The sequence below is a fragment of the Lactuca serriola genome, chromosome 5 (assembly GCF_051521515.1).
Source record: "Lactuca serriola cultivar US96UC23 chromosome 5, Lser_US96UC23_V15, whole genome shotgun sequence".
In the NCBI taxonomy this organism is placed as follows: domain Eukaryota; kingdom Viridiplantae; phylum Streptophyta; class Magnoliopsida; order Asterales; family Asteraceae; genus Lactuca; species Lactuca serriola.
In genome coordinates, this window is record NC_136412.1 from 120,271,255 (window position 1) to 120,343,343 (window position 72,089).

General features: G+C 38.1%; 2 long non-coding RNA genes across 2 annotated transcripts; one reads left to right on the plus strand and one right to left on the minus strand.

Moving 5' to 3' along the window:
- Positions 1-27,901: 27,901 nt before the first annotated feature.
- On the minus strand, positions 27,902-30,068 carry LOC145052901 (uncharacterized). The gene is made up of 2 exons (XR_013684281.1): positions 28,403-30,068; positions 27,902-28,180 (listed from the first exon to the last, which is right to left on the minus strand). It is a non-coding gene; the product is annotated as an uncharacterized LOC145052901 (long non-coding RNA).
- Positions 30,069-31,504: 1,436 nt separating this feature from the next.
- On the plus strand, positions 31,505-32,009 carry LOC145051201 (uncharacterized). The gene is made up of 2 exons (XR_013683458.1): positions 31,505-31,573; positions 31,769-32,009. It is a non-coding gene; the product is annotated as an uncharacterized LOC145051201 (long non-coding RNA).
- The last annotated feature ends 40,080 nt before the right edge of the window (positions 32,010-72,089 follow it).

The following is a 72,089-nucleotide window of genomic DNA, read 5'->3' on the forward strand; positions in this document are numbered from 1 at the left end:
TCTTCATGTTCTAATCACGTCTAAAAAGGTAGCATTTCTAGCTACAAGCAACTATCGCGATACCTCTACCGATCGCTTTGATTATCTTTTATTTCAATCTTCCGGCTTAAGTCAGATGCTACATCAAACTTGGTTCTCTGAACCACGTAACATACTTATCATAATCGGACTCAATTTGATATGACCACTAGGGTCGGAATAACAACATCTTCTTAGTAATGTGCTTCCGGTAGTATAGTCCTCTACTACCTTTCACACCTACTCATAGCTTTCCCAAGTACTGTCTTGCAGTTCTCCAAGTCATTATAATAAAAACAATTTTAACACATACAAATGTGTCCAAACAATCATATAACTTTTTCCTAGACTCTACTAGGACTCTTTCCATGCGTATCTTGGATGATCAATTCTGCTTCAACTCGGTTGGCGATGGGAACGTCAGACGATGGGATAACTTCATGGATTATACCAAAACTCTTTCTTTCTACTAATCGAACATGTACTTCTCCCTTATTAGAGCTATTATTTATTAGACGCATTCTAAAGGCAAGATATCACTCTTACGATATGTTCTGATAGGTATCTTTCACTATCGTAAGCCTTCTCATTTCCTCCATACACTCAATTCACTACGAGTCTTCACCATGATCTTCTACACATCAAACAAAGCATTCGGTGTATCGAGACGAGAATATAGATAAAGGAAGATGTAGACGCGTATTCCTCCTTATTACTCCGAAAAGTTACATGCTAGTTCTAACACCGTATTTAAACGTTTAGAAATTTGAACACATAAAGTTTCCAGATCCGGTCCGCAACAGACCATAGATCCGATCATATATTTAGCATCATAAATCATTTAGCAGATAAAAGCACGTTACAGATTTTCCCTAAATATGCTAGGGCTTGTGTCTATTCAGGTGTATTACCTAAGACACACTCCTCACAATCATTGCTTAGCATTCTAAGTTTAAGTCTAGAAATAAATCCTTATTCCTAGTTCGCTTAAACTAATGCTCTTATACCAAATGTGACATCCCCATTTTCACGACCAGAAAAGACCGATTTTGTTTATGCTTTACAAAAATCAAAGCACCTCTTTTAATAAAAATGTGGCGGAATTTGTTCCAAGTAAAACATGATAAATACGTTATCAAAGCATTTCCGAAGAAAACTATTTTTATTCATTTTAATGTGACTTCATATCAACACCTGTGATATAAAAAAGCATAAAGAGAACTTACATTCATTATCACTAGTGATCTATATCTCCTTAATCTCTCAGTGTAATGTGACTTCATATCAACACCTGTGATATAAATAAACTGAGTGGATCAAGTTGACAAACCTGGTGAGTACATAGGGTTTTCAACCCACAATAATATAATTATTATGTTTAATTATCAAACGGTTAACCCCATTATCCATCCCCATTATCTTCTTTACTCTTAAGGATCTACCCTAAGAATCAGCTATTTCTCATTCATTCATTCCTAGGGATTATCCTAAGGAATAGGTATGAAGTCAATCATTGTCAATGACACAGCTGTCAAGCGCAACTGCTAGTTCTATCACTTAGGCGCAGCTGCCAGTATTGTCCTTAAAGCACGGCTGCTAGGGTTATCTCGTTTATTGACAGTGTCGTTTTCGAGAGTCCACTCGCAATACATGTCAATGGGTTGTTAGAGTACACCGGTGAGCACATCGTTCACAACACCTACAAGTTGCGAGCCTACTAGTGTTCCACTGGACTGTCTAGAATAGTCCCTGGTTGTCATCCATACTTTGCTAGATGACGGGGCCAACATTTGGGAACAAGGCTTCTCACATCGTCCACCTCTCACCCTTACCTCATGGTCTATATCACCTCTCAACTCATCATCCAACTCATATTTCATCTACCCATGTTTTACCCCCAACATATTTTTTAGATATAAATACATATACAATTTAAATCATATAAAACTTGTATAAAATTGTTCATCCAGTATAGATAGCAAGTATACAGATAATACGTACACATAACACGTAGTTTATATAAAAGACTTCATATCCATGTGTAAGATGAAAGGGACCATGCACTCACTTGAAAAGGTGGTGATTCCGAACTCAGACAGCGTTTCGCTTCTTAAAAATAATTCCCTTCGACGAAAACTAGTATTATTACCACTAGAGTTTAGTCTATTATTCGTCGAGACTAATTAATAGTCTAGCTATTATTACTATTATATAATCGTTAAACAATACTTATATAACCCATAATAATAGCCCAAGTACTTATTATAAGTTCCAAATAACGTTACTATAATTAAATAAAAGCTATATTAAAAATAGCGTAGGCGTAGGTCACTTAGAGCGAGTTTTATAGAAAACAGGGCTTTGCTTGGAGCAGCATTCCCGAGCCGAAAAGCTCTTCTTCTGAGAGCTGTCGAGCACTCCGGGGATTCTGCCTCGTGCTAGGGAGGTTCCCTACGCTTTTCGAGGGGTTTCGGGGCTAGAAAGAGGTTCTAGAGAGAGAGAGAGTAAAGAGAAGAAAGAATGGGAAAGGTGTGAAGAAAATGAGCGTGGGAGAGGTTATATTTATTGGGTGAAAAATGGTTGAACTTGGAGCCACATGTCACCATCTAGTGGCAAGATTTGGGGAGAAAACAATGGCCAAGATTGTGCTACATCACCCATTTTCGCACAGCACACTTCCGACTTCTAAAATCCGTAACTTTCACATACGACCTCCATTTTTGACGTTCTTTATATCCACGCATAGGTAAAAATAGGATCTACACTTTTCATTTTGACTCTGTCAGCTATTTCTCGACCGATCTAAAATTCGACTTTCGGGCTGTGCATTGCTGAGTCAAATCTTAGAAAATTCATAACTTCCTCATACGAAGTCATATTTGGGCTTTCTTTTTTTGTATGTTCTTGGTTTAACGTATACTAACTTTTTTTTATATTTCTATGCTAAAAAGTCCTCCATCGTAAATTCACTATTTACGTCTCCCGGTGTCGTGCCGGTTTTGCCGTAAAACTTTGACGAACCATAACTTCTTCGTTATAACTCGGATTTCGGTGTTCTTTATATGTGCGGAACCCTTGAGACGTATTCTAGAAGTTGGTTAATATTATTTATTCTAAATATTCTTTTGTCTAAAAGTCTTTTTCGACCCCTATTATCTCTAAATTGAGTAGCCCGGATCTACGGGCGTTACACAATGTCAGCCCAAGCTTGCTTCCTAATTTCTTCTTCTTGAGTAAACTCCAAAATGGCCACCAACACACTTCTATGCTCCAAAATCACACTCTCAAAGGAAAACTGTGGTAAAGGGAGGAAATAAGACTCTAGAGACTAATTAGGGTTTGGTCCAAGTGACTCAAGGATGAATAAATATGTCTCAATTCCGGGTTTTAGGGTTTTGGTCCTCTGTCGCGTAAGCCCCACCTACTCAATATTCCTTTGCGATCCTTCCTCTGTAGTACGGTAAGCGTACACTTAGGTACCCTCAGCGTACAAAAGGGTCGATTTTTGCAAAATTAAATCATTTCAAGGGGTTAGAACGGTTACCTGATTTGGAGTGTTATAGTTTTTAAACCGCGGGAACTAAACTTCAGATATGGGGAAACTACAGGGATGATTTATCATGTTTTTTCTTTAAATAATAAGATTTTATACGAGGAGATCGGTTGTGCCTTCTACAACTGTATCTAGAAAATGCTTTTAGTGTATTCCATAATTCTGATAGTAATAAAATTATCTAGTCATTGCTTATTTAAAAAATAAGAATATTTTAGAAACATGTAGAAAAAAGGGGGAATACCTTCAAATAAAGACAAAATTGACAGAATGGTCTATGTGGTATGCAATTTTTTGGGGTTTTAGTCCAAACCACGACTTTTTTGGATTGATGGTCCTTTTGAGTTAGCTTGCTTGTGATTTTGCTCCTTCGGTAAACTAAAAAGACTAAATTGCCCTTATTATATTAATTTTTTCTTTTTCTATTTTTTCCTATAAGTTTTGTATCTAAAAAATAAAAATACTCTCTCTCTCTCTCTCTCTCTCTCTCGCTCGCTCGCTCTTTCTCTCTACGGTAATCTTCATCTTCTCCAATAGTTTTCTATTTTTGAAGTAAATTGCATTTTTATCTTTGTTTTTAGAGTAAATTTCATTTTTGGATTGTGAGACTTTTCAAAGTTACCAATGTTCTATTGTCATCCATTAAACGAATGAACTGCTAGTGTTGTGTAGCATATGGAAGATGAACAGTGATCGGTTATACATGATCTGAGAATGAATGATCCAAAGAAACCAAAAAAACACACAAACACTCATTATCTAGGTATATATTAGAGCTTCGATTTGGTTTTATGGCTTTTTTTGGTTCTCGAAACGAAAACCACACACAAAATTTAGTGTTATTTTGGAGCTTTCCCCGGAGAATTTGTGTTTGTTCTTGAGTTTTAGAAACATCGAATCTCCTATGTTCTTCATCATAAATCTGTTTGTCTATGTACTCAGATAAAAAATCAATATTTGGTGATGGATTTGATGGTTTCCGATTAACCAGACCCTTCCCTATTCATCGATTCATAAAGATCAAAGGGTGGATGGACCCATTTAATTGAAAACCTTCAACGATTGATTACAGATAATAAGCACAAACTCGGATTTTGAAGAAGGCAACGATTCAGAGAACCCTCTAGAAATCAGGATACCCACTGCAAATCTTTTGGTTCACCTTCGGAGATGATGGATATTAAGTGTATCAGTGTGAAATATATGGTCACCGAAGATTTATCTATCTTTGGAGTTCGTCCCATTCATGGTGATGTTCATCGTCGTTGCAGGAGAAGATCTTCGAATTATGATTTTTTGACCAGGTTTTCGTTTCAAATCCGCCCTTCGACTTCTGGATTAAGGTTTCGTTTCAAATCCAAGACGAAGAACAAGTCCCCTTCCTCATATTTTTTTTCAGATCTGGAACATTGATTGTATGTGTGTGTTGTATTTTGATGAGCACAACCATTGTGGGAAATGTATATGTGTTTTTTGCAAAGAGAAATAATTATGTGGGTTTTCTTTAGAGAGAGGGAGAGAGAGAGAGAGAGAGAGAGAGAGAGAGAGAGATGGGGCCCAAATAAATTAACTATTTTCTTTTTCCTTTAAATTAAAATGATAAAACATAAAAAGTATATCAGAAAGGGCATTTTAGTCTTTTCAGTTTTTCAAGGGACTAAAATGACAAGCAAACATGGTCAAAAGAACCACGAAACTAAAAAAGTCGCAGTTTGGACTAAAACCCAAAAAAAATGCATACCACAGAGACCATTTTTGCAGTTTTGTCTAAAATAAATACTAACTGGGTCCAGACTTGGTACTGATCCATGCACATATATTTTTATGTTTCCTCGCTAAATTTTATTTAAGAGTAAAAAACTCCTAACTTTTGTTTGAAAAAAAGCACAATTAGATTTCCAAAAATTATATATTCACAATTATGCCAAACTTATTTTATACGATTATATCTTTTAGCAAATTTATTATTGAAATGAACGCTAATAGTCAATTTTTGGAGGCAAATTACAAAAGCTAGACACAAAAAGCAAATTTCCACGTATAGACATGCATTCTGCAAAGTCACCACCGAGAGCTTTGCAGATTAACTTAAGCTCCAAGGAATCGACATGGTCATAAAAAAATCTGAAGAACAATTCCACGGATGATCATACTTGAAGTACAGTTTCGTAGAGCTCCTTATGTAGGATCTACGGAATGACAAAAGGGGTGATTAATTCATAAATCATTGTTTTGCATAATGGGTAGTTGTAGGTAAACAGGCTCTGCGGAATGACATGAAGGCTCCGCGGAATTGGTAGATGGAATTGGTGATCGGTTATGAGAATAACTACAAACCTATGTGTTCATGCAAACCTAATTGCTTTGGATCTAAGTTTTTCACTAGTTGAACATGCAAAATTGAATACCAAAGCAAAACCCTAGATCTAGCATATATAAATCGAAATCTATATATAATTAGGGTTTAGAAGTTTACCTCAGTTGTTATGTAGCAATAACAAGAAACTTTGTAGATCCTCGACTCTTGAAAGCAAGTGCCTCAAGTGTTGCACGTCTAGTGGCTTACAAACACTACTAGCGAAAGGATGAGATGAGAGAGGAGGGAATACTAATAGAATTTCGGATAGGGTTTAGAGTATCAAGAATTTTCCGAAAATCCTATGAGGTGGGGTCTTCATATTGCTGAGGGCTGCTAGGATTTTCTGGAGGAAACCCTAATTTCCTGCTTTAGGCTTAAGCAGCCAATGGACTCTTATTAAGAATCCTTGGATGAAGCCTATATGGCCTCCCTATAGTTTTTGACCACTCCTAACTAAGGAGTCCAATAGCCCGATTTCACAACTATCAATGATTTGCAAAACAACCCCTGTTCCTTTAATCAGTTCATTTAATCCTGAATTTAATTCCAAATTAATTTCTAATTAAATACCAATTAAATAACATGATTTTTAATTAATAGATTATTCTCATAATACATTAATAAATCAATTTATTATTCCAAATAATAAATTTAACCCCTCTCTCTAAAATTCATCCTGTCAAGTTGTTAAAGTGAAAGCAACCCAAAAGGACACTGCTGCTATCCAATCAAGTACATACCAATTATAGTTATTGGCTTAGACACCTAATCTAATAGTCTCCCACTTGGATAACTCTAATAACTATGATTGCAAGTTTGACCTCAAAATTTGACTAGTAATCGTAGCTCTCAAAAGCCGTTGTCGAATTTTGGCCTAGTTAGTTGTGTGTCCTTAGATAAGGCATCATATAATCCTTCGTTCTACAAGATATCATATGAAAAAATGACATGGAATAGAATCATTCTCATTTTCCAATAGTTTGTTTCCCGATTTATGATTTGTAATGACAGAGAACTTAATTGGACACATCAATTCAATCCTTACTAGGCCCGACACATAAGTCAACACCAAATCATCGAGGGGCCAAAGATATCGCTTTTATCCCTTGGGAGGAATAGATAAACTTTTACTTATACGCTTGTACTATTTACTCATCAAGGCCATTTTGATGTTATGAATCCAAACATTAAAATTGGTTCCATCGAATGTCACCTTGGCACAAATGCTCAAGAGCAAGAAGGAGTTTCCAGAGTTGTTGTTGGAGAAACCAAAAGTGTTGTTCGAGGTAGACATCTGCAAAAGAAGAAAGACAAGTTTTCGATTAGATAGGAAATCCTTAATATAACACTAAAATGAAATATTAAGGTTAGGACCCAACACAATAATTCACAATTCAGAAAAGGGATGTCGTAATCCAATTGTAAATTATTTGAAGGTAGGTAAATGACCATCAAAATTATTTGAAGGTAGTATTTTAAAACTATTCAAAAATACTAGATCAAATTTTAAATATTTAAAGTAATCAAATAATTTTGTCTTTATCTTAAAATTTGACCAAATCTCTTAATTGGACAAGGATATAGATTTACCTTTTCAGAAAATTCAATTTTAAGCATTAAAAACGAATTTTGTAATTATCCTAATCAAACAAAGATATCAAAATCGAAAAATCAAGGATCTGACAGCCCGACTCGTCGAGTTATTGCAATGAACTCATCAAGTAGGCTCAACTCGTCGAGTCCCATGGGGAACTCGTCGAGTTTGATGAACATATTAACAAATTTGTTCCATCCTCCTTTGTACAACTCACATATGCATCAAATTCAACTAAAAAACATCTTATGCTCTGATACCACTGATGGATTTGGAGCATAACTACATCCTATGTGATCAGACAAACCTAATTGCTTTGGATCTATGTTTTTCACTAGTTGAAAATGCAAATTGAATACCAAAGAAAAACCCTAGATCTAGCATATATAATTTTGAAAATTGCATATTAAAAGGGTTTTGATGATTACCTTACTTTTTATGTAGTAATAACAATAACACCTTGTAGATCCTTGACTCTTGAAAGCTTAGTGCCTCAAATGTTTCACCTCTAATGGTTCACAAACACCACTAGCAAGAGGATGAGAGGAGGGAGGAGGAATACTCTAAGAATTTTGGCTAGGGTTTGTATCAAGCAAGCATTGGCCGAAAATCAAAGGCAGTGGATTCTTTAAATAAGTGTGGGCTGCTAGGGGTTTTTGCTGGAAACCCTAATTTCCTTCTTAAGGCTTAAGCAGCCCATGAACTCCTACTAAGAAGCCTTGGACGAAATCTACAGGTCCTCCTTATAGATTTACCTCCACTCCTCAATAAGGAGTCCATCAGCCTACTTTCACAACTATTATTTATTTGCAAAACATACCCTGTTCCTTTAATCAGTTCCTTCAATCCAAAAATTATTTCCAAATTAATTTCTGATTAAATACTAATTAAATAACTTGATTTCTAATTAATGTATTATTTTCATAATACATTAATAAATCAATCTATTATTCCACATAATAAGTTCTACCTCTCTCTCCAAAAGTCTTCCTGTCAAGTTGCTAGAGTGAAGGTAACCCAAAAGGACCACGCTATTATCAAATCAAGTACATACCGATTATAGTTATGGGCTTAGACACCTAATCCAACAGTCTCCCGCTTGGATAAGTCTAATAACTATAATTGCAAGTATGACTTAAAAATTTGACTAGCAATTGTATTTCTCAAAAGCTGTTGTCAAACTCCGACCTAGTTAGTTGTGTGTCCCTAGATAAAGGTGACGGGTTTTGAGCATTCTAACACTTCCTAAGTGTACATGCAACCTTAATAAACCTTGGATCTATGTTTGTCTAAGATTCATGCAAAATTGATTTCCAAGGTTCATGATCCTATCTAGCATTCATGGGGAACATTTTAACTTAAATGAAAGATAGAATAACATACCTTGTTGTTGATTTTGATTCCTTAAAACCTTGTAAGCCTAGCACCCCAAGTGTGATGCCTCAAATGCTTCACACAACACCAAACGCTATGGAGTAAACTTGGAGAGAAAGTATAACACTCACAAATCGGCTGTAACCCTCAAGTATGCATGTGTAACCGATTTTGGGAGAAAAATGAGCTTTATATAGTGTGTTGCATTAGGTAAACCCTAATGTAACATGACTCTTCATTTCCATGATCCCTAGATTAACTCCATAGAGCATGCATAGAGTATCCTATGGGTGGAACCCAACTTGATAATCCATGGAGTCTCTTAGCCCACTATATAAGTTGTGGATGATTTACATAATCAACCCATATATTTAGTTAGTTATCGTTTGATCACTTAATTAATTCTAAATTAATTCTTGATCAAACTAATTAAATAATATTATTAATATATTAGAACTTATAATATATTAATAAACCATAAGTGTTATTTCTCTCATTTAGTTTATCCAATGCATGGTGTCATGCAACCCAAATGGACCATGCCGGGTCAGGTCAAGTACATACTAGAAATAGTTATGGACTTAGACACCTTATCCAACAGTCTCCCACTTGGATAAGTCTAATAACTATATCTGCAAGTATAACTTCAGGAACCGATCGGCAATATTAGCTCTTTCAAGGTCTCTCGGAACTGAGAAGATAATGATACGACATTTAAGATAAGTGATCAGATAATCCTCTGTTCTAGATATCAGCCGGACAAATACATGGAACAATGTCTTTCTTATTGTCCAGCAGTTTGTTTCTCGATTTCCGATTTGTTTGACAAAGAACTTAATTAAACACATCAACTTAGTTCTGACCGGGCGCGGTACATAGTTCAAAACAAAATCATCGAGGGGCCCATATATCAACTTCTAACCTAAGAAGGAACAGATAAACTTCGACTCATATGTTTTCTCTACTACTTGTTGAATTATACACAAAAGCACATTTTATTACATCGAGTTACTAATGCATTTTCATACAATCAATGTATAACCAACTCATAGGCAACAAATCATATCTCTAGGTTTGAAGACTTATATTATGTTACCATCTCACGATCACTCGAGATAAATTCCATGAAGTGATACCAGTGAGCGTGGGTTGATTCCAATACTTAGAACTTCTGAGTACTCATGAAGTGTTGTCCTAAAACTTGACACCTACAACCAACTTCATGACAATCTTAGTTCATATCTACTTCCAACATATGACCGACTGTGGAAATTTGAATAATATGTAAAACAAAACATAATATTTTGGAAGTCAAAACATGCAGAAGAAATTCTAGTAAACGATTGACAGAAGATAGCAACTTTAATCATAAATAAACACAACTTTTATTCATCATCAAATGTCAATTACACTTTACAAATTTCCAAAGTTATTTAACTACTAAAACTAATATCATCCTTTAGCCCTATGCTCCGAGCATGCTGAAGATGCTTAACCAGACTCAGTCCCTTCGTGAGGGGATCTACTGGGTTCTCATCTGATGATACCCTCTTTGCCACATGGATTCCTTCTTCTATGCGATGTCTGATAAAGTGATATTTTCTGTCGATGTGTCTGGATCTCCCGTGATCCCTTGGTTCTTCAGCTAAGGCGGCAACACTTTCACTATCACAGAAAATTTCCGCAGGCTCCTTTATAGCTGGTACAACCCCAAGGTCTCCAATTAAGTTCTTCATCCATATTGCTTCTTTTGCTACCTCGCTTGCTGCTATATACTTTGATTCACAAGTGGAATCAGCCACTGTCTCCTGTTTGGAACTCTTCCAAGTGATTGCTCCTCTGTTTAGGGTAAAGACCCAGCCCGACTGAGAGCAGAAATTATCCCTATCAGTCTGGAAGCCAGCCTCACTATACCCTACAACTCTCAAGTCATCACTCCCACCGAGGGTAAGGACCCAGTCCTTAGTCCTCCGTAGGTACTTGAGGATATTCTTTACGACAGTCCAGTGTGCCATGCCAGGGTTCCCCTGATACATGCTAACCATGCTCAAAGCAAAGGCTACATCAGGTCAAGTACAAGTCATAGCCTACATGATCGATCCTACGACCGAAGCATAAGGTACTCGACTCATTTATGCTATCTCAGCCTCAGTACTCGGGATTTGAGTCTTACTCAATCTGGCATTGCACTGAATAGGTAACTCTCCTTTCTTGGAGACCTGCATGCTGAATCTCTTCAGCACCTTATCCAAGTAGGTACTCTGACTAAGTCCAATTAGTCTTTTACTTCGGTCTCTCAAGATCCTTATCCTTAGAATATAGGCAGCTTCTCCTAGGTCCTTCATAGAGAAACACTTCCCAAGCCAGGACTTAACTTCCTACAGAGTTGGGATGTCATTTCCTATGAGTAGTATGTCATCCACATACAATACCAAAAAGATAACTATACTCCCACTAGCCTTGACATATACACAAGATCCATCTTCACTCCTAGAAAAGCCAAACTCTTTGACTTTCTCATCAAAGCAAAGATTCCATCTGCGAGGTGCTTTCTTTAATCCATAAATGGATTTATCAAGCTTACACACTTTATTAGGGTACTCTGTATTGAAAAACCCCTCTGGCTGACTCATGTAAACATCCTCAGCCAACTTTCCATTAAGGAAAGCGATTTTAACATCCATTTGCCATATTTCATAGTCATGAAATGCAGCTATGGCTAACATAACCCGAATAGACTTAATCTTGGCTACTGGAGGAAAGGTCTCATCATAATCAACTCTCGGAGTTTGAGAGAAGCCCTTTGCAACCAGTTGTGCCTTATAAGTGTGTACATTACCATCCATGTCGGTCTTCTTCTTGAAGATCCATTTGCACCCTACAGTCTTACGACCCGGTACATTCTCAACCAAGTTCCAAACTTGATTGTCATACATGGACTGTATCTCGCTGTCCATTGCCTCTTTCCACTTGCCTGACTCAGGGCCTGCCATGGCTTCCGCGTAACTGTTAGGTTCATCCATACCTATCAGTGTCTCATCACTAATAAGTGTATCACCTTTCGCAGTAATATGGAAACCATAGTAATGCTCAGGTGCATTCCTAACTCTCGTGGAACGCCTCAGAGGTACAGACTCATCAATTGGCTCAACAGGAGTTTCCTCCTCATGTTGAGTGCTAGTGTTTGAAGTTCCTTCACCACTTGACTCTTGAATTTCTCCAAGGTCAACTTGCCTCCCACTGTTTCTTTGGCTTATGAACTCTCTTTTTCGAAAGAAGGCCCTCCTATCTACAAAGACCACATTCTCACTAGGTCTGTAGAAGAGGTAACCAAAGGATTTTTGTGGGTAGCCGATGAAAATACACCTCTCACTTCGAGGTTTGAGCTTATCATGAGTCTCGCGTCTCACGAAAGCCTCGCAACCCCAAATCTTGATGTGGTCTAGTTTGGGTACTTTACCAGTCCACATGTCATGAGGATTTTTGGCAACTTTCTTTGTAGGGACTAGATTAAGGATATGGGCAGCAGTCTCTAAGGCATACCCCCAAAATGATATTGGTAGCAAAGCTCAAATCATCATGGAACAAACAATATCCAATGAGGTTTGATTACGCCTCTCAGCTACACCATTCAACTGCGGTGTCCTGGGAGGTGTCAATTGTGAGACAATCCCACATTCCCTAAGATAGTCGAGGAACTCTGAACTAAGATACTCACCACCTCGATCGGATCGAAGCATCTTAATGTTCCTGCCCAATTGATTCTCGACTTCCTGTTTAAATTCTTTAAACCTTTCAAAAGTCTCTGACTTATGCTTGATTAAGTAGACATATCCATATCTACTATAATCATCGGTAAAAGTCAAATAATAACGATTAGCATCCCTTGTGGCATGTTTGAAGGGTCCACACACATCCGTGTGTACGAGATCCAACAAACCTTCACCCCTCTCACAAGTACCAATGAAGGGAGACTTTGTCATTTTTCCAAGTAAGCATGATTCGCAACTATCATCTGACTTTAGGTCAAATGATTCCAAGACTCCATCCTTTTGGAGTTGGCCTACGTGTTTCTTGCTTATATGTCCAAGATGACAACGCCATAATGATGCTTTATCCAAGTTATTATCATTAACAGAATCAATACACAATACATTATTTCCTAAGATATCTACAACAGATACAGTTTCATACACACCATCACAAGGTAATGCTTTAAAATAAAGAACATTAGTAAAGAAAGCATTAATCAAACCAACTTCATTATCAAATGAAAAGGTAAAACCTTGTTTATGCAATGCATGAAAGGAAATAATATTTCTTGCCATTTCTGGCGAGTAACAACATTTAGTCAAATCTAAACTAAACCCACTACTTAGCGATAAAGTATAAACTCCAATCTTGGTGACAGGTAAAGCTTTCCTATTCCCCATGATCAAGTTTATTCTTCCATGCTCCATATTCTCATTTCTTCTTAGTCCCTGCAAATCAGAACAGATATGAAAACCGCAACCGGTATCAAGGACTTAATAGTTAGAATAGGGTGAGTTATTAGATAAGATAGTGTAAATACCTGCATGGTTGGGTTTAACTTTCCCATCCTTCACATCTTGCTGGTACTTTGGGCTGTTCTGCTTCCAATGAGCCTTTTCATGGCAATAGAAGCATTCAGCCTCTTTTGGGTCAGCAAAAGGAGTGACGAAACCTTTCTTGGTTCCATTTGAAGAGGAGCCTTCAACGGTCTTACCCTTGGTACCCTTCGAGGGGCTCTTCCTCTTCTTACCGTTCCCTTTCCCGATTGCCAAGACAGGGGCAGAGTTGATAGGAGTAGGAGTAACAACCGGCTTACCCTTAAGACCACTTTCCGCAGTCTTTAGGAGTCCTTGAAGTCTGCTAAGTGTGACCTCTTCCTTATTCATGTGATATGTCATGCAAAATTGATCATATCACTAGGTTAAGGAGTGCAAAATGATATCTATTGCAAGCTCCTCGGGGAAGTTCACATTAAGCTTCAGCAGAAGGTCCACAAATCTTTGCATTTTCTGCATGTGGCCCGTGATGGGTTCACCATCCTTCATTCGGGTTGTTATCATGGAGGAGATGATTTCATACCTCCCTTGTCGGGCACTCAGATGGTATCTTTCCATCAAGTATTGGTGCATTTCAAAAGGATAGAAGTCCTCATAGCACTTTTGGAGTTGTGTTGTCATGGTGGCCATCATGATGCATGCCACTTTGGTGGCATCCCTTTCATGTGCCCGGAAGTCAGCGATCTCCTAGGGAGTTGCAATGGTCTCATCAATCTTTTTAAGCTCCTTATCGAGGACATATTCCTTGTCCTCGTAGCAGGTAATCATCCTGATGTTTCAGATCCATTCATTGAAGTTGGATCCATCAAAAGTGACTTTCGCACACAAGTTCATAAGGGTAAAGGAGCCATTAGGATTAGAGCCAGAATCAGCATTAGATACATCTGAGCATGAAGAAAGACAAGATTAGTTTAGATATTAATTTAGTGCTTAATAAAATACCCAAATGTATTATTAAGGCTAGGACCTAATCATAATATATTATACTTAGAAGAGGTATGTCGTAATCTATGTAATAGCATATTTGAAAGGTAGGTGAATGAAGATTCACCGATTTCGACCAAAAACAAAATATTAATATATTAAGTTTTTAATTTGGTTTTTAGAAATTCCTAGATTCTTTTGATATTCAATGAACTTTTTAAAGGCATGTTTCAATCTCGAGTGTGCTCTCCAAGTTTTGTGACTAGGATACCGAGGATCACAAAACGATGTGTGAAGTAACCATGAAAATCACTTGGTACCCTGAATGTTTATTACTCAATCAATGTGCCAGTTAACCACATGCACTGCACCGACCTATAATAAACTTTAAGTCACCCTTTACCTACCTTGTTAAGTTCAAGTTAGTGTGCCAGTTAACCACACACACTCCAATAACGAGTTAAACAAAGTGTAAAGTGTAATTTCATGGATTAGCACCTTATTCACATTTTCCTAAAGTAACTAAGATTGGTAATTTTAATAAAACTTTTAATTACTTTATAATATTCATTATACTTTTAATGAGAATTTATAAGTCCTTGTCCTACCTGTTCGGCTAACGACCCTCCACCGATCAAGGAAGCGGTGGGTGAGAGTGGACACCCATTAAGTTGCCATTTTATAGGAAACAACCGTATACCCCCTTATAGACCGGCTTCGTGAATGAGGCATACTAGCGGTAAGACGACTTGCTCTTATATATATATATATATATATATATATATATATATATATATATATATATATATATATATATATATATATTATTATTAACTTATAATATTATAAAGTATAAGGGTTGAATTTTAAATTTTAAAATTCTAAGGGTTGGAACTGAAGTTTTAATCATGACTTTACTTGTTCCAAAACTTGAGGACAAGTTTTGTAAACTCTCAAAACTTTTCATTTCTTATAACTTATGAATTACTTGAGTATTAAAAATGAAGACTCTTCATTTTGATAACCCTTGTGTTCTTTTAATGGTTTTTATTAAAGTGTGACCTTAGGTTTTTCATAACTTGAGGACAAGTTATGGAATCCATTAAAACACCTAATGATCATGAATTAAACTACCAAGTAGGTTACAAACAATTCCTATGATCATCTAATCTTCATAAGTTCAAGAACATGAATATGAACATTTCAAGAATCATAAATTACTCTTAAAAACTTGTAATTTTTTATAATTGCCATGGTAAATGGATTAGCATAAACATTACACCATCTAAAACAAGTTTTAAAACACCAAAACGGTTTAGGGTAATGTTTCTAGTCCATTTCCATCAAAAAAAAGTCGAAAATCTATTGTCAGGGCCTCCTACTCATCGAGTGCATGAACCTACATGGACTCGGCGAGTCCACTATTCAGACAGCAAGTTGTTTCGATTTTTAACACATTTTTGCACAAATAACAAACAAACAAGCCTTGTCTCTGATACCACTGATGGATTTTGAGCATTCTAACACTTCCTAAGTGTACATGCAACCCTAATAAATCTTGGATCTATGTTTGTGTAAGATTCATGCAAAACTGATTTCCAAGGGTCATGATCCTATCTAGAATACATAGAGAACATTTTAACTTAAATTAAAGATAGAATAACATACCTTGTTGTTGATTTTGATTCCTTGAAACCTTGTGTGCCTAGCACCCCAAGTGTGACGCCTCAAATGCTTCACACAACACCAAATGCTATGGAGTAAACTTGGAGAGAAAGTATAACACTCAAAAATCGGCTCTAACCCTCAAGTATGCATGTGTAACCGATTTTGGGAGAAACATGAGCTTTATATAGTCTGTTGCATTAGGTAAACCCTAATGTAACATGACTCTTCATTTCCATGATCCATGGATTAACTCCATGGAGCATCCATGGAGTATCCTATAGGTGGAACCCAACTTGATAATCCATGGATTTAAGTCGGTTAGTGGAGTGTGTGTGGTTAACCGGCAGACTAACTGATATTTAACAAAGTAGGCAAAGGGTAACTTAATGTTTATCATAGTATCGATGGAGCGTGTGTGGTTAATCGGCACATCGATTGAGGGGTAAACACTTAAGGGTACCAAGTATATTTGCATGGTTATTCACACCTTGTTTTGTGATCCTCGGCATCCCAATCACAAAACCTGAAGGGTACAGTCGAGATTGAAACATGCCATTGAACAGTTCAATGAATCTCAAAAGATCTAGGAGTTTCAAATCCAAGTAAAACCTAATTAAATTATTTCGTTTTCGTGGTGGAAATTGCTGAATCGTCATTCACCTACCTTCAAATATTTTATAGCTTGGATTACGACATCCCTCTTCCAAGTTATAAAAGTATTGTGTTGGGTCCTAGCCTTAATATTTCATATTGGGTGTTATATTAAGGACTCTAAAGCAATTATCTTGAATATCTCCCAAAAAGATGTCTGGTTTAGACATTTATTATCTTCCCAAATCCCTTGAAACAAGCTTTCCTAAATGATGATGATGTCCTATGGAAATCATACTTCTTTCACCTCCTCCAATTATTCTCCCTAACCCACAAGTTCCTGAAAAGTTTAAGGTCACTCAAGCCCTATTGGCAAGTAAAGGTCTATATGTATTCACATATTGACAAGCCGGGAGAGTTGGGTGTCAAAGTCTTGAGAAATTTTGTGGCTCAACTACTTTCTAAGTCACATAGTGAGTTCCTTTCGGACTCCTATGAAACAGACTATGACAAGACCCTTAATGATCTTATCTATTTGCTAAGATCAACTTCCTAAAACTTGTGGACATTGACAATAATGACATTGGATATCAAGTAAAGCTCTCTCTTCCCAATGGAAAGGGATCGTGCATAGTCAAGTCGGTTGACCATATGGTAAAGAGAAAGGCTAAGTCTGTGATAGTCCCATGTTCCATTACCAAAGCGTCCATTTGTTAAATTGCCAAAGGAAGGGGCATTGGTTGCGAAGCTGCCAATTTACCTAAGGGTGTTAAAGTCAATAAGTTTGACTCTACTTTAGGTAAAGTCCACTATCTAACTCTGCTAAGTTTCTATTCTTAGATTCTTGATACATGATGTGACTAGGTCACATGGTGATGTTTTAAGAATAAAAGAAGAGTGAAGGAACTTAAAGAAAGAATATGTTGAATCTAATCGCGTAGATGGATTTCTATCGCATAGTTTGAAGATCGGATTCTTGAGCTACTTCTTAGGAGTTATGATATATTTCTTAGGAATAGATAACAACAAAGTTTTCATGTGCTTTTGCAATGTAAGGATAAGTTTTTCCGCAAAGTTTTAAAATCAAAGGAAAATTTTTGATTTTATTTATTTTAAAATATCCATACAATGGCATTTGTGAAAAAAATTTATTGCTTATAAGATTACATTAAGAGCAAGAGTGGATATATGAATTTGATTCTTTCATTTGTGGTAATGTCTAAATTTACCAAATAAGGAAAGATCCTCATCACCCAAGTTTCAGTTGGATAGAAACTGGGAATCATGCAAGTTGTATAGCATGATGGATGAGAACTTTCAAGAATTGGAAAAATTAAGACTAACTACTTGTTCACATGGATGTGTGAGTCAAGTAAAGGATTAAGGGATCGAGTACACATTCTTGTGCACTGGTTAAGTCCACCACAAAATATCGATAAGACTATTCACCATAATTTACTATAGCTCAGTAAATATGGTTATACTTACTGGCTTAAGTGTAATTCTGAGACATTGGAAAACGTTCCAATGTATGACAGAGCGAATAAGAAGAATCAACTTAGGCAGAAAGATAAAAGTTTCTCAAATCTGAAAAGATGGGAGAGTAGTTTAGTTTCATGTTATATAATCATCTTAATGATTAAGAGACCTTATCACAATTCATCCTCTAAGTGCATTGTGGTAGCTAAGAAGAGGAGCTATGAATTGTTGAAGTGGTCAAATCAAGAAGATGAGTCATACTTCGTTCCAAAAACAATTCTTAGAGTTATACTCTAAAATTGTAACTTGAGTGACATGTCTTAAAGAAGGTTTAAAACACTTGTCAAATGTAAGAGTAAAAGTTTTCTACTCTTGTACATTTGAAATTGGTAAGTTGTGATGTTTTGGATAAAACAAAGACCAACTAAGGCCAATTGTGTCTAGTGTTTGTCTTGATTAGAATCCACACTATCTCTTGAATATCTGACAAGAAAGTCTTATATGTCAAGAGGACAGTGGAAGTCTTAAAGTCTTGAAAGTCTCAAGAACTAATCAAGAATAAAACCTGAAGTTCTTCACTAACACACGACTTGAGGTTTATAACCTATCGTGTTGACATATTCTGTGCCCATTCCAATTAAAAGTTGGCTTTTCATATGAGTTCTTAGAGTTCTCAATTGGTTTCACAACAACTTGGAAGCAATGGCAGACCCTTGAAGTGTCAGATGGCAAGAAATTAAGATTGAGTTCAGTCCATATGAGTTTGAATTTGTCATTATCCTTTTTTTGTGACTATGGTTTTGACAATTCACATGGATAAGAACACATACACTGTTAAATCTAAGTGTCATAAGGTTTCTCTCTGATTCATGAAAATGATGGTGAGGAAACACTTTCACTAAGTAGATTTTAGCTAGATAGCAATTGTGATATTTTCATTCTCAAAGTCGTTAGTGGAGAGTGTGTGGTGAACCGGCACACTAACATGGACTTGTGAGAAGTGGCAAAGGTCTAAACAATCGAGACTATGATTACGACATCTCTTTTCATAGTTCTTAAAATTGTTTAGACACACTTGTGAGCTATCTAAGATAAGGTGTATGATATTCACCATATCAGAAATCTGAACTTTGGTAAGAAAGTCAATAAAGTATTGATTTCTAGAAGTCTAGCTGATTTCTGAGTACATGTCAAAGCTAGTGGGAGCATAAGTGTAATACTAATAATCATCATGTTAGTGGGAGCATGATAATTATGATAAGGTTGCAAGTTAGCAATGTTAATTATAGAAAACAAAAGGTTTCAATTGTGAAAAAGTTGTTTTGCTATAATTAAGGGAGAGGAATTTATACTTCATCTCAAATCTATAAGCTTAGATTGAGATTTTAATCAAATTTAGTCAAGAATATATATGAATTTCATGTTGGAATGGCTCAACATAAGGAAATTCTATATATGGGTCCATTATTTGTGATCTAAAATTTGATTATGATTACGTCATCCGTTTTCATAATCTGAATTACGAGAACTTGGCAAATTGAAATGGAAATATTATAGCAAAAGACTGGTTTAGTTTTTATGTGACACATCATGAATCGTGTCCCATATGCTTCGGATATAGGATCGATTACGTGTCATCCTTTCTAAAATTTTCCAAATGCCTGGGGCATTAAGAAGGGAAAAGGTTTAGAACTGGATATGACTAAAAGGATTGAGCAATTGTCAAGGACAATCTAAGGTTTACCAAATATTGGTTTCTCAAGGACAGTTGGAAATATAGTGTTAATTCTGGAAGGACCATATTGACATAATCTGTAAGGAGGCAACTCTTGTTCAGAAGTGATAGTCAAAATGGAATATGGAAATGTTTCAAAGTTAGAAATTATTCAATCTACGTAAGATTAGAAGAAACTTAATGCAAGAAGGATATTTCCAAGGAGATGATCTCCTTTGGAATGGGTGACAACCCGAAATTTCTATTCTGGACAAACAATATCAAGTCAATAGAAGTTAGAACAGTTGCAGTAAATTTTCAGACTTTTGGTATAAGTTTGAGTATTTCAAGATTTACACTTAAAGAGATATCAGGAGAGAGGATGCACTAGGGTATTGTGCAACTCTGTTATTCCAAAACTCGTTGATATTAGATTTCACTGCCTGAATAAAATATCTTCTGCCAAAAACCCCAGGGGTATATATATGGTCCTTCGCCATATTTATTCATTTGTTCCATTTCAAACTAGAGAAAAGCCAAATTCTCTCTCACGGATCTTCGGCCTTTCGTCCCAAATCTATCTAAGTGTAATATAGGGCTTGATATGTGTCTAGTAACCAAGAAATCATAAGAAAAACACAAGATCAAAGAGTTTACGGCCCAAGAACATCTTGGACTGTAAACCCTTCTTTAAGGGCTAGGAGTGTGCTTTAACTCTTCATAAGCCTTGGACACTAGCCTAGATTCATTCCTAGTTAAGTTAGGGACTTGAAAACGCCAAAAACACCCTTTCCATGAGAGATTACGACCATAATCTCTAAGAGGATTGGTTCTAGGTCCATGAACTCCTCAAAGGAGTTAAAGAGTGCCCTAATCTCTTCCAAAGACTTTGCCATTAAGTAGAAATGCTTCTTAGGGTCTTGTAAAGCCTCAAAACATCAAGTGGTCAAGTAAGTAGGATATTATGGCCGTAAACCCATGAGTTTACGATCATAAACTCCTTTGTTGATGACCTTAGGGCCATGAACTCCATTAGAGAGTTTTCCTTGAACCCTACACACACTAGCTTTTCCCTACAACACTTAGATGCAATCCTTGAGGCTTATAACACTTGTTAAAGGTGTTTAACATGTCCTAGGGTGTCTTGACTTTGTTTATTAGTTTTTTAAAGACTAATGTGATACATATATGTGATATTATATGTTAACTAGGATCATAGAGTGTGTTTAAGACTTCACTTGACACCTAGCAATCCTACATTTTCAGTTCATCCGTACCACTCACTACAGGTGAGTTCATACCCCTTAATCAATGTTTTAAGCGTTTTAAATGTTTTTAAATGATTTCATGGGGGGATACAAGTAGAATCATGCTAGTTATTATATCAATCACATGTGATTAATAAGCAACATTCAAATGATTTACTACTCATTAGCCGTTTTTACCAACAGTTGTCTTCAAATAAGTTTCATAAACGTTTTATATGTTTAAAACTCCTTATTAAATTGTTCATTATTCATTTTAGGTTTCATTTCAAACTCATTTACAATTGTGTTTCAAACAAATGTTTCTTTATACATAAACTGTTTTACCAAACAAATACTTTCAAACCGTTGTATAGATTGACATCAAGTCGATCTTTTCTTAGATAGTAATCATGTTCAAAGGTTTTACAAAACTTATTTTATGCTTGATATTGTCAATTGCATGACTATGTATGTATAGTTATATAAGAAATGTTTAAAGGACTTAGGAAGGTTAGTCTCTTTATTTCCTTTTCCCCGTTGGGATGTGGTCTGGTAAGGCATCGGGTATCAGTCCGAAGGTCGTATAAATATTAGTTATATATCATGTGTACATATATAGTCATAAAGGTTCTTCCAATCAGTTCAATACCCTTGGGTAGCAGGGGTATACTTCCATGTTTATACGTACCAATTATATTACTAGTAAGCTACCATATGGGTAGTTTAGGAAGATACTAATACGTTTACTAGAATGCAGAATCATACCACGAGTCAGTTCATTCATGAGTCTATACATGCTAGATAGAGAGAGAACACGCATTACAGCTAGTACACACAGTACATTACTATACTATTACATAGATATGTTTACATGATTACGCTTACATGAGTACGTTTACATAGATATGTTTACATGAGTGCGTTTACATATATGATAATAGGACATATATCACTAGGTGCTATAGTATGGAACACTTTCAGGATCTAACTATGCCAATGAATCACAACGCATTGTGATAGTTATATTGGGTATACATGATCATAGTAATGTGGATGTTCACGGCTTGCAAACATGCAGGGGTCGAATATATAGGTCCCAAAATCTCTTTGACAAGGGAGCGTTTAGCCTGGGATCTAGCCATCACATTATGCCTTATCCCTCAATTAAGGCAAAATTGGTACAAAAGTAGTCACTTATTACAAATACTACAGTACTTACTAGATTCAATAGATTTAAGGTAGTTAGTACGGTTGTCATATACTTACAAATACTTACAGTTCATATACATACAAATACTTACAGTTCATATACATACAAATACTTACAGTTCATACACATACAGATACTTATAGTTCATATACATACAGATACTTACATACAAATTAAGACACTAAAATACTTATGATCTCACCAGCTTTAAAGTCGATACTCTCTTTCAAAATAACTTGTATCCTCAGGTCAACAGTAGACAGGTATTGATGCAAGGTTTGGAGAAGATGGTGCTCGCTCAAGACTCATCTTTCATTTTGATTTATACTTTTGTGTTTATCATAATTTGACAGAACACACTAGTATTAAAATTATATTATTAATGCAATGGATGATGTTGTTGCTTGTATACTACTTTTCATTATTGTGATACTGTACATGACGTCCTCCGCCCCAGAACGTTTCCGCCGTTCCTGGTTTTGGGGTGTGACAGAATGCTCTATAACAATTATTGCCAAGTCTTTGGGAGTTTGTGCATAATCATTACAAGAGGATCAATGCATATAAGTTTAGAATCAAACAGATTTCAGTAAATGGCATGAATTTGGAATTCTTGCAATTGCAGTAAGGATTTGGGACTGTGAAATGAGAATCATTGGAGTTATGTTCAATTGGTCTATTTCGCAAAGCAACGATCATAGACAAACATAGTATGCATACTTGGTGTGTGGCATGACTAGTGTTTAGAAAACATAGTGTACATGCTTGGAGCATGGGACAACTATTGTTTTAAATTCAAGAATAAAGTTGATAGCTAAAACAGTATACAATGAATAATGTGAAATCATATAGTGATAAATAAAAGGTGTTTTATTTAGGTTCATAGGTTTTGATACCATATTGGATTCAATTATTCTTGTGTTTCATTTTGCATATTTTGACTTCCAGAATAAACTAGGTTATTCTTCCGGAATGACTAAGTTATTCAAACCATCCACAGTCGGTCATATGTTGGAAGTAGATATGAATCAAGACTATCATGGGTTGGCTTGTAGAGGTCTAAGATGTTGGACAAAGGGCTACAACACTCATGAGTGCTCATAAGTTTTGAGTATTGGATTCAACCCACGCTCATTGGAATCACTTCATGGATTTTATCACGAGTGATCATGACATGATAATATCTTATATTCTTCAAACCTAAAGATATGAGTTGTTACTATGAGTTGGTTATACATTGATTGCACGAAAACGCGTTGGTAACTCAATGTTATAAAACGTGCCTTTGTGTATGATTCAACATGTAGTAGAACAAGCCATATGAGTCGAAGTTTATCCATTCCTTTTGCCTTCTGGATAAAAGCGATATCTATGGGCCCCTCGATGATTTAGTGATGACAAACGTAAGTGCTCGGCCGGGCCTGGACTGATTTGATTTGTTCAATTAGTCAGTCGTCATAAATCGAAAATCGGGAAACAACAAATGGACATAGAGAATGATTATAATCCATGTCTCAGTCCATACGATATCTAGAATGGAGGAATATATGATCCTTTATCTAATGGACAAGTCATTGACAAATGTCAGAGTTCATTGACAAGGTCAGAGTTCGACAGAAGCTTTTGAGAGCTACGATTGCTAATCGGTTCCTGAAGTCGTACGCAATAATAGTTTTAGACTTATCCAAGTGGGAGACTGTTGGATTAATGTCTAAGTCCATAACTATAATTGGTAAGACTTGACCCGACCCGGCATGGTCCATTTGGTTTGCATGGCATCATGCATTTGGATAGACTATAATGAGAGAAATAACACTTAAGGTTTGTTACTATATTATAAGTTCTAATATATTAATAAGATTATTTAATTAGTATTGATCAAGAATTAATCTAGGATTAATTAAGTGATCAAAAGAAGACTAATTAAATATATGGGTTGATTGTGTAAATCACCCATACTGGTATAGTGGGCTAAAACTCCATGGATTATCAAGTTGGGCTAAAATCCATAGGATGCTCCATGGTGTATTTGAACCCATGGATCCAAGGAAATGGAAAGCCATGACAATTAGGGTTTACCCTAATTGTGACACTATATAAAGATCTTATTGGTGACAAAATCGGTACTAAAATATATGAATCATTTGAGGTGTCACACTTGGGGCACTAGGCACTCAAGCTTCATGAAGAATTTCTACATCAAAGAGGTATGTAATTCTAACTTGAAATATTCATATTAATCAATGTTATTATGCTATTTAGGATGAATACCTTGGAAAATTCATATTTGCATGTATAATAGAGAAAACATAGATCCAAGGTATTTAGGGTTACATGTACACTTAGGAGTGTTAGAATGCTCAAAACCCAACACTTCACACCTTGAAGATAATCGATATAATGATGGATGCACAAAGATATCAGTAGAATGTTAATGGTTGTATGTCAATTTGTTTTCCTTATGTAACCTTAGATCCATCATTTCTCTTCATACGTACAATTTGGAAGGGGAATTTAATCAAACGAGATTCGTTGTTCTTCCTTTTATCTCAAATACACAATCTATTTTCGTATAAATCAACATGATCACATTGCAACGTGACATATTTGTATTTTATTGAATCCCAAATAAATACTCAATATCCTTTAGTGACTCTTTAGTAATTCATCATATGATTTAAATTTGGAGTTAACTAAATCGAATTCTTTGTTTTATATCATAGAACTTGATAAATCTATTCCTCCTGTTGAATCAATTTTAAAACAATCATACTTCACATTCAAGAACTAAACACATGGTTTTAACATAATAATAATTAATATATTAACAAATTGTTTTAACATAATTAAAACCAACCATAATATTTGGAGTTTTTTTGTCCCTCACCAACCCTATTAAGGTTATAATGTTTATATCTTTGCATATGGCCAAACTGGATCCGAAAAACACATATAATGGTAACATACTTTCTCATTTCTATAAATTATACAGTATGTATCTCAAAGAATATTAAGTATTTAACATATAATACATTTGTTTTGTTAGTCGTCTAGGACCAAAGGATCTTATTGTAACGTCCAGGTTTTTCTACCAGGGTACACCCTAAAATTTCATTTCCCTTTTAAAATTTACAAATAGTTTTTTGTGTACACTAGCACGGTGGTATAGAAGAAGTTATCATAAGGATCATATTGGCCTCAAGTACATGATGTAGTCGGGCGTCAAAATAAACTACCTGTAAAATAGATCATCACAAAAACGTAAGACTCATGACTTAGTGAATAACAATTATAATAACATAATCTCATAGATCATATAAATCACATAATTAAACCGAACCACACCAAAATTTTTAGTTTTTTGAAAATTTAAAACCGCACCATTGGTCTTATGTTCGTTTTTGGTTTTTCGGTTATTTTGCAGTTTTTCTGTTTTCGGTTTGGTTTTTGCTTACCCCTACGTCTTATGGTAACACATTAATGAATCTTACTCGACCTCGTAACTCTTGTACAACATTATATTTCATCCGCTATAATCTTCTGAGAACGACTTCCGAGTGCCAAAGTCCCCTAAATGACACAAAAACACACATATTTATACTCTACAGTGCCCCATGTGGTGGCCATAAGCATGCCACATCGTGGTGATCAAGTAAAATCCTGTTTCACCACATGTCGCACTCTCCCACCACGTGTCTTGGTGACTCGCCTCATACCACATTGTGGTGAATCTACTACCACGTCATGGTGATGAGATAGACTCCGTCTAGCCACGTGTCGCTCTCCGGTTGACATTTGTATTGATGATTCACTCATTGCCATGTCGTGGCAAGCATACAACCACATTGTGGTGATCAAGAGTGTGACCGTTCACTTGACTTATATTGACTTTCTCAAAATAGCAATGCACTTTCATCTTAATCTTCAATACGGTCATAAATTTCTCACACGAACTCCATTTTCGATGATAATTATATCCACAAAATCATCTCAACAAGATCTAGAACACTCCTTTGTTATCTTTTGCTAAATAACATTTCTCAATTTAAAGCAACACTAGTTTTTATTTCATCTCTTATCTCATAACCACTTGAATTCTCCGGAAATCAGTAGACAGGTACCGACACAGGTTTTGTGAAGACGAAGCATAGCAATGTTATGTATTATATTTTTGCCATATGTTTTTGGAGTCAAACAAACAATGATTCGAACTCAATGTAAATATTAAATTATCAATACAACATTTGTAATGTTTTTATCTCTATTATGCAATTGTTATGATACTGTACATGACGTCATCTGCCCCCGGACGTTTCCGCCGTTTTATCTATTCGGGGGTGTGACATAAGGCTTGAATTTTTCCACATTAGTATGTATAAAAGGATGGCATTACTAGTAAGAAAAGGTTGTTATTTTGGTGCATTCCACTCCTTCTCTTGGATTCCATTTCCATGAATTTGGATCCCTTATCCCTCTTTTTTTTCTTGCAATTTGGTTCTAGATTTTAATGTTCATAAGTTGCTTCTCCTTAAGGCTTATTTGGTATAAATCTTAATGGATTAAGAACAAATAATTAAAAGTGAAGTATTAATCATCTATTACTGATTAATGATATCCAATGAAAGTGTCAGACCGTGCAAATGTTTTTATCATGTGATTATAATAAAGACCCATGGCCACGATACAATGACTAGTACAATGAGTCACTCTACCTAAAAAACCAAATAATGTAAAAATTAATGCCTTGCAACAATGTAAAACTATAATCTTTGTAAACATTATCATTTTTTTCATATTGCATATGTATCTCCTTTAATGCAAAATAAGATATATGACACAAAAGCTTTCTAAAAATGGGCACATTATTAGATTCTGTGAGTTGCAAGTTTCACTTTAATCGTGTTGAATTCATGTCTGATTGCAATAAAAATATTTTTTTTGACTACTTTGAAAGACACCCATGGATATTTGTATAGACAATATGTGTTTGGTGTTAACATCTTCACACCTTGAAAATAATCGATATAATGATGGATGCACAAAGATATCGGTAGAAGGTTTATGGTTGTAAGTCAACTTGTTTTCCTTATGTAACCCTAGATCCATCATTTCTCTTCATACGTACAATTTGGAAGGGGAATTTGATCAAACGAGATCCGTTGTTCTTCCTTTTATCTCAAATACACAATCTATTTCCGTATAAATCAACATGATCACATTGCAACGTGACATATTTGTATTTTCTTGAATCCCAAATAAATACTCAATATCCTTTAGTGACTCTTTAGTAATTGATCATATGATTTAGATTTGGAGTTAACTAAATCGAATTCTTCGTTTTATATCATAGAACTTGATAAATCTATTCCTCCTGTTGAATCAATTTTAAAACAATCATACTTCACATTCAAGAACCAAAAACATGGTTTTAACATAATAATAATTAATATATTAACACATTGTTTTAAAAGAATGAAAACCAACCATAATATTTCGAGTTTTTTTTGTCCCTCACCAACCCTATTAAGGTTATAATGTTTATATCTTTGCATATGGCCAAACTAGATCCGAAAAACACATATAATGGTAACATACTTTCTCATTTCTATAAATTATACCGTATGTATCTCAAAGAATATTAAGTATTTAACATATAATACATTTGTTTTGTTAGTCGTCTAGGACCAAAGGATCTTATTGTAACGTCCAGGTTTGTCTACCAGGGTACACCCTAAAATTTCATTTCTCTTCTAAAATTTACAAATAGTTTTTTGTGTACACTAGCACGGTGGTATAGAAGAAGTTATCATAAGGATCATATTGGCCTCAAGTACATGATGTAGTCCGGCGTCAAAATAAACTACATGTAAAATAGATCATCACAAAAATGTAAGCCTCATGACTTAGTGAATAACAATTATAATAACGTAATCTCATAGATCATATAAATCACATAATTAAACCGAACCATACCAAAATTTTTAGTTTTTTGAAAATTTAAAACCACACCATTGGTCTTATGTTCGTTTTGGTTTTTCGGTTATTTTGCAGTTTTTCTGTTATCGGTTTGGTTTTTGCTTACCCCTACGTCTTATGGTAACACATCAATGAATCTCGTAGTCGACCTCGTGTCTCTTGTACAACATTATATTTCATCCGCTATAATCTTCCGAGAACGACTTCCGAGTGCCAAAGTCCCCTATATGACACAAAAACACACATATTTATACTCTATAGTGCCCCACGTGGTGGCCATAAGCATGCCACATCGTGGTGATCAAGTAAAATCCTGTTTCACCACATGTCGCACTCTCCCGCCACGTGTCTCGGTGACTCGCCTCATACCACATTGTGGTGAATCTACTACCACGTTGTGGTGATGAGATAGACTCCGTCTAGCCACGTGTCGCTCTCCGGTTGACATGTGTATTGATGATTCACTCATTGCCATGTCGTGGCAAGCATACAACCACATTGTGGTGATCAAGAGTGTGACCGTTCACTTGACTTCTGTTGACTTTCTCAAAATAGCAATGCACTTTCATCTAAATCTTCAATACGGTCATAAATTTCTCATACGAACTCCGTTTTCGATGATAATTATATCCACAAAATCATCTCAACAAGATCTAATACACTCCTTAATTATCTTTTGCTAAACAACATTTCTCAATTTAAAGCACCTCAAAGTTTTATTTCATCTCTTATCTCATAAAATTTACGCCCCATAAAATAATACATGTTACGAAAAACCAAGTGTTACACTTATAGAGACTAGTCAAGAAGTCAATATTATTTTCTCTAAGGATATACAAAACATATACTTTTCATTCAATAAATTTAACATGTAATCCATTTGCTTGTTATTTAACATATAATTCATTTTAGTGGTCTAGTTACGGAGAGTTTAAAAAAAAAAAAAAAAAAGATATCGTTTTTTTCCAATTGTTATATTAAATGTTTGCATCGAAACAAAAACATTTTTATTGTCTGCTTCCTTAATATGATATTATATTAGAAATTGGTAACAATTCACGTGATGGATTCAATGTTGTCTACATGGAATCAATGTATGATGTTATTAATCTAATGAAACTAGGGCACAAAATCATGTTGTTTTTGTAATTGCAACTGTTTTAAATGACCGTACTTTAAGCAATATACATAGAATTTGGAGTTACCGTTTGAGAGTCGGCTGAAAAAGAAGCGGCTGAAGAGCAACCTCAAAGGAGTGTATGTTTCGTCGTGCGTGGTTTGGACTCCCGAGCCTAATCATGAGTTTTTTAGAAACAAAAAACTGAAATTTCTCCCTATTAAATAAATAGGTTATAATCGTCACTATATAATTTCCTCTGTGTAAATAACTAAACATCAAAATATGCCGCGGAAATATAAGCGTCCTAAGTATTATAGACAAACAAGTCAAATATTTTACGAAGGGTGACGATGTCGATTCTTTGTTTTGTTTGTTATGCCGTCCAAAACTAAGATTCTGCGCACAAAGAGATTGTTAGTGTCTTCTACACCTTTATCTAGAAAATGCTTTTATGTCTTCCTATGTAAACAAATTGACAAGTGTTATCATCTCATTGGCTGGCTGATTTGGATCCCCCAATCACTTTATCCATTTATAATTCATTACCAAAACTCTCCACGTCTTCTAGTTTTCCTTTTGGTTCTTAGTTCCTGACCTACTTTTTTTCTTTATCCATGTACACATGTTCGTTTTATAAATAATGTAATAAGAATTAATAAAATTATTATCAAAAAATACTAGTATTATAGTTTTTACTTAAGATTAAGTATGAAACATATAAAATCAAAACTAACTCTAGTTATACATATAAAAAAAGGAAAAAGGAATTAAATATAATTGAATTCCTTCCAACTTTTCATAAAATGCTTCCGATAAACTTTATTTTACTCATTTGGTACAAAACAAGTTAATAAATCGTATTTTACTTATTGTTTTTTTCTATAAATAAAAGCCGAATCTCACATTTAAAACGAGAAGATCGAGAGAAGGAGAAGCAAAGATGGTGGGTAGGTAGCATAGTAAAGGTGGGATTAGGCTTTTATTTTTGATTCTTTTATAAACATAGAAATGAAAAAGAGAATGAGAAAAAATAAAAATAAGGGCGTAATTGTTATTGTAAATATTTGTAGAAAATTTTGAAACAAATGTGCAATAAAATGAAAGGTTTGGATTAGTGGTGTTAATTCGAACTTTTTAGACAGGACCATTTTTGCAATTTCGTGAAAGGATATCGGTGTAAATGAGGGGTGCGCTACGTTGTGACTTTGTGAGTATGTGGGGTGGAGTGGGATAAGCATCCTTTTTATTATTATTACTCCCTCCGTCTCAAAATGATAGTCCACTTTTGACTTTTGAAGTCTTTTTTCTTCAACTTTGACCTTAAATATTTTTATTTGTGTTATATATTACTTGATAAAACTTATAAAAATGAAAATAAAACATATAAATACAATCCATTCATATATTTTGCATCAAGTGTTACCTATAAAAAACAAAAATATTTAAAATCAAAGTTGAAGAAAAAAGACTTTAAAAGTCAAAAGTGGACTACAAATTTGGGACGGTTTCTCTTAATTTTTTGCCAAACACGGTAAGAAGTTACCGGTATCATTTTATTTTTCACCTTTTATCATACCACAACCCTTTGTTTTAGTTTTTTCATTTGTTTTATTTAATTGTACGATTAAAAAATCTTTAGCATATATAAGCACGCTGCGTTATGCTTATGTGGTCACTACCCCTCACACCCATTTCTCCCGCTCTTTTTCGCTTTCTTGTTATTTTTATATTTAAAAAAAAAAAAAAATTGTATCTTAAATTGGTGGAAGGATAGAAATTTATTAAAATTATTGTGACATGACAGAAAACTGAAATGTGGCAGGAATGAACAAGTGGACATTAACGTGTTTTACGTAGTATCCAAATATTCCACGTCATGCCATGTGGGTATGAATAATTAAGTCCAGCTCATCGGTATTATCCGTTGGAACAGTTGGCTCGTAAAATGCTCCACCTCAGGTTTTGGTCTTTGTCCCTTGTGCTGCAGACAAAATCATGGATCTTTTAGGTGAATAAAATATTTGATTTAACATCAAACAATATTTGATACATAGAAAATATATACTTTAATATGTCGATGTGTTTTTTAAAATGTTCTCCTATAATGTTTTTCTAATAGAGATTTTGGAAAAAGCAAGTGATGTTACTCGTATAAAGGTACGAATTAATGTGAAGTGTTATTAACAAAACTATTGTAACAAAATTAGGGTATCGATTATCGAATTATATTTTTGTATGTATTTAGTTTTTTTCTTCTCCGACGATTTTTTTTGTTTTTTTTTTATCTTATCTCTGATTATTTACACTGGTGACTCTACACTTCAAAAATTCGATATGATCTTTGCATTTCAGGATTTTGATGAAGATGAGCTTGATTTTTAAGAATACTCAAATTTGATGTAGATGGATATGAAGCCACGTATTCTTTATAAGGTGTTTTACGACGAAGCTACCGGGTTAATCATATCAAATAGGATAATTCTATCTACACAATTCAATTTCTAACTACACGATTGAATGAGTGATTCGATAAGTCGACTACGTAAATAATTGTTTTTATTAATTTTTAATGTTATATAATACTATTCAATTATTCTTATTAGGTTATAATTGATGGAAATTATGATAATTAATAAGTTATAACTTATAGAAACCATAAAAACCATAAGGGGATTTTAAACACACCGGTAAAAAGTCAAAATCGTTACACAAAACCATTGATAGTAAATTCAATTAAAGTAATATTAAAAAATATAATAATTGTATATCCAAAATGACACGGGTTTCAAAACTATTTTCGTGTTCTTTTTTAAGTAACTTACAGAAGTGGTCCTTGTGTTTTGATTTGATTTATAATTTTTGTTCTTAAATTTACAAATTAGTATGTTATATCCCTGTAATATAAATATTACGGTTTTATTTTTTGCTTCATATAAAAGAATAATTTATTATTTTTTTTCTTTTTCTTTTAATAATATTTTATTATTATTATTAGAATTATATAGCAATTTTATTTGTGCTTTATTTTAATAAAATTTATGTAGATTTCTTATAAAATTATTATTATTTTTTTAAATTGATTATACAAATTATTATTATTATTATTATTATTATTATTATATATATATATATATATATATATATATATATATATATATATATATATATATTCACCGTTCTTTATTCATATTTGTTTTGTAGTTTAAAAATCTTTTAATATTTTTAACGTGTTAATCGAATTTACAATTTAATATATATATATATATATATATATATATATATATATATATATATATATATATATATATATATATATATATATATATGTGTGTATGTGTGTACGCGCGCTAGTTGAGGTATAGAAAAACTGACATTGCCAACTATCGTTTAATATTGTAAAAAAAAAATCTATTTGAAAAAGAAGATAGGTAAAAATAAAAAAGAAAACAATAAATAATTAATATGTCAATGGTTTGACTTGAAGGTAGTAATGGTTTTGACCAAAATTTTGGGTGCTATTAACAACACCTAAATCATGATGAATATGTTTAAAGTTTTTGTACAGATAAAAATAATAATAAGGACAGTAATTATGAGAATGTATCATTGATTATTTTAGGATGCATTAAAATTTTAGAATCAAAAAACTTCTAGTTTGGCTGTATCAGATGTTGTCTTTTCTCTTTCAGATTGAGGGGTCAAGTCTTGACTGAGACGTAGGTGTTATTAAAAGTAGTTTAGTAGGAGTAAGTTAGATTTGATGTTCAAAAAAAAATTAAAAAAATTGAAATCAACTTTAATTTAAATTTTAAAAATAAAAAAAAAATCATATCCTAATAACATTTTCGAAATATATGATATATGTCTTTTAAAAATCCTATTAAATCTTTAAAATTTTATTGTTTGTTACTAAATAAAATGGAAAATCGTAGAAATCATAGAAAAATGTCAGATATCATCAAAGAAACAATCTAAAAAAAATGATATGTGCCACTTTTAGGTTTCGTTTATTAGGATAGATAAACTATAGTATATTTTTTTGGAACAACAGAATTTTATAGATAAAACTTGCAAGAAGCTAGAAAGAAATTACATCACAATAGTAGCTAAATAGGGTGTTGATACATAAAGTGACCCTCTTAAATTTGATGATCCGCAACCGTATCTCTTACCGTAATCTGTTCTTCCTACCGCAATCTGTTTGACTACCGCAACCTCAACCTGAAGATGTCAATCGTAATCAACTCATCCGCAATGGAGTTTATAGTTACATTATCTGACTTGTTTTATTAGCATTTGTATTATCCAGTGAACCTTGCATGGTCACGATAAGTCAGTAGTTTAGTATTTTATATTCTCTATGTAACTTTTTTAGGCTCTATAAATAGAGTCCTCTTCTTCAAGGAAAACTTACCACTTCTTATCATTTCTTATATCTTCTTATGATCTGTTGAAATCTCATACAAAGATCATTATCTCTTATCTCTATCTTACATCCAAGATCCTTTTCATCTTAAACTGATCACACTTACTAACTCGCGTTTGATTGCAAATCGTGTTAAGAATCAGTTTGATGTATACTTGATATAACTTGTTGCTATTTATATTTCCTTTACATTTCCGCAATTTACTTTTATGCAACTAACTATATAACAATTCTAACTTATTATTTTTGAGCTAATATGATCCTTTGAGATTAACTTATTCCGCAACTATATCTTGTACTAACATTTGTTCAAGTGTTTCCCAAAGTTTTTCTCTCAACAATTGGTATCAGAGCCAAAGTGGTTGCTTTTTAAACAAAACTCTGATTTTGAAAAGCCTTCTATACCACTAAAGCTCATTCTTCAAATAAAAAAATAAAAAAACAAAGGAAATATGGCACAAGCTTTATCAGTGAGTGTTTCCAACAATGTTAGGGGCTCTAATAGAGCACCAATACTTGTTGCAAATGAATACCACCACTGGTCAAAAAGAATGGAAAGGTATCTCAAGAGGCTTGGAATAGACGTGTGGAGATCTGTGGAAGAAGGACCACATGTTCTTGTTCTTACTCCTATTCAAGCAGATGGTACTCAAGCAAGAATATGTGGAAGTCTAGCTGTAATGAATCGACCAACCAAAGATGATCTTGACAGAATGGAAAATGATGATATAGCCTTTTATGAAATCTCTTGCAGTGTAGCTTCAGACAACTTTAACATCATCATCAACTGCAAATCTGCTAAGTTGATGTTGAAGTGGATGATGAAGAAGAATTCCAAAACGCCATAGCTTTAGTCAGCCAACAATTCAATAGGCTACCACCACCATCATTTCGTAAGAATCAGCAGTTTATAAAACCACCATTCAACCGCAACTTCAATCCGCGGTCTAATCACTCAAGATATCCTCGAAACCCTCATCACCCACTGCAACCACATAATGCACGACATTCCAAAGAGGCACTACGGTCCAATAAGCTATCAGACTCCGGTACCTCAACTGAAGAGAAAAATGTTGTCATCATCTATCACAAATGTCAGAAAGAAAATCACTTTGCCAAAGATTTCAAAGCAAATATGGTTAAAGATAAGGCATTCTATCTTAGAATGAACCAAGAAATGGAAGAGAAAGAAAAGGCAAAAGCAAATGTTTCTCATGTGAAAAGAGAGCATCAAGTGTGGTCATCCGGATATGAGGATGAAGATTTCAACAACAACAACAAGGGAAAAAGGGAAGATATGCATGGTTGTAGCTGCTGAAGAGGATGGATCGACAATGCTGGAAAGAAACTACCGCTACATGGCCAAAGATGGCACCCTCCGCATCATCGAACAGGTAAAAATCATGATCCATTCTAATAATTTCAACATGCATGATTGTGAACCATACTTAGAAAGACTTAATGACACATGTGTTGTCGTCCTTTCAGAGTACAACAAGGCTCTAGATGAAAAAATATTGCGTCCAGGAGCTATATCATGTGAGAGGAAGACTTAAGGATAAGAGGCTTAACGTTGCTATGCTAGAAAAAGATTTGTTGTTAGAAACGGATTCCAGGATGTTGAATGAAACTCAGTTAGATATTGCTTTAAATCAAAGGGATTTAGCCTAGAAAGAAATTGTACGTCTAAATCAATTAATAGAGAAGCTTTTTAATGAATCTGAAGCAATTTGTCACACCCCAAAACCGAGAACAGCGGAATACGTTCTGGGGTGGAGGACGTCATGTACAGTATCATAACAATGCATAATAGTAAAAACAATCCACAACATTCGTTACATTAATATAGTAATTGTAATACAAGCGTGTTCTGTACAGTTTGTTAGACACCAAAAGTATAATCAATAGTAAAGACGAGTCTTGTGTGTGTGCTCCGTCTTCTCAAAAATAGCATATGTACCTGTCTATTGCCGACCTGAGAATACAAGTTATTTGGAAAACAAGAATCAGCGTAAAGCTGGTGAGCTCATAAGAATTTAGTGTCGTTGCTTGTATGAAAAGTGTTTACAATCATGTAATGTAAAAGTTGTGACTTACGTTTGAAAATAGTAAAATCCCTAGAAAATCCTATATTTTCTGGATTTGCATATTTGTAAGTTTATTCGTTATAGTGTGTAGAGTTTTCCCCATTGAGACTTTCAATCATGAAAAACGGGGTATAGATTTCATTTATGTAATGTAAATGAAGAAAGATAATATCTTATTTCTGCAGTTTCACTGCCGGCTGGATATAGTAGCGTTGTAAACTTCAGTTAGTAATATATGCATATATATTCACTTCAGGAAGTTAGTTTAATCCTTAATTCTTAGTGTGTTAATTTGGGTATGAATGTGATTTCTCATGTAGCCAATCTTACTGATAGTAGAGTGTCCGATGGCCTTCCCGGTCATTCGTAGTGTAATGATGTTTCGTCACCCCTTGGCCAAGTCGGCTCAGACTGTAACTAACCGTCGGGGTGTAACAGTGTCCGTCCTGTATAGATATATACATGTAGTGGTTGCTTTCCTTCCGGGAAGCTCTGGTTACACGGTGATTGCACAGTAGAGTACCGTATAGAGGAATAGAGTATCGTATTCTGGGTTAGTGTGTTCTATTGTATCATAGTGTAGTGAACTTTTTAGTATGATGCATAGAGTATTCCTTTTTACATGTATTATCCCGTGATAGTAGTAATTATAGAGAGCATCATAGTGATAGAGGTAATGAGCAGTAGTCTTAACTATACCTATTATAGTTAACTAGAGTGTGGGGTTGCAGTCCTCTGATTTACAAAGGTATTGAATCAAGTGAAGACTTTCATATCTAACACAAATATATATAATATATAACTAAGAATTCAACGACAGTCAGACAGATAACAGTATACTCTAAGACCACAATCAAACAAGAACAGGAAGTAAGGCGAACTATCAGTCCTAAGTCCTTCAAGTCTTACTTATATAAATATATTTGTGTAGATAAAAATTTTAAAGGAAAAGAAATTTTAAAAATAATTTGATAATAGTTTAATAACAGTTTAACATAAAAATACGTTAGAATGTCATTTAAAACAGTTTTGTTTACAAGGCAATTAAAAGTATAGAAAATCTTTTTTTATAACAAGTTATAAATCACATGTGATTGATACTATAAATTTTTATATACAACTTGTATTCCCCCCCTATAAAACATTGTAAAAACATTTGAAAGGTTAATTTAAGGGTATGAACTCATGTGTAGCAAGTGGATTGGATGAAAGTCTCGGTTGAGTGCTTGGTGTCAGGTGAAAACTTGAACACACTTTACGACCCTAGTAACATATGAAGACATATGTTTACATATAAGTAGTGATTAAAACACTAATTTAACATGTATAGGCATCCTAATGCGAAGAAAAACTCTTTGGTCAAGTGCTAAGAGGCTATTGGGTTGCAAGGAAGGAGTGTAAGGCCTCACTATGGAGTTTACTCCTCAAATACTCACTTTAGGTGAGTTTGCGGTTGAGGGACCAATTCCCCCATGAGTTTATGGCCGTAAAATCATGGGAGGAGTTTGTTTGAGTGCTTAAGGGTTTCTTACATCACTAGGAAGAGTTCTAGGGTCTAATCCACGGCTTGAGGGGTGTTTAGGGTTAAAAGGAGGCACTCCCTTGGAGTTTGCGGTCCTAGGACCACTCCTTGGGAGTTTACGGTCGTGAACCCCATGGTTTATGGCCGGAAACTCTTGGACACCCCTTATGCTTCGATTTTGAGGTCCTTAGCTCACTCCTACAAGTTTCTAAGTGAAGGTATAAGGCTAAATAGGGGGTTTATGGCTCAATTTGCAATGTTAGAGTGAGTTTACGGCCTAAGAATGTTCTTGGGCAGTAAAACCTCTTTCAAGCCTCCAAACTTGGTGTTTAAGGTCCATGGCACTTCAAGGTTAAGTTCTAAGTTAGTCTCTAAGCCTAGGGAAGGGATTTGGGGCATTTTTGGTATCCTTTTAGGGGTTTACGGCCTAAGAGGGTTCTTGGGCCGTAGACTCCTTGTTCTTGGCCTTCTTGTATGATTTTCAAGCTATATAGACATGTAATGAGCTTTAGAACAATCTAGGGTAATAGAACTTACAGTTTGGGAGCGGAAACTTGCGGATTTTTGGAAGAATCGGGCCTTGAAGAGAGAGAGTAGAGAGAGAAAGTGACTAGAGTGGTAAAAAGTTTAAGTTGGTGACCACTCAACCCTTATATAGGGCTTGAGTTGGTGGCCAGGTGGGGATCCACTCCATACCGACGTTAAACGAAAATTAAATTTTTACCCGATTAAATGGTCGTAACCCGGCTTAGTTATAAACTAAAAAATTTCTCCCGAATAAATTTGAGGGTATTACACGTGTTTTTATTTATTTCATTTCGACACTAAAATAAAATAAATCATTAGGTGATTTGTCTAACCAAAATGTTAACGGGAATCTTAATAATAATAATAATAATAAAATATTCTATTAACAGAAATGGGATATCGCAACGGCATAAATTTCGTGTTGTCACATCATCCCCCCATTAGAGGAAATTTTGTCCCGAAATTTAGAATTTAAGTAGCTAAGTTGTTACATACAAATAAGCAAAGAGATGAGGATATTTGAGTTTCATTTGATCCTCGCGCTCCCAAGTGAACTCCGGTCCTCGCTTGGCGTTCCAGAGAACCTTCACAATTAGGATGCGGCTTTGTTTCGTTCGTTTGACCTCTCGGTCCATGATCTCCGCAGGCTCTTCCACGAAGTTGAGGCTCTTGTTGACCTCGATCTCGTCGAGTGGGATTACGAGAGTCTTGTCGGATAGACACTTTTTCAGGTTTGAGACATGGAAGGTAGGATGTATGTTACTGAGCTCGTGGGGTAGATTAAGTTTGTAGGCTACGGGGCCGATTCTGGCGAGAATCTCGAAAGGCCCTATGTACCTTGGATTCAGCTTTCCACGTTTTCCAAAGCGTATCTTGCCTTTCCAGGGTGAGACTTTCAAAAGGACTCGGTCTCCTACCTGGAATTCCAAAGGTTTCCTTCGTTTGTCTGCGTAGCTTTTCTGTCGATCTCTAGCGGCTTTTAATCGTTCATGAATCTGTATGATCTTCTCGGTCGTTTCTCGAATGATTTCCGGACCCGTGAGAGCGCTGTTAGGAACTCGTCCTTTAGCTAACTAAGTGTCACCCACCTCAGCCCAGCACAGAGGGGATCTGCACTTTCGGCCGTAGAGGGCTTCGAATGGAGCTGCTTTGATGCTCGTGTGATAGCTGTTGTTGTATGAAAACTCGACAAGGGGTAAGTGGGTATCCCAAGCCTTACCAAAGTCGATCACACAGGCTCACAACATATCTTCCAGGGTTCGGATAGTCCTCTCACTTTGCCCGTCGGTCTGCGAATGGTAGGCTGTACTCATGTCCAACCTCGTCCCTAAGGCGCTTTGTAGTGATTGCCAAAATCTCGAAGTGAACCTACTATCTCTATCGGAGATTACAGATATAGGGACACCATGCAGTCGTACGATTTCCTTAATGTATGTTCTTGTGAGTTTCTCCATCTTATCTGTCTCTTTGATGGGTAGGAAGTGTGCGGACTTGGTCAATCTGTCGACAATGACCCATATGGTATCAAGCCCACCTGTTGTCTTGGGTAGCTTGGTTATGAAATCCATAGTGATTCACTCCCACTTCCATTCAGGTATCTCCGGTTGCTGTAGTAGACCTGATGACTTCTGGTATTCGACCTTGACCTTCGCGCAAGTAAGGCATTTACTCACGAAGGTAGCAATCTCTGCTTTCATGTTAGGCCACCAATATGACTTTTTAAGATCCAGATACATCTTGTTTGAACCTGGGTGAACGGAATATCGAGTGTTGTGTGCTTCCTTCATGACCAAGTCTCTGAAACCACCGTGACGTGGTGTCCAGATTCGGTCCATGAGATATAAGGCTCCGTCACACTTGACCTCCAAGTTCTTATCTATTCCTCGTAGGGATTCTCCCGCCACATTCTCAGGCTTCAAAGCTTCGAGCTGAGCCTCCTTAATCTGTGCAAATAGATGTGATTGGATAGTCATTGTTAACGACTTGACTCTTCGACCAGAATATTCTTTTCGACTTAGGGCGGCTGCTACTACATTGGCTTTTTCCGGGTGATAATGAATCTTGCAGTCGTAATCATTGAGTAGCTCGACCCACCGTCGTTGTCTCATATTGAGCTCCTTCTGGTTCAGTATGTGTTAGAGGCTTTTATGGTCAGTGTATACATGCTCTTCGTTCCATACAGGTAATGTCTCCAGATCTTTAGAGCGAATACAACCGCTCCTAGCTCGAGGTCGTGCGTGGTGTAGTCAATCTCATGTGTCTTCAGCTGTCTCGAGGCATATGCGATGACCTTACCTCGTTGCATCAGGACACAACCGAGCCCCTGGTTTGATTCATCGCAGTATACCACAAAATCTTATGTCCCATCGGGAAGGGATAACACCGGTGCGGTGCATAGGGCTCGATTCAGGGTTTGGAATGCCTTCTCCTGTTTCTCTCCCCAGTCAAATGTCATGCCTTTCTGAGTCAATGTGGTGAGAGGTTTCGCAATCCGAGAGAAGTTCTGAATGAATTTGCGGTAGTAGCCATCGAGGCCTAAAAATTGACGAATTTTTGTTGGCGTCCTCAGTGCTGACCAGTTCTCGATAGCTTTAACCTTGGATGGGTCCACGTGGATTCCTTCCTCGCTAACCATGTGTCCTAAGAATTCGACTCTTCGGATCCAGAATTTGCACTTAGAGAACTTCACGTATAACTTCTCCGGTCGTAGGGTTTCTAGGACTCATTGTAGATGATCGCTATGCTCTTCCTCACTCCGAGAGTAGAAAAGTGTGTCATCAATGAAGACGATGACGAACTGATCTAAGTAAGGACGACAAACCCTATTCATTAAGTCCATGAATATTGCGAGTGCGTTAGTCAGTCCGAAGGGCATCACTAGGAACTCGTAGTGTCCGTAACGAGTTCGGAAGGCTGTTTTCGGAGCATCCTCCTCAAGCACTCGTAACTGGTGACCCGGACCTAAGATCAATCTTGGAAAAGTAACTCACCCCTTGCAGTTGGTCGAATAGGTCGTCTATACGGGGAAGAGGGTAGTGATTTCTAACCGTGAGTTTGTTGAGCTCCCTATAATCGATGCACATACGGAACGATCCGTCCTTCTTCTTCATGAACAAGACCGGTGCTCCCCAGGGTGAGAAGCTCGGTCTTATAAAGCCCTTGCTGAGTAGCTCGTTGAGTTGACTGGACATTTCTTGCATCTCAGCAGGCGCTAGACGATAGGGCGATTTGGCTACGGGGGTAGCTCCTGGAATTAGATCAATTCTAAACTCAACCTGACGTTTGGGAGGTAAACCTGGTAGCTCCTCTGGAAAGACGTCGGGGAAATCGCATACGACGGGGTAGTCTTTTAGATCTTTTGTTTTCTTGCTCGTGTCGACAACGTGTGCAAGGAATGTGCGATATTCTTTGCGCAAGTACTTCTGGGCTTGAATACTCGAGATGATGCGAAGGCTCATATTGGGTTTGTCTCCGTAGATTAACAGAGTTTCGTTATTCGGTAGATTTAATCGGATTGCTTTGTCGAAGCACAGTATATCAGCACGATGGAGACTCAACCAGTCTATGCCCATAATGACATCGAAGCTCTTGATCGATACTGGTATGAGGTCGATTGGGAACGAATGATCATCTAGCGCGAGGGTACAACCTAGGTAGATCTCGTTAGAACTTTCTGTCTTTCCGTTAGCCATTTCTACGACGAATGTTTCTTTTAGTTGCTGTAGGGATTGCTTAAGTAAGTGTTTAAAGTTTTGGTTTATAAAGCTTCTTTCTGCCCCACTATCGAATAAGATACAAGCATAAGAGTTGTTGAGAAGGAACGTACCCGTGACTATTGTGGGGTCTGCTACTGCTTCATTGTGGCCTATAGCGAGTAGTCTTCCCATTCCTCCTATAGGCCTACTCACTCCCGATCTGGGGATTTGACCTACCTCACCGCAGCCATAGCAGGCCTACTCACTCCCGATCTGGGGATTTGAGAGATAGGTTTGGGTTGGGATCTGCAAAACCGTACGGTATGGCCCTTCCGGTCGCAGTTGGTGCAGTGCAATTCATGGCAGGGGCCGTTATGATGAAAAGGGCACTTTGGGCACTTGGGCAGGTTTCCAACATAGGCTTTTGCTGGTACAGGGGTAGCAAGAGTGGTGGCAGCATGGACAGCCACCATCTGTTGGTTTTTGGAAGTGGATTGAGCTTTCTTGTCCTTATTTTTGTCCCACCTTTTCCTCTTGTTGTCGGATGTCTTGGGCGGTGTAGTGGCGGTTGTTGTTGTTGTTGTTGATGGAGTGGAAGGAGTTTCATGATCAATCAATATGTGGGCCAACTCCTTAGTGTCGTCGAAGGTTGCAGGATGTGAAGATAGAACGTTTCCTCGATACGGGGGCACTAAACCCCAGATGTATCGTTCAATTTTCTTGCTTTCAGAGGGGATCATGTTAGGGCACATAGCTACCAGGTCGCAGAACCTAGCTGTATAAGACACTATGTTTGTCCCCTTCATCTAGAGGTTCCAGAGTTCCTCCTCAAGCTTCTGAACCTCGCCTCTAGGGCAGTACTCCCTTCTCAGTAGGTCCTTTAGTGTGTCCCAGCCCATGGCGTTGGCTGTTACTAAAGAGAGTGAATTGACATGGCCATTCCACCATGTCAGGGCCCTATCAGTGAAAGTGGCAGCAGCGAAATTTATTTTGCTTTCTTCGGGGCATGAGCACATTTCGAAAATGGCTTCGGTTCTTTCGATCCATTGGGATAGAGCAAGGATTCCTCCGGTCCCATTGAAAAATTTTGGTTTACAGTTCATGAAGTCCTTATAAGTACACCCCTCTGTACGTGAGGGAATTTCACCATGTCTGGAGTTGTTGCCCATTCTGGCTCCACTAGCATCACCAGAATTCATTTGGGCCATGGCTGCCGTCACAGCTGTTTGAAACAACACTGGATTGAACTGCGGAGGAGGAGGTGGTGGAGGTGGGGTTTGAGTCGTAGGCCTGCCTCTGTTCGGGCGCTTGCGAGGAGGCATCTTTTACTGAAAGTTCATAGAGATGATGACAATAGTAAGAGTCTATTGCAAGTATGATAAGAGCATTTCATGGATTAAATCAACATAGCTCAAAAATTAGAGAGAGTCATAGCAACAGAGTAGGTAACTGCCAATATTACTGGTATTAATGATGTAATATGAGTTTGGGAAAAGTGACCTAACAGTAGGACTTACATCAAACCATAAGGGAAAATGTTGGCAGTCTAGGAGCCTAGGTAAAGTACTTTCAAAGTTAGGAATGTTTACAGACAAGTGCTCTACCGAGCATAGCAAAGAAAAGGCTATTCCTTAAACAAAAGAGGGAGATAAGTGGACATCTTCTACTAGCGACGGGTATCCCTTGGGCGAACCCTAAGATTAGCCAGTTGGCGCACAACTTCTTGAAGATGCCTTTCTTGTGCTCTCTGGCGTGCCCGGAGTTCCCTAACTTCGGCTCGGGATGCAGCTAGTTGTTGCTGCAGAGCCTCATTGGTTCTCCTCTTCCTATCCATAGCTTCTTCCAGTTGGCGGATACGGACAGTGTTAAGGTTAGAGTTGGCATCAATTTTGTCACACCCCCAAACCTGAACGGCGGAAACGTTCGGGGGCGGATGACTTCATGTGGTAGCGTAACAAATGAATACATAGTAAAGAAAGCAATACAACCATCATATATATAATTGAAAGTTTACATTTGTCAAAAGTTACATGTTCAAAACTCAATTACAATATGATGTAAAAAATACGAGATTAAACTGGCGCCGCAGCATCCCTTCATCAAAAGCGAAATGAATACCTGAAATTTACTGATTTCCTGGGACATACAAGTAATTTTGAAAGAGTAGATCAGCATTTAAGCTGGTGAATTTCATAAGTATTTAAGTGACAATGTTTGAATGAAATGAAATGTTTTATCTTTGTTTGTTTGTGTTTAGAAAATCCTATATTTTCTACTAGTATAAAAGTAGCCTTCACTCAAGACCAATGTTTGTTTCCAAAATGTATGTAAATGTAAAATAACCAATGAGTTTGAAAACCTTGTAAATCAATGCATTTTTAATACCCCTTGTGAGTTTTATAACCATACTATTGACTCTGAATGCCTATACACAACGTTCTTCAGGCGTTGGAATGTTATGACGTTTGTCACCCCAAACGGTGGACTGCAGCTAACAGTCAGGGCGCGGGCTGTCAAGCCCGTATATATCTATACACAAACACCATGCTCCCCCTCCAAGGGATTCTGGTATATAATACAGGACTTGAAATGTGTACTCGAACATACATGAAGTTAGTGTCTCACAAAACCGTGGTATAAAAACAGATCTACTTGTTAAAATGTTACGTTTGTTCTTATATACGAAAGTAAACTTCTTGAAATATATGTTTCTAGTACATAAGAGTTAGAAATCTGTTCGCAAAACTATACCTATTATAGTTTTCAAAAAGTGTGTCTTGTTTGTTTAGAAATACTGAGAAAAGGAATCACTTGTTTATGAAAGTATAGATTTTTGGTGCAGAGTCTAGGATAGACAAGAATAATCTAAGAACAGTTTAGTTTATACATGCATTACAACAACTTTATATTTTAAAAGATAAAATGCTATTGTAACATATGTTATATATATATAAAAGTTCCTTTAAAGGTTTATAAATCGCATGTGATTTGAATATATAACAGTATATAAAAGGGTTTCTTTATGTAACACACGATAATACTCGTGTGTTTTACTTGTAATCCCCCCTTGAAAGCATATAAAAGTATTTAGAATAATTAAAAAGGTTGATTAAGGGGTATGAAACTCACTCGAAAGTTTTGGAGATAGCGAGGTGGAAAACCGGGCAGAGTTTCGTCTCGGGAAACGGATTTTCCTCGGGATTCTCGGGAATCTCGGGAGTAAAATCGACCTTCGGGACTTGAGCCAAAAAGACCAGAGCTTCGGGTTTGAACGGACACGGAAAACGAGGCAAAGTTGAGAGAGAGAGAAGAGAAATGAACCCTTTCTTTGGAAACCCTCGCATCCTATTTATAGTAAGGCTGGTCTGCCTCGGTACGCGGGGCGTACGCTCGTACGCAGCGCGTACGCGTACGTCATGCATGAACGAAGCCTCGACTGCCTCGGTTCGGATGGGACGGGTTGCTGGGTACGCGGGTCGGATGGGACGGCGGGTCGGATGGGACGTCGGGTCGGACGGGTCGGGGCTTCGGACGGGTCGGATGGGTCGTTTCCTTCGGATAGCGCGACGTGGACGATCAGAGGCCAATCCTCTTGGTTACGCGGGGCGTACAGGGGTACGCAGCGCGTACCTCGGATGAGGACGCTGACTCCCCTTCGGATAATATCCGAATTTTGAATAAAATAAATAATTAATTTATTTAATAAACTTCAAAAATTCATATCTTCTTCATACGAACTCCGTTTTCGATGGTCTTTATATCCTCGCGTAGGTGAGACTACGCTCTACAACTTTCGTTTAGACTCCGTCGGCAAATTCCAAATTTTTTTTTTATTTATTAAAAATCCATCGTGTTTAAGGAATTTCTTAGAAAATTCATAACTTCTTTATCTGATGTCGGTTTTTGCCAGACTTTTTACCGCTGGAATACCATTGTCGAGACTTTCGATTCTCGTTTAGGTCATTCCGGCCAAAAGTCGCTCGATCTCCGATTCGAGTTTTTAGCTGTCTGTTGCTAAGCCGAACTTGGAAAAATCATAACTTCGCTATATGAAGTCGGATTTGGGCGTTCTTTTCAGGTACGATCATGGTTCAAAGACATTTAATCATAGAAGGAAATTAAATAGAACTTATTTATACATTTTATTATGAAAGTAAATTTTATTACTCAGAAGTGGTTACAATACTTGACCCATTTTGGTCGTTACAAAGAGTTGAAATATCGGGTTGTCACATCATCCCCCCGTTAGAGAGAATTTCGTCCCGAAATTTAAAGTAGTAAAGATACTAGTGAACATGAAAGAGATGAGGGTACTTTTGTTTCATCTGATCTTCGCGTTCCCATGTGAATTCGGGTCCCCGCTTGGCGTTCCAGCGAACCTTCACGATGGGTATGCGACTTTGTTTTGTTTGTTTGACCTCTCGGTCCATGATTTCTACTGGTTCTTCCACAAAGTTGAGGCTCTCGTTGATCTCGATCTCGTCGAGTGGAATAACAAGAGTCTCGTCGGACAGACACTTTTTCAAGTTTGAGACGTGGAAGGTTGGATGGATGTTACTAAGTTCGCGCGGTAGGTTAAGCTTGTAAGCCACAGGGCCGATTCTGGCAAGAATCTCGAAAGGCCCTATGTATCTTGGATTTAGTTTCCCACGCTTTCCAAATCGTATTAAACCCTTCCACGGTGAGACCTTTAATAAGACGTGGTCTCCTACCTGGAATTCCAAAGGTTTCCTCCTTTGGTCAGCGTAGCTTTTCTGTCGGTCTCTTGAGGCTTTCAATCGTTCACGAATCTGAACGATCTTCTCTGTTGTTTCACGTATGATCTCCGAACCTGTGAGAGTCCTTTCAGGAACTCTTCCTCTAGCTAACTGGGTATCGCCAACTTCAGTCCAGCACAGAGGGGATCTGCACTTTCGACCATAGAGGGCTTCAAACGGAGCAGCCTTTATGCTTGTATGATAACTATTGTTGTATGAAAATTCGACAAAGGGTAAATGAATATCCCATGCCTTTCCAAAGTCAATCACGCAGGCTCTCAGCATGTCTTCTAAAGTTTTTATTGTCCTCTCACTTTGTCCGTCTGTCTGTGGGTGGTAGGTTGTACTCATGTCTAGCCTAGTTCCCAGGGAACTTTGTAGTGACTGCCAGAATCTTAAAGTGAATCTACTATCTCGATCGGAGATAATAGATATCGGAACACCATGCAGTCGCACTACTTCCCTTAAGTAAGTTCTTGTAAGCTTCTCCATTTTGTTAGTCTCCTTGATGGGTAGGAAATGTGCGGATTTGGTCAATCTGTCGACAATGACCCATATGGTATCGAGTCCACTTGTCGTCTTGGGTAACTTGGTTATGAAGTCCATAGTAATCCGCTCCCATTTCCATTCCGGTATCTCTGGTTGTTGTAGTAGTCCTGACGGTTTCTGATACTCGACCTTAACCTTAGCGCAAGTAAGACATTTACTCACGAAGGTAGCAATTTCTGCTTTCATGTTAGGCCACCAGTACAGTTTCTTAAGATCCAGATACATTTTATCTGAACCCGGGTGAACGGAATATCTTGAGTTGTGAGCCTCGGTCATGACTACGTTTCTAAAACCACCATGATTTGGGGTCCAGATTTGGTCCATGAGATAGTAGGCTCCGCCACCCTTGACTTCTAAATTCTTCTCCATTCCTCGCAGGGATTCACCCGCCACATTTTCAGGTTGCAAAGCTTCCATTTGTGCTTCCTTAATTTGTGTGGATAGGTGGGAATGGATAGTCATGGTCAGAGATTTGACCCTCCGACCAGTGTATTCCTTTCGACTGAGGGCGTCGGCTACTACGTTGGCCTTGCCAGGATGATAACGAATTTCGCATTCGTAGTCATTCAGTAACTCGACCCATCGTCGTTGTCGCATGTTGAGTTCCTTCTGATCGAAAATGTGTTGAAGGCTCTTGTGATCGGTGAATATAGTACTCTTTGTTCCGTATAAGTAGTGCCTCCAGATCTTCAGGGAAAATACCACTGCTCCTAACTCGAGGTCGTGTGTCGTATATTTCACTTCGTGTGTCTTAAGCTGTCGGGAGGCATAAGCGATAACCTTCCCTCTCTGCATAAGAACACAACCAAGTCCTTGATTTGAAGCGTCGCAATACACTACGAAGTCTTCTATCCCTTCGGGGAGGGATAGTATCGGTGCGGTGCACAAGGCCTGCTTTAGTGTCTGGAATGCCTTCTCTTGTTTCGCTTCCCAGTCAAAGGCCACACCTTTCTGGGTTAATGAAGTAAGAGGTTTCGCAATGCTCAAAAAGTTCTTTATGAATCTGCGATAGTAGCCAGCTAGACCTAGAAATTGACGAATTTCTGTAGGTGTCTTTGGTGCCGACCAGTTCTCAATAGCCTTAATTTTGGAGGGGTCCACGTGTATACCTTTCTCGCTAACAACGTGACCTAAAAATTCGACTCTTCGAATCCAAAATTCGCATTTAGAGAACTTCACATAGAGTTTCTCCGTTCGCAGTGTTTCTAGGACTTTTCGTAGGTGTTGACTATGCTCTTCCTCACTTCGAGAGTAGATAAGTATATCATCGATAAAGACGATGACGAACTGATCCAAGTAAGGGCGGCATACCCTATTCATTAGGTCCATAAATACTGCTGGTGCATTGGTTAATCCGAACGGCATCACCACGAATTCGTAGTGTCCATAACGAGTTCGGAAGGCTGTCTTTGGAATGTCCCCCTCTAGAACTCGTAATTGGTGATATCCGGATCGCAGGTCTATTTTGGAGAAGTAGTTCGCCCCTTGAAGTTGATCGAATAGGTCGTCAATACGGGGTAGAGGATAGCGGTTCTTGACAGTAAGTTTGTTCAGCTCTCTGTAGTCGATGCACATACGGAACGATCCGTCTTTCTTCTTTACAAACAAGACCGGTGCTCCCCAAGGTGAGAAACTTGGTCTTATGAATCCTTTGTGAAGGAGTTCATTAAGTTGACTGGAAAGTTCCTGCATCTCTGCTGGTGCAAGACGATAAGGCGACTTCGCTACTGGGGTAGCTCCTGGAATTAAGTCGATTCTGAACTCGACTTGGCGTTGCGGTGGTAATCCTGGTAGTTCTTCTGGAAAGATATCGGGAAAGTCGCGTACTACCGAGATGCTCTTGATGTCCTTCAGTTCTTGACTCGTATCAACGATGTGCGCTAGGAATGCTCGACAATCCTTCCGCAAGCACTTTCGAGCTTGGATGCACGAAATGATGCGAAGGTTTGTACTAGATTTGTCGCTGTAGATAACTAATGTTTCGTTGTTAGGGAGGTTAAGACGGACTGCTTTCTCAAAGCACATGATGTCGGCGCGAAGAAGACTCAACCAATCCATGCCGACTATAACGTCGAAACTTTTAATTTGAACCGGCATGAGATTGATTGGGAAAGAATGGCCGTCTAATGTTAACGTACAGCCCATGTATATGCAATTTGTGTTTTCGGTTTTTCCATTGGCCATCTCTATAGTGAATGATTTTTCTAACTTGCTAGGTTTAGGTTTAAGTAAATGAATAAAGTTTTGACTCACGAAGCTTCTCTCCGCTCCACTATCGAATAATATGCATGCGTATGAATTATCGAGAAGGAACGTACCAGCAACTATAGTTGGGTCAGCTACAGCTTCGTCGTGGCCTATTGCCAAAACTCGTCCCACACCTCCGGTGCCTGCTGCCTTAGGACAGTTTCTCTTGTAGTGGCCCACCTCGCCACAACCGTAGCAAGCCTGCCCTACACCCGCACCGGGAACTTGAGTGATCGGCTTTGCGGGTTCCTTGCAGAAACGGGCTGTGTGCCCTTTCCTGCTGCAGTTGGTGCACTGCATATCTCGACAAGGTCCATGGTGGTGGTAATTGCATTTGGTGCATTTTGGGAGGTTGCCTATATAAGGCTTTGTTGGGTAGGTATTTGTAGGGGCTGTAGCAGGTACAATGGCAGCATTTACTGACACCAGTTGTTTCTTTGCGGATTCTTGGGAAGACCCACCCTTCCCTTTAATCCACGCTCTCTTCCTGCCATTGTTGTTGTTGTTGCTGCTGTTGTTGTAGTTGTTGTTGTTGTTGTTTCCTTTCTGTGGTGCTGGTGCAAAAGTGGTTGAGTTCTGATGACCTCCGTAGTCGATCAGAGATTGTGCCAGTTCCTTAGCACTTTCAAAGGTGTCAGGTTTAGAAGCTAACACGCTTAATCGCATTTAGGGCGTCAGTCCCCAGATGTACCTTTCTATTTTCTTGCTCTCGGGAGCAATCATATCTGGACAAAGGATTGCCAGTTCGCAGAATCTGTTGGTATAAGTAGCGATGTCGGTACCCACCATTCCGAGAGTCCATAGCTCGTGTTCAAGCTTTTGAATTTCTCCCCGTGGGCAGTATTCTCTCATCATCATGGCCTTCAAGCTCTCCCAGCTTATGGAGTTTGCCACGATTAGGGTAAGTACTTTAACGTGGCCATTCCACCAAGTTAAAGCTTTATCGAGAAGGGTGAAAGTTGCAAATTTGACCTTGCTGTGCTCGGGGCAGGAGCAGATTTCAAAGACTGCCTCCGTCCTTTCAATCCACTGCCTCAGGGCCATCACACCACCAGTACCATCAAACATCCGGGGCTTGGCATTAGTGAAGTCCTTATAGGTGCATTCTCGAGGTGGTCCATGACTCTCGCCATGGTTGGATGGGTGTGTGCCAGATCCCGAGCCATTAGCACTCGAATTATTGATCTGTGACATGGCAGCTGCCACCGCTGCGGTGACTGCTGCTTGAAACATTACAGCATCAAATTGGGGTGGTGGAGGTGGTGGTGGTATAGGTGCTTCCTCACCGTTGTTTCGCCTTAGATTCCTACGCGGAGGCATCCTTCAACTATAGTTTGAAAAGACAAGGATAAGAATTTCATAGAATGGAAAATGTATGTGTCTCATGAACTAAATCGCTATAGTTCAACAACAGATGATAGTATGAGTCTTAAAATAGAAGAATGAAAGTTATTTGTAAGACTGAAGGTATGAAACAAGTATTTGGGTTCCCAAAGACCATTCAAGGTTCGAACGAAATACTTAACATAGTAGTAATAGTGCCACTTATATTAATATAAAAGTTGTTACAACGATCATGAAAATTTGACCCCTATAAGGGTCTCCGATTACAAAGTTCGAGAAATTTAAAGACTTTTAGCCGAGGTCCTAAGCTATAACAAAATTTGAGTCCTTGACAAGCACTACTTGCGTCGAAGGTTGCGCTTGGAGCTTGACTCCGTATCTGATTGCTTTGACTCCATTAGACGCCTATCGAAAGCGGCTTGTTGTTCCCTTAGTTCGGCGAGGGCTGCAATCATTTGCGCTTGAAACGCTTCGGTTTGGAATTGAGCGTTGTCTTGCATCTTGTCCAGCCTACGGATGTCAGAAGTGTGAACCTGAACTTCCACGTTGATATCCCGGAGTTGACTAGCTTGTACTCCAGACTGATAGGACTGATTGGCTAACTTACCCACCATTACCGGGAGTGCTCGATCAGCCGAACCTCCGCCGCGGACATCATAGAAGTCTCGGCACATGCCGTAGGGAGGGCGTAGGTTTTGCTGTTGGCTCCAATGGTGGAGGTGACTTCCCCAGACGGGAGTCGGTCCTTGAAAGTTCCTTACGAAGACGGGAGGTTGAATGGGTGGTGGATCGATAACTTCCGGCTCTGAGTCGGTACCGGAGTCATCACCCACTTCTATGGGTTCCTCGTCCTCTTCGGGATCATCTTCGATCCATCCTCCGTTGCCTTGGTTGGGAAAGTAGGGGTCGCCAGGGTGGTGAAATCCAGCCATTTGACTGTACGAGAAATAGGGTTATAAGAATTGAGTAAAGTCGGAACATGTAAAACATGTAAGTTAAACTAGTTTAGATAGCAAATACTCCTATAGTATTTAAGTTCTTGTGTTTGATTCTTGTAATGGTTTGGTAAGTTTTGACTTGTTGCTTACTACGATCATTCCTCGATATACGTTGGTCCAATCTTGGGCAAATATAGTTGATCACGCTATATTTGTCCAAAATCTGATTACATATATCGAGTCTCAATCGTAGTGTCAACTTGTCTAAATACTTGTATAGTTGTATAACATGAAAATAGTTTGCATGTAATTGTACTTAAATGAACTATCAATTTAAGTTGAACGAAATGCTGCTTAAGTGTAAAAAGAAAATTTGTTTTGTCAGAGAGTATTAGTCCCTTAAGCATTTATAGTTTGTATATCTTATGTGGTTCGATATACTTAGTTCACTATAAACATTGCTCTGATACCAATCTGTCACACCCCCAAACCTGAACGGCGGAAACGTTCGGGGGCGGATGACTTCATGTGGTAGCGTAACAAATGAATACATAGTAAAGAAAGCAATACAACCATCATATATATAATTGAAAGTTTACATTTGTCAAAAGTTACATGTTCAAAACTCAATTACAATATGATGTCAAAAATACGAGATTAAACTGGCGCTGCAGCATCCCTTCATCAAAAGCGAAATGAATACCTGAAATTTACTGATTTCCTGGGACATACAAGTAATTTTGAAAGAGTAGATCAGCATTTAAGCTGGTGAATTTCATAAGTATTTAAGTGACAATGTTTGAATGAAATGAAATGTTTTATCTTTGTTTGTTTGTGTTTAGAAAATCCTATATTTTCTACTAGTATAAAAGTAGCCTTCACTCAAGACCAATGTTTGTTTCCAAAATGTATGTAAATGTAAAATAACCAATGAGTTTGAAAACCTTGTAAATCAATGCATTTTTAATACCCCTTGTGAGTTTTATAACCATACTATTGACTCTGAATGCCTATACACAACGTTCTTCAGGCGTTGGAATGTTATGACGTTTGTCACCCCAAACGGTGGACTGCAGCTAGCAGTCAGGGCGCGGGTTGTCAAGCCCGTATAGATCTATACACAAACACCATGCTCCCCCTCCAAGGGATTCTGGTATATAATACAAGACTTGAAATGTGTACTCGAACGTACATGAAGTTAGTGTCTCACAAAACCGTGGTATAAAAACAGATCTACTTGTTAAAATGTTACGTTTGTTCTTGTATACGAAAGTAAACTTCTTGAAATATATGTTTCTAGTACATAAGAGTTAGAAATCTGTTCGCAAAACTATACCTATTATAGTTTTCAAAAAGTGTGTCTTGTTTGTTTAGAAATACTGAGAAAAGGAATCACTTGTTTATGAAAGTATAGATTTTTGGTGCAGAGTCTAGGATAGACAAGAATAATCTAAGAACAGTTTAGTTTATACATGCATTACAACAACTTTATATTTTAAAAGATAAAATGCTATTATAACATATGTTATATATATATATAAAAGTTCCTTTAAAGGTTTATAAATCGCATGTGATTTGAATATATAACAGTATATAAAAGGGTTTCTTTATGTAACACACGATAATACTCGTGTGTTTTACTTGTAATCCCCCCCTTGAAAGCATATAAAAGTATTTAGAATAATTAAAAAGGTTGATTAAGGGGTATGAAACTCACTCGAAAGTTTTGGAGATAGCGAGGTGGAAAACCGGGCAGAGTTTCGTCTCGGGAAACGGATTTTCCTCAGGATTCTCGGGAATCTCGGGAGTAAAATCGACCTTCGGGACTTGAGCCAAAAAGACCAGAGCTTCGGGTTTGAACGGACACGGAAAACGAGGCAAAGTTGAGAGAGAGAGAAGAGAAATGAACCGTTTCTTTGGAAACCCTCGCATCCTATTTATAGTAAGGCTGGTCTGCCTCGGTACGCGGGGCGTACGCTCGTACGCAGCGCGTACGTGTACGTCATGCATGACCGAAGCCTCGACTGCCTCGGTTCGGATGGGACGGGTTGCTGGGTACGCGGGTCGGATGGGACGGCGGGTCGGACGGGTCGGGGCTTCGGACGGGTCGGATGGGTCGTTTCCTTCGGATAGCGCGACGTGGACGATCAGAGGCCAATACTCTCGGTTACGCGGGGCGTACAGGGGTACGCAGCGCGTACCTCGGATGAGGACGCTGACTCCCCTTCGGATAATATCCGAATTTTGAATAAAATAAATAATTAATTTATTTAATAAACTTCAAAAATTCATATCTTCTTCATACGAACTCCGTTTTCGATGGTCTTTATATCCTCGCGTAGGTGAGACTACGCTCTACAACTTTCGTTTAGACTCCGTCGGCAAATTCCAAAATTATTATTTTTTTTATTATTTATTAAAAATCCATCGTGTTTAAGGAATTTCTTAGAAAATTCATAACTTCTTTATCTGATGTCGGTTTTTGCCAGACTTTTTACCGCTGGAATACCATTGTCGAGACTTTCGATTCTCGTTTAGGTCATTCCGGCCAAAAGTCGCTCGATCTCCGATTCGAGTTTTTAGCTGTCTGTTGCTAAGTCGAACTTGGAAAAATCATAACTTCGCTATATGAAGTCGGATTTGGGCGTTCTTTTCACGTACGATCATGGTTCAAAGACATTTAATCATAGAAGGAAATTAAATAGAACTTATTTATACATTTTATTATGAAAGTAAATTTTATTACTCAGAAGTGGTTACAATACTTGACCCATTTTGGTCGTTACAAAGAGTTGAAATATCGGGTTGTCACAAATTTCCACAACTCTGCCGATCGCTGCATGACCTTGCTCAACATTTCTAGCAATCCTCCGAACCATGACGGGTAGGGCTCGATCAGCTGAGCCACCCTCGCTTACGTTATAAAAGCTTCGGTCTCCGTTGAAAGGTAAGGGTTCACCTTGTTCATCGCTCCATCGGTTCAGGGTTGATGCCCACATGGGAGTGGGACTTTGAAATGCTAGGTGGGTGTTGGGGTTTGGAGCTACAGGGGGTAGGTTGTTGACTTCTGGCTCGGAGCTGGAGCTATCCGAAAAGCCTTCTGCATGATGATCATCCAAAGGGATCTGGTGATCATCTTCTGGCTCCTCATCTAGCCATCCTCCATTGCCTTGGTTCGGGTAATACGGATCGCCGGGAAGGTGGAAGCCAGCCATGCTATCTACACGAGAATGGGGAAAGAAAGGTTAATAAACGTCCTAATCTAGGATACTTATAAGATGGTCGTTATTAGTCGACCCAATACTTGCGTAGCGCATACCAATTGCATGTAACCGAAGCAAGATAGTCCTTCGAATAAGCGACCCTAACTCCAGATCCCCAATCAAACAAGAACAGGAAATGAAGCAAAGGTCATAGATTCTAAGTCTATAGCGCCCTAGTCACATGTAACTGTGGTGCATCCACTTAGCAACTATTGCCCTACTAGTAACGACCCTTTTAGTTATCACATATGTAGTTAGTAGAGTGCAGAATACTCCTATAGTATTCTTGTTCTAACGTTCTTGTGGTAGTGTTGGTAAGTTTTTAGACTTGTTGCAGCACAACCATCAGTCTTAGGCACATGCTAGTCACTCCTAGGAAAATGTAGTTGATCAGGCTACATCTAACTAGGTGTGACTATATGTCTCTAAGCCTAATTGTGCTGTTCAACAATCTTAATAATTTCGTTCTGTTCTAGTATGATACTGATCCTTTGTATTAATGGATGTGTATATATATATATACTTAGTTAAGTATTGTAGTATTTAAAAGTATATATTCTTGGTCAGAGTGTTTTAGTCCCGAAGTGTTTATACTTCGTATATCTTTTATGGGTTGATATACTTGATTCACTATAAACAATGCTCTGATACCAATCTGTCACACCCTCAAACCAAGAACGGCGGAATACGTTCTGGGGTGGAGGACGTCATGTACAGTATCATAACAATGCATAATAGTAAAAACAAGCCACAACATTCATTACATTAATATAGTAATTGTAATACAAGCGTGTTCTGTACAGTTTGTTAGACAGCAAAAGTATAATCAAAAGTAAAGACAAGTCTTGTGTGTGTGCTCCGTCTTCTCAAAAACAACATCTGTACCTATCTATTGCCAACCTGAGAATACAAGTTATTTTGAAAACGAGTATCAGCATAAAGCTGGTGAGCTCATAAGAATTTAGTGTCGTTGCTTGTATGAAAAGTGTTTACAATCATGTAATGTAAAAGCTGTGATTTACGTTTGAAAATAGTAAAATCCCTAGAAAATCCTATATTGTCCGGATTTGCATATTTGTAAGTTTAATCCTTATAGTGTGCAGAGTTTTCCCCATTGAGACTGTCAATCATGAAAAACGGGGTATAGATTGCATTTATGCAATGTAAATGAAGAAAGATAATATCTTATATCCGCAGTTTCACTGCCGGCTGGATATAGTAGCGTTGTAAACTTCAGTTAGTAATATATGCATATATATTCACTTCGGGAAGTTAGTTTAATCCTTAATTCTTAGTGTGTTAATTTGGGTATGAATGTGATTTCTCATGTAACCAATCTTAGTGATAGTAGAGTGTCCGATGGACTTCCCGGTCATTCGTAGTGTAGTGATGTTTCGTCACCCCTGGGCCTATTCGGCTCGGATTGTAACTAAAAGTCGGGATGTAACAGTGTCCGTCCTGTATAGATCTATACATGTAGTGGTTGCTTTTCTTCCGGGAAGCTCTGGTTACACGGTGATTGCACAGTAGAGTGTCGTATAGAGGAATAGAGTATCGTATTCTGGGTTAGTGTGTTATATTGTATCATAGTGTAGTGAACTTTTTAGTATGATGTATAGAGTATTCCTTTTTACATGTATTATCGTGTGATAGTAGTGATTATAGATAACATCATAGTGATAGAGGTAATGAGCAGTAGTCTTAACTATACCTATTATAGTTAACTAGAGTGTGGGGTTGCAGTCCTCTGATTTACAAAGGTATTGAATCAAGTGAAGACTTTCATATCTAACACAAATATATATAATATATAACTAAGAATTCAACGACAGACGGACAGATAACACTATACCCTAAGACCACAATCAAACAAGAACAGGAAGTAAGGTGAGCTTTCAGTCCTAAGTCCTTTAAGTCTTACTTATATAAATATATATATGTGTAGATAAAATTTTTAAAGGAAAAGAAATTTTAAAAATAATTTGATAATAGTTTAATAACAGTTTAACATAAAAATACGTTGGAATGTCATTTAAAACAGTTTGGTTTACAAGGCAATTAAAAGTATAGAAATCCCTTTTTGATAACAAGTTATAAATCACAGGTGATTGATACTATAACTTGTTATATACAACTTGTATTCCCCCCTATAAAACATTGTAAAAACATTTGAAAGGTTAATTCAGGGGTATGAACTCACCTGCAGCGAGTGGATCAGATGAAAGTCTCGGTTGAGTGCTTGGTGTCAAGTGAAAACTTGAACACACTTTACGACCCTAGTAACATATGAAGATATATGTTTACATATAAGTAGTGATTAAAACACTAATTTAACATGTATAGGCTTCCTAATGCGAAGAAAAACTCTTTAGTGGGTTGCTAGGAGGCTATTGGGTTGCTAGGAAGGAGTGTAAGGCCTCACTATGGAGTTTACTCCTCAAATACTCACTTTAGGTGACTTTGCGGTTGAGGGACCAATTCTCCCATGAGTTTGCGGCCGTAAACTCATGGGAGGAGTGTGTTTGAGTGCTTAAGGGTTTCTTACATCACTAGGAAGAGTTCTAGGGTCTAATCCATGGCTTGAGGGGTGTTTAGGGTTAAAAGGGGGCACTCCCTTGGAGTTTGCGGTCCTAGAACCACTCCTTGGGAGTTTACGGTCGTGAACCCCATGGTTTACGGCCGTAAACTCCTGGACACCCCTTATGCTTCGATTTTGAGGTCCTTAGCTCACTCCTACAAGTTTCTAAGTGAAGGTATAAGGCTAAACAGGGGGTTTAGGGCTCAATTTTCATAGTTTGAGGGAGTTTACGGCCTAAGAATGTTCTTGGGCCGTAAACCCTCTTTCAAGCCTCCAAACTTGGTGTTTAAGGTCCATGACACTTCAAGGTTAAGTTCTAAGCTAGTCTCTAAGCCTAGGGAAGGGATTTGGGGCATTTTTGGCATCCTTTTAGGGGTTTACGGCCTAAGAGGGTTCTTGGGCCGTAAACTCCTTGTTCTTGGCCTTCTTGTATGATTTTCAAGCTATATAGACATGTAATGTGATTTAGAATAATCTAGGGTAAGTGAACTTACAGTTTGGGAGCGGAAACTTGCGGATTTTTGGAAGAATCGGGCCTTGAAGAGAGAGAGAGAAAGTGACTAGAGTGGTAAAAAGTTCAAGTTGGTGATCACTCAACCCTTATATAGGGCTTGAGTTGGTGGCCAGGTGGGGATCCACCCCATACCGACGTTAAACGGAAATTAAATTTTTACCCGATTAAATGGTCGTAACCCGACTTAGTTCTAAACTAAAAAATTTCTCCCGAATAAATTTGAGGGTATTACACGTGTTTTTATTTATTTCATTTCGACACTAAAATAAAATAAATCATTAGGTGATTTGTCTAACCCAAATGTTAACGAAAATCTTAATAATAATAATAATAATAATAATAATAAAATATTCTATTAACGGAAATGGGATATCGCAATGGAATAAATTTCGAGTTGTCACACAATTAAAAACTTAGTTAACAATGGATCTATGGACAACACCTACTATTGGGGATGGACCAATGGATACTCAACCAATAAGGATTCAACTCCCCGATTTAATGTTGATCGACCATATGTCCCACCGGATCATGAGTTTTATTACCTAGTTAATGATAAAACGTTCCCCGAATACATAAGATGCCACTTCGGTCGACTTCATGAACTAAGTAATAATTGTGTCATCGGGGAAATTCTTCCGGAATCCTCGAATTATCCAAATGATCAAATACCCATCATTTGTCCCAATTCGCAGTCTTCTTCGGATGTTGACAAAGAAATTGTTGTGGAAGGACCAGAAACAATTGTAAACTTTCCGTCCTTGCCTTCCATAAAAAGTCCTATTAGTAAATCATCTATGACATACTCTGCGGTTGTCCAGTCATCCGCACTGCAGACCGCAGTCAAAAGCACAGTGACTATTCAGCCTATTCTTCACAAAGTAATAATAGAAAACTTTGTATATGGTCAATGTTCATAAAGTCCTGAACCTTCTAGTTCAGATGAATCAAGTAAACGTTTTTCAAAACAGTCAAAGTTTCTCAAGAAACCGAAGTTGAACATTACTAACTGCGGTTCTCCTAAAAAACAAGCAAAACAAGCTTTGAAAGAGGAAATCAGATCCCGAAGCAAAAAGTGGGATACTGAATGGAAAAACAATTTCAAAAATGTCAAGGTTTCTAAACAAAAGAACTTAGAAAAATCCACTACGGCCAAACATCTTTCAAAAATCACGGCAGTCAAAGGTTCTGACAAAAAGAAGTGTACAACAACAAAAGTTTTTTCAAACACTCCTTCGAAATCCAAAAAGGAAGACAAATATTTTCAAACATATTCCTTAAACGATCCAAAGTGGAAAGGTATCTTACCAACTCCCGAACCTTCATAATCATTTCAATCAGTTGTCAGGTCAAAACCCATGAGTAATTCATGTGACAATAGTCAATTTCGGGTCAAGTCAAAGCCAATCAAAGTCAACGAGTCAAACCGGTCAACTCAGTTAGACCTTGTATATTAGGGTTTATGTTATGTAATTACTGTATAACTCACTATTTTAATGAGAAAACATCACTTGGAAAATTCGTGTGTTTAATTTTCCTTAGCCTTAGTGCTAAACAATGAACCAAACTGATAAAACAATGTTGCATACTCATCTAGAGAGTGTAAGATCCTAAAACATGGCTTAATGGGGCTTACGGACCTTGCGTTGCGGAGCCAAACACTCATAAATGTCACATACGAAACCTCTCTCAGGCGTTTTCACTCTATCTCTATTTATCTAGAATCTGTCCGAAATCTCTCTTTATTTGAGAAATCTCTCCAACAATGTGAAATCTCTCCCAAATCTCTCTTTGTATGAGAAATCTCTCCAAGTATGTGAAATATCTCCCAAATCTCTCTTTGTATGTGAAATCTCTCCTAAATCTCTCTTTATATGAGAAATCTCTCCAAGAATGTGAAATCTCTCCCAAATCTCTCTTTGTATGTGAAATCTCTCCCAAATCTCTCTTTGTATGAGAAATCTCTCCGAGTATGTGAAATCTCTCCCAAATCTCTCTTTGTATGTGAAATCTCTCCCAAATCTCTCTTTGTATGAGAAATCTCTCCAAAAATGTGAAATCTCTCCCAAATCTCACCTTACATGTGAAATCTCTCCCAAATCTCTCTCAAAACCTCTTTTGGTTTTTCGTAATCAATTGGGGCATCCCGACACTTGACTTGGTGAAAAACCATGCGAAACGGGAAGATACCTTGGAAAATAGCCTCTTAGGGCCGGAATCCTTCTATAGTGATCAAACCCTTCTTGAACCGAGGTCAAAGGAGCCAGGCCGAGGAGACCGCAACTATCCGAAGCCGCAGCCAAGGAGACCGCAGCCATCCGAAGCCGCAACCAAGGAGACCGCAGCCGTCCAGCCGCAGCAAGCCTCACCTTCTGACCGCATCAAGCCTTCGGACCGCAGTCCCTTCTCCTCGGATCCTCCTCAGCAGCCGAGCCACTCCGGTTCCAAGAACTTCGGATTTCACCCTTTTTCACCCGGTTTTCGACCCCAACTCCGTTTTAAGCCCGTTTTTCATCATTTTAACGTGGGATTTTCTCCAAAAATCACATTTTAACATATAAGACCCTAAATATTCATAATTTAGACATATTTTTTTATGGAAATATATATATTTAAGTATAAAATGTATTAAGTGAGATCATGAGGTGGAGTGTGAATCTTACCATAATATTTGACACAAACAACCACCCCATACCCATTCCGATGACCAACCATTGTACTCCCCACCATACCTGGTCATTCAAGAGTACTTTCCCCACCATTTGACCAGCCCCACTCATGGTCAAAGGCTGAAGACTCTTACCTTTCCTCATTCTCACTCACTTGCTCTCAATTCACTAAAGATCAAACACCTCTTTTCTCTCTAACTCCCTCTCACAAAAACGAGATTTCCAAGGCATTTCCAGCTTCTCTCCTTCACTTGGTAAGTATAATTTATCCTCCTTGTGATAATTACATTTCATTCTACTCAAATCATTGATGGCTTACACAAACGCCATCATTATTGTGTTAGATTCTTGAATCTTCAAAGCAATCCTTCAAGTGTTCTTGAGTTGAACACTTCTCTTCTTCAACATTCAACCACTGAAATCACTCAAGGTGAGTTCATACCCCTGTATTTTCTTTTTTTCTTAAGTTTTAAGGGGGGGGGGGGGGGCGGGGGGGGGGGGGGAATACAAGTTAAAACACCAAGAACATAACTAAACTTTTCTAACAGCTTTCATCAGAAAAGTTGGACTCCATTCACGGACTGTTTTGGACAACTTAAACATTATAGTTTTCAAAACTGTATTAGGTGCAAATAGTTCAAGTTCTTACCTTTAAAATTACTACTTGCACATCTCCATATGATTTTTCTACAATTTATGGTGATTTTTACAAAACTGCCTATCACTGTAGCTACGAATCCGGACCAGTCTGTGAATATGAGCATTTTTACACAAGTTAGAGGCATCCAAAAATCGTAATAAAATTTATGAACAAACTAGACACATTTTTTGAACTCTCAGAATTTACGGATTTAGTTTTTGACTTCATATGATTTTCGATGACTTTTCTAAATCAGTACTGAAAGGCTAAAACTAAATAACAACCTATAACTTTTATAACACTTTGTATTTTGCGGAGCAAAGTGTATAACGATAAGTTCTAAATATTGAATGCATTTCCTTGTTGGTTTATCGTTGTAAACTGAAAATTTGTCATTCGTGATAAGGTTTCATCATTTATTTTGAATACATATAATAAACTACAATAAGCATAGTTTATGGGATTTTTACCGCATGGCAAAGGTTTTACTCTCGAAACAAATGGGTTTTCATACACGGCCTAATGAACTATAAAAGTAATAGTTCAAGGAATTCATATCACTAATTCATTCATAAGAGGTTATTTTACTCCCTCTACGGGAAAAAGGGTTTAATAACAAATCATTTGTAAACTAGTTAACTTAGGTTGTCAGACAATCTCTACCCATACGTTCGAGTATGGGATTCAAATTCCTATAAAGTATAACCTGAGTCACTTGTAGGGAGAGCGTGATAATTGTGTATAGATTTATATTGGGGTTGACATCCCACACCTCGCTGCAAGCTACAGCCGGACCGGCAGGTCTGCGGGTGACAAGAGTCATAGGATCAGGGCGTCTGAAAGACGTTGTGCAGGTTACCTCTAGTCATAGTATGGTTATAGCGGCTTACATAAATAGTTAATAATCTATCAAGTTTACATGGAAAAATTTCTACTTTAATAGGGGGTTTTACTTCTAAATTAACGAGTTTATGTCGATTTAAACTTTCATGATTCACTGTAAGTATGATGAATTACTTGTACACTTCGGTCTTTGGGTTTTAAGACTACAGTTACACAATAAAGAAAATATTGGATTTTCTGGAAACATACTTTATCGCTTTTACAAGAAAAACGGTAATTTCTCAAACAAAAACTCTTATGAACTCACCAACCTTTGTGTTGACACTTTTTCAAACAACTTGTATTCTCAGGAAATCACTAAACAGGAAATCAAGTGCTTTTTGAGGATGGGACGTTAAGACGTCGAACATTTCATATTTTGTCAACATATTGTAATTGATTTTGAAACATGTAATTCATACAATGATGTAACTCTTTCAATTATATATATGCTGTTTGTGTTTACTTTCATCACTATTGCCATTGTTGTTATGATACTATACATGAAGTCCTCCACCCCCGGACGTTTCCGCCATCCTTGGTTTGGGGGTGTGACAGATTGGTATCCGAGCACGGTTTATATTGAATTAAGTATATCAAACAACATATGATATACAAACTATAAACACATTTGGGACAAAAGCCTCTGATTTTAAAACATTTTAACGGGTTATACTTTTAGAAAATAAATAGTTTTCTCGTTTAAAAGTATAACTACATGCATTACATACTCGCGTAGTGTCATAACTAGAAGAACATAAAGTAAAAGAAGAGGAGTTGAACCCTACGAGTATGCCTTGGTATGGGTAATCAGTTCTGGGAAGGATATAGCCTGATCAACTATATCTGTCCGAGAAGTGACTTACTCATACCGGGGGATAGTCGTAGGGGACAACAAATCTAATAACCTAACTTCACTATAGAAGAATACTCTAAGAACCAAATCTAAACATTTAAAATACTATAGGAGTATTTGTATGTTTCTATAGCGCAATGTTATTATTATTAACTGCTACCTGCTTCTTACACCCCTATTCTCGCGCAGACGACATGGCAGGATTCCACTTACAAGGAGACCCATACTTTCCCATTGAGGGAAATGCCGGCTGGATTGAAGAAGAGCCCGAAGAGCTGATTGAAGAGGATCCCGAGGAGGAACCCGAAGAAGAAGAAGAGGAGGTAGACGAAGAAGAAGAAGAGGTAGACATGGATGAGGTCGAAAGTGAAGAAGAACCAGAGGAGGAAGTCTTCAACCCTGCTTACATCGACAGGGTGCCGGCGAACCGCTTTGGCCACAACGGGCCTGAGCCCCGTTGGGCAAACATGATCGAGAGGTGGAGCTGACAACAACGCCAACGGTCACCATATGGCGACCAACGAGGTTACTATGACCTCAGCCACGGGGGACCGGCTGACAGAGCCCTCCCCGTCATGGTCCAACACATCACGAATTTGGGGAGCCAAAGTAGGGAAATGGCAGATCAGGTTCGAAATCTCACTGTTGTTATAGCAGCAACCGACGCACACACCACTGATTTTGAGAGGGACTTCTATCCAGTAGACCAACTTATCGAGGACCTTACCACTGCTCGAGCGAAGATAAGGGAGTACCAGGAGAGGAACGCAGCTCTCGAGGAGAGAGTGATCGCGGCCGAATGCCAGATTGCGGAGCTTCAGGGAGCCTCGACCTCATCTCAGGGCCACCATGGACCAGATGCCACCCGCCGCGAGTAGTGTTCGCACTGCTCATGTTTTGTTATAAAACCAGGATTTCGAGTATGCGTTGGTGCTACTTTGTATTGCGAATAGGTTGACCCCGTGACTAAGTGACTACACTAGTCAAAGGGGGCTTTTGTACTGCCAAAACTTTATCTTTACATTGATGTAATGTGGACCCCTATGAGGTCAAACCTTTCCCAAAACAATATGTACTAAAATTTTATCAATGAATTTGGCATACATTTTATTTCATTGGATGTTTGATTCACTATTATCAAATTCATAAGTTATTTGTATAGACTCTCACTCTGAATTGCTTGCAAATATGTATATATATATATATATATATATATATATATATATATATATATAGACACACAACGTCGGGACATAATGCGAATGAGTTAGAACAACTAACACTCGACTCATTATTACTATCAAAACCTTACCGACTTTCCATCTTTAAAAATATATGACAGAACCATGCCGCCAAGGAAGAGACCAAGACCATTCAGCAGCGCAACACCACCTCCTCCACCGCCACCTCCGTAGTTTGACTCCGTGATGTTCCAGGATGCGGTAACAGCAGCTGTGGCAGCTACAATGTCGCAGATAGGTACGAACGGTGCTGGTGGTTCTGGATCTGGTGCTACGCACTCTAACCACGGGGACAGTACGGGGCGTACGAAGGAGTGCACTTACAAGGGCTTCACAAATGGGATACCCGATTCTTTCAATGGAAGCGGGGGAGTCATTTCACTAATGCAATGGTTCGAGAGAACCGAAGCAGTCTTCGAAATTTGTGCTTGCCCTGAAGTGAGCAAAGTTAAGTACGCGGCATTCACTTTCATCGGAAGAGCTCTCACTTGGTGGAACGGCAGTGTTAAGTCGCTTACTCCTGCAGTGGCTAACTCTATAAGTTGGGAGGATTTAAAAGCTTTGATGCTGAAGGAATATTGCCCGAGGGGCGAAGTGCAAAAACTTGAAAAAGAACTCTGGAACCTCAAGATGTCGGGGATGGATCTCGAAGCTTATACCGCCCGATTCAATGACCTAGCACTCCTCTGTCCCGAAATGGTCACTCCAGAGGAGATAAAGGTGGAATGATACCTTTGGGGGCTGTCATCCCAGATTTATGATAGTGTACTGGCCTCGAAACCACTACCTTTGAGAGTGCCAAGGAATTGGCACAACAGCTTATCGACCATAGGGCCAGCCATGGTACCGTGATCACCACCCCCGGTCAAACAAAAGGAGGTAACAATAAAAGAAAGTTCTGGAGTAACAAAAAGAAGTAGTCGGCACCAGAGTCCGCCAAGAAACAGCAAACTGTCACCATTCATGCTGCCACTACTCCATCCACTCCGGCCCCATGGAAGCAATATGCTAGGACACTCCCTAAGTGCGACAAATGTGGTTTCCACCACAATGGTGCTTGTCGGGAATTACACTGCAATAACTGCAACAAGAAGGGGCACACTGCACGATTCTGTAAAACGTCGGCCCAAAACACCACTCAAGCCACCATCGTCGCCAACACTGGAGCAAGCCAAACCTGTTATGGTTGCGGAGAGATAGGGCACTACAAAAGAAACTGCCCAAAAGCACGAAACGCCAATGCTGGGAATGCAGGAAGAGTCCTAACTTTAGGACACGGGGAAGCAGTCAGGGACCCCACCATGGTTGCTGGTACGTTCCTCCTCAATAACTCTTATGCATGCGTACTTTTCGATAGTGGGGCAGAAAGAAGTTTTGTGAGTCACCAATTCAAACAAATACTTAAACAAAATCCCCAATCATTAAAAGATTCATACGTTGTAGGAATGGAAAACGGAAAGGTTGAGCGCACTAATGATATTTACTCAGGGTGGGCCCTCACTCTAGACAAGCATTCGTTTAAAATCGACCTAATGCCGGTCACAATAAAAAGTTTCGATGTCATCATTTGTATGGATTGGTTGAGTTCTAATCGTGCTGACATTTTGTGTTACGAAAGGGCCGTCCGCCTCAATCTGCCGAATGGCAACACTCTCGTCGTTTATGGCGACAAACCTAGTGCGAACCTACAAATCATCTCTTGTGTCAAAGCCCGAAAGTATCTCCGTAAGGAATATCACGCCTTTTTGGCCCATGTTGTGGATATGAAACGAGAGGTGAAAGAAATCAAGGAAATCCCGGAGGTCTGTAACTTTCCCGACGTGTTCCCAAAAGACCTCCCAAGTGTACAACCTGCGTGACAAGTCGAATTTAGAATCGATCTAATCCCTGGCGCTACCCCCGTAGCCAAAGCACCATACCGTTTCGCACCGGCAGAGATGCAAGAACTGTCGAGTCAACTGAGTGAACTACTGGACAAGGGATTCATCAGACCAAGCTTCTCGCCTTGGGGAGCATCGGTCTTATTTGTAAAGAAAAAGGATGGATCTTTTCGCATGTGCATCGACTACCGCGAACTAAACAAACTCACTATAAAGAACCGATATCCCTTACCCCGAATCGATGATCTATTAGACCAACTCCAAGGGGCGAGCTACTTCTCAAAGATTTATCTACAGTCGGGTTATCACCAACTACGAGTTCAAGAAGAGGACATTCCCAAGACTGCATTTAGAACTCGCTATGGGCACTACGAGTTTGTGGTAATGCCCTTCGGATTACCGAACGCACCAAAAATATTCATGGATCTGATGAACTGAGTGTGGCGACCCTTCCTAGATAGATTCGTGATCGTGTTCATCGATGATATCTTGGTCTATTCAAGGAGCGAAGAAGAGCACAGGCACACTTGCGACTAATACTGGAGACTCTAAGAGCCGAGAAGATTTATGCTAAGTTTTCAAAGTGAGAATTTTGGCTCCGAGAAGTGGGATTCCTTGGCCACGTAATTAGCGAGAAAGGGATACATGTGGATCCCTCAAAGATCAAATCGATCGAAAGTTGGCCAGCACCCATAACGCCGACAGAGATCCGACAATTCTTAGGACTCGCTGGATACTATCGAAGATTCATCCAAAACTTCTCCAAGATCGCAAAACCACTCACCACCTTGACTCAAAAAGGTGTGATGTTTAAGTGGGGAGATAAACAAGAAGCCGCCTTCCAAACGTTAAAACAAGCCCTATGTAGCGCATCGGTCTTGTCTCTTCCAGAAGGAACTGATGACTTCGTGGTATATTGCGATGCTTCAAATCAAGGCCTCGGATGCGTGCTCATGCAGAGATGGAAAGTCATCGCTTACGCGTCAAGACAACTTAAGACACACGAAGTTGATTACAATACCCACGACCTTGAACTGGGAGCGGTAGTGTTCGCCTTAAAGATCTGGAGGCACTACCTCTACGGCACAAAATGCACTATCTTCACCGATCACAAAAGTCTTCAGCATATCCTCAATCAAAAAGAGCTCAACACAAGGCAACGAAGGTGGGTTGAGCTACTGAACGACTACAAGTATGAAATTCGCTACCACCCGGGCAAGGCCAATGTAGTGGCTGATGCCCTAAGCAGGAAGGAATATTCAGGCCGCCGATTGAAATCCTTAACCATGACCATCCATTCCCACCTGGCCACGCAAATCAAGGAAGCCCAACTAGAAGCCTTGAAACCAGAAAATGTGACAGGTGAGGCATTAAGAGGGATGGATAAAAACTTAGAAGTTAAGGATGATGGAGCACGTTATCTCATGAATCGGATCTGGAAGCCAAAGTTTGGTGGGTTCCAAGACGTCGTCATGAATGAAGCACACAAGACTCGATATTCCATCCATCCAGGTTCGGACAAGATGTATCTAGACCTCAAAAAGTTATACTGGTGGTCGAACATGAAAGCCGAGATTGCGACTTATGTGGGCAAGTGTCTGACTTGCGCCAAGGTCAAGGTGGAATACCAGAAACCCTCAAGACTACTACAATAGCCTGATATACCTGAGTGGAAGTGGGAACGGATAACCATGGACTTCATAACCAAGCTGCCTAAGACGTCAGGCGGGCTTGATACCATATGGGTAATCGTAGATAGATTAACCAAGTCTGCGCACTTCCTGCCAATAAAGGAAACCAACAAGATGGAGAAGTTAACCAGGACGTACATCAAGGAGATTGTGCGACTGCATGATGTACCAATATCCATTATCTCCGACCGAGATAGTAGATTCACCTTGCGATTTTGGTAGTCCCTACAGAAATCTTTGGGAACTAGGCTAGACATGAGTACGACCTACCATCCACAAACTGACAGGCAAAGCGAGTGCACCATACAGACATTAGAAGACATCTTGAGAGCCTGTGTGATAGACTTTGGTAAGGCATGGGATACCCATTTACCACTTATTGAATTCTCCTACAATAACAACTATCACACTAGCATCAAGGTCGCCCCATTCGAAGCTCTTTATGGACGCAAGTGCCGATCACCCCTGTGTTGGGCAGAAGTAGGGGACACTCAACTAGCTAGAGGGCAAGTCCTTAATAGCACCCTTACTGGTGCTGAAATCATAAGGGAGACCACAGAAAAGATTATTCAAATTCGGGAAAGACTGAAGGCGTCTTGTGATCTGTAAAAGAGTTATGCGGACAAGCGACGCAAACCCTTGGAATTCCAGGTCGGTGATCGAGTACTACTAAAAGTTTCCCCTTGGAAAGGAATGATACGTTTTGGTAAACGTGGGAAACTAAACCCAAGGTACATTGGACCGTTTGAAATCCTTGCGAGGATTAGTCCCGTAGCGTACAAACTCTGATTACCACAAGAACTTAATAACGTACACCCTACCTTCCACGTATCCAACTTGAAAAAGTGCCTGTCCGACGGGACTCTCGTGATACCTCTCGACAAACTTGAAGTTAATGAGAGTCTCCATTTCGTGGAAGAACCAGTTCAGATTATGGATCGGGAAGTCAAAAGAACGAAAAAAAGTCGTATTCCCATAGTGAAGGTTCGTAGGAATGCGAAACGAGGACCTGAGTTCACCTGGGAACGCGAAGATCAAATGAAACAAAAATACCCGCGTCTCTTCCCAAACTCTTGAAGTCCCTGTCAGAATGTAAATTTCGAGACAAAATTCCCTCTAACAGGGGGATGATGTGACAATAGTCAATTTTGGGTCAAGTCAAAGTCAACGAGTCAAATCGATCAACTCAATTAGACCTTGTATATTAGGGTTTACGTTATGTAATTACTGTATAACTCACTATTTTAATGAGAAAACATCACTTGGAAAATTCGTGTGTTTAATTTTCCTTAGCCTTAGTGCTAAACAACGAACCAAACTGATAAAACAATGTTGCATACTCATCTGGAGTGTGTAAGATCCTAAAACATGGCTTAATGGGGCTTACGGACCTTGCATTGCGGAGCCAAACACTCACAAATGTCACACACGAAACCTCTCTCAAACCTTTTCACTCTATCTCTTTTTATCTATAATCTCTCCCAAATCTCTCTTTGTATGAGAAATCTCTCCAAGAATGTGAAATCTCTCCCAAATCACTCTTTGTATGAGAACTCTCTCCAAGTATGTGAAATCTCTCCCAAATCTCTCTTTGTATGTGAAATCTCTCCCAAATCTGTCTTTGTATGAGAAATCTCTCCAAGAATGTGAAATCTCTCACAAATCTCTCTTTATATGTGAAATCTCTCCCGAATGTCTCTTTGTATGAGAAATCTCTCCGAGTATGTGAAACCTCTCCCAAATCTCTCTTTGTATGTGAAATCTCTCCCAAATCTCTCTTTGTATGAGAAATCTCTCCAAGAATGTGAAATCTCTCCCAAATCTCTCCTTGTATGTGAAATCTCTCCCAAATCTCTCTCAAAACCTCTTTTGATTTTTCGTAATCAATTGGGGCATCCCGACACTTGACTTGGTGAAAAACCATGCGAAACGGGAAGATACCTTGGAAAATAGCCTCTTAGGGCCGGAATTCTTCTATAGGGATCAAACCTTTCTTGAACCGAGGTCAAAGGAGCCAGGCCGAGGAGACCGCAGCCATCCGAAGCCGCAACCAAAGAGACCGCAGCCATCCGAAGCCGCAACCAAGGAGACCGCAGCCGTCCAGCCGCAGTGAGCCTCGCCTTCTGACCGCATCAAGCCTTCGGACCGCAGTCCCTTCTCCTCGGATCCTCCTCAGCAGCCGAGCCACTCCGGTTCCAAGGCTGCTGATAACCGCACACTTGCCAGAACTTCGGATTTCGCCCTTTTTCACCTGGTTTTCGACCCCAACTCCGTTTTAAGCCCGTTTTTCATCATTTTAACGCGGGATTTTCTCCAAAAATCATATTTTAACATATAAGACCCTAAATATTCATAATTTAGACATATTTTTTTTATGGAAATATAAATATTTAAGAATAAAATCTATTAAGTGAGATCATGAGGTGGAGTGTGAATCTTACCATAATATTTGACACAAACAACCACCCCATACCCATTCCCATGACCAACCATTGTACTCCCCACCATACCTGGTCATTCAAGAGTACTTTCCCCACCATTTGACCAGCCCGACTCATGGTCAAAGGCTGAAGACTCTTACCTCTCCTCATTCTCACTCACTTGCTCTCATTTCACTAAAGATCAAACACCTGTTTTCTCTCTAACTCCCTCTCACAAAAACGAGATTTCCAAGGCATTTCCAGCTTCTCTCCTTCACTTGGTAAGTATAATTTATCCTCCTTGTGATAATTACATTTCATTCTACTCAAATCATTGATGGCTTACACAAACGCCATCATTATTGTGTTAGATTCTTGAATCTTCAAAGCAATCCTTCAAGTGTTCTTGAGTTGAACACTTCTCTTCTTCAACATTCAACCACTGAAATCACTCAAGGTGAGTTCATACCCCTGTATTTTCTTTTTTTCTTAAGTTTTAAGGGGGGGGGGGATACAAGTTAAAACACCAAGAACATAACTAAACTTTTCTAACATCTTTCATCAGAAAAGTTGGACTCCATTCACGGACTGTTTTGGACAACTTAAACATTATAGTTTTCAAAACTCTATTAGGTGCAAATAGTTCAAGTTCTTACCTTTAAAAGTACTACTTGCACATCTCCATAAGATTTTTCTACAATTTATGGTGATTTTTACAAAACTGTCTATCACTGTAGCTACGAATCCGGACCAGTCTGTGAATATGAGCATTTTTACATAGGTTAGAGGCATCCAAAAATTGTAAAAAAATTTATGAACAAACTAGACACATTTTGTGAACTCTCAGAATTTACAGATTTAGGTTTTGACTTCATATGATTTTCCATGACTTTTCTAAATCAGTATTGAAAGGCTAAAACTAAATAACAGCCTATAACTTTTATAGCACTTTGTATTATGCGTATAACTTTTATAGCACTTTGTATTATGCGGAGCAAAGTGTATAACGATAAGTTTTAAATATTGAATGCATTTCTTTGTTGGTTTGTCATTGTAAACTGAAAATTTGTCATTCACGATAAGGTTTCATTATTTATTTCGAATACATATAATAAACTACAATAAGCGTAGTTTATGGGATTTTTACCGCATGACAATGGTTTTACTCTCGAAACAAATGGGTTTTCATACACAGCCTAATGAACTATAAAAGTAATAGTTCAAGGAATTCATATCCCTAATTTATTCATAAGAGGTTATGTTACTCCTTCTACGGGAAAAGGGTTTAATAACAAATCATTTGTAAACTAGTTAACTTAGGTTGTGAGACAATCTCTACCCATACGTTCGAGTATGGGATTCAAATTCCTATAAAGTATAACCTGAGTCACTTGTAGGGAGAGCGTGATAATTGTGTATAGATTTATATTGGGGTTGACATCCCACACCTCGCTGCAAGCTACAGCCGGACCGGCAGGTCTGCGGGTGACAAGAGTCATAGGATCAGGGCGTCTGAAAGACGTTGTGCAGGTTACCTCTAGTCATAGTATGGTTATAGCGGCTTACATAAATAGTTAATAATCTCTCAAGTTTACATGGAAAAATTTCTACTTTAATAGGGGGTTTTACTTCTAAATTAACGAGTTTATGTCGATTTAAACTTTCATGATTCACTGTAAGTATGATGAATTACTTGTACACTTCGGTCTTTGGGTTTTAAGGCTACAGTTACACAATAAAGAAAATATTGGATTTTCTGGAAACATACTCTATCGCTTTTACAAGAAAAACTGTTATTTCTCAAACAAAAACTCTTATGAACTCACCAACCTTTGTGTTGACACTTTTTCAAACAACTTGTATTCTTAGGAAATCACTAAATAGGAAATCAAGTGCATTTTGAGGATGTAACGCTCGTAGATCAGGGCTAGTCAATTTAGAGACAA